This window comes from Cynocephalus volans, chromosome 3, assembly GCF_027409185.1.
Source record: "Cynocephalus volans isolate mCynVol1 chromosome 3, mCynVol1.pri, whole genome shotgun sequence".
Classification (NCBI taxonomy): domain Eukaryota; kingdom Metazoa; phylum Chordata; class Mammalia; order Dermoptera; family Cynocephalidae; genus Cynocephalus; species Cynocephalus volans.
The window spans coordinates 14,532,740-14,602,776 of record NC_084462.1 but is presented as its reverse complement, the minus strand read 5'-3'; the positions used below and the strand labels follow the sequence as shown (position 1 = coordinate 14,602,776).

At 50.7% G+C, this 70,037-nt stretch overlaps 4 protein-coding genes across 5 annotated transcripts; 2 read left to right on the top strand and 2 right to left on the bottom strand.

Moving 5' to 3' along the window:
• Window positions 1-20,513: 20,513 nt before the first annotated feature.
• Window positions 20,514-21,512, bottom strand: RNF225 (ring finger protein 225). The gene has a single exon (XM_063092055.1). It carries the CDS (start codon window positions 21,510-21,512, stop codon window positions 20,514-20,516), a length of 999 nt encoding a protein of 332 aa, XP_062948125.1.
• Window positions 21,513-23,057: 1,545 nt separating this feature from the next.
• Window positions 23,058-28,174, bottom strand: RPS5 (ribosomal protein S5). Its single transcript, XM_063092064.1, has 6 exons — window positions 28,069-28,174; window positions 27,170-27,278; window positions 24,445-24,654; window positions 24,165-24,293; window positions 23,267-23,365; window positions 23,058-23,174 (listed from the first exon to the last, which is right to left on the bottom strand). The coding sequence occupies exons 2-6, from the start codon at window positions 27,275-27,277 to the stop codon at window positions 23,106-23,108; spliced, it is 615 nt and encodes a 204-aa protein (XP_062948134.1). The 5' UTR covers window position 27,278; window positions 28,069-28,174; the 3' UTR covers window positions 23,058-23,105.
• A 6,976-nt stretch (window positions 28,175-35,150) lies between these two features.
• Window positions 35,151-52,333, top strand: ZNF837 (zinc finger protein 837). The gene is given in 8 exon segments (XM_063092045.1): window positions 35,151-35,444; window positions 40,616-41,658; window positions 50,577-50,715; window positions 50,717-50,881; window positions 50,883-51,246; window positions 51,249-51,729; window positions 51,731-51,835; window positions 51,837-52,333. Coding segments are annotated over 6 exon segments (1,575 nt in total). The 5' UTR covers window positions 35,151-35,444; window positions 40,616-41,658; window positions 50,577-50,613; the 3' UTR covers window positions 52,195-52,333.
• A 6,166-nt stretch (window positions 52,334-58,499) lies between these two features.
• Window positions 58,500-64,928, top strand: LOC134373944 (zinc finger protein 497-like). Of its 2 annotated transcripts, none has more exons than XM_063092033.1 (6): window positions 58,500-58,555; window positions 58,913-59,038; window positions 60,893-61,286; window positions 61,530-61,680; window positions 62,243-62,323; window positions 62,728-64,928. In XM_063092033.1, the coding sequence occupies exons 3-6, from the start codon at window positions 60,948-60,950 to the stop codon at window positions 64,143-64,145; spliced, it is 1,989 nt and encodes a 662-aa protein (XP_062948103.1). In that variant the 5' UTR covers window positions 58,500-58,555; window positions 58,913-59,038; window positions 60,893-60,947; the 3' UTR covers window positions 64,146-64,928. The 2 variants fall into 2 exon arrangements, with proteins under 2 accessions (XP_062948103.1, XP_062948104.1); XM_063092034.1 differs by having other exon boundaries at window positions 58,503-58,529.
• The last annotated feature ends 5,109 nt before the right edge of the window (window positions 64,929-70,037 follow it).

Here is a 70,037-nt window from a genome sequence, read left to right as displayed (position 1 = left end):
GCTGCAACCCGGCTCCATCCCAAGTCCAGCCCAGTGCGCACGGAGCGGGGAGACATCCAGCAGGGGAAGGGGAAGCTCCACAGAGACCACACGCTCTGTGATGCCTCCGCGCATCCCAGCAGCCCGGCACAGTGCACGCAGAACAGGGAGACGTCCAGCACGGGATGTGGAAGCTCAGCAGAGACCACACACCCTGCAGTACTGCCCCGTAACCCAGCAGCCCAGCCGAGTCCAAGCCGACCAGAGAGGTGGCTCCCTGGAGAGGCCCAAGACCCGATGCAAACACACACACAAGGCACTAGTGGCCAACTGAGCAGTCACGGAGGTAGCCATACCAAATTGGAAACCACAGCAACATCTTAGACAATAGCGTCAAACCTGTGGACTGTGAAACCCCTGGCCACAATGAATAAACATCAAAGAAAAGATACCAGAAATACAGAAAATCAAGAAAGTTCACCACCAAAGGGTAATAACTCTCAAGCTCTAGATCCTATAGAACAAGAAGCCCTTGAAATGACTGACAAGGAATTTCGAGTGATAATTCTAAGGAAACTGAACGAGATACAAGAAAACTCAGCTAGACATCAGGATGAAAGGAGGAAAAGTATACAGGGCCTGAAAGAAGAAATGTACAAGGAAATCAATGCCCTGAAAAAAAATGTAGCAGAACTTGCTGAACTGAAGAGGTTATTCAGTGAGATAAAAAACACAACGGAGAGTTTAACCAGCAGGCTTGTGGAAGCTGAAGAGAGAACCTCTAAACTTGAAGATGGGCTGTTTGAAATAACACAGGCAGACAGAAAAAAAGAAAAAAGAATCAAAGGCATTGAAGAAAATCTGAGAGAGATATCAGACAACCTTAAGTGCTCAAATATCTGAGCCAGGGTATTCCAGAAGGGGAGGAAAAAGGAGATTGCATTGAAAACGTATTCAACAAAATAGTGGTAGAAAACTTCCCAAGTATAGGAAAAATCACAGATCTTCAGATCCAGGAAGCTCAAAGATCTCCAAACGTATTCAACCCAAAAAGGTCTTCTCCGATACATGTTATAGTCAAATTGGCAAGACTCAAAGACAAAGCGAGAATCTTAAAAGCTGCAAGAGAGAACCGTCAAATTACCTATAAGGGAGCCCCAATGAGACTAACATCAGACTTTTCATCACACACCCTAAAAGCCAGAAAGGAATGGGATGATATATTCAAAATACTAAAAGACAGAGATTGCCAGCCAAGAATACTCTACCCTGCAAGTCTATCCTTCCAAAATGAAGGGCAAATAGTATATTTCTGGGACGGCCCGTGGCTCACTCGGTAGAGTGCGGTGCTGATAACACCAAGGCGCCGGGTTCGGATCCCATATACGGATGGCCGGTTCGCTCACTGGCTGAGTGTGGTGCTGACAACACCAAGTCAAGGGTTAAGATCCCCTTACCGGTCATCTTTAAAAAAAAAAAAAAAAAAAATAGTATATTTCTCAGACAAACAAAACCTGCAGGAGTTCACCACCACACGATGACCCTAACAAGAAATTCTCAAGGGAGTACTGGGTTTGGTTCCTGAAAAATAACTACCACTGCCATAAAAACCCAAGAAAAATCAAAACCCACTAGTATAATAAAAATGGCATTCATGAAGAGAAAAGAAACGAACAAAAGACTGTCTACAACCTAAGGAACCAATAAATACAGAAACCAAACAGTAAATCAGAAAGCAAGGAACAAAAGACACCTAAGACAACCAAACAATAATCAGTAAAATGCTAGGAATAAATCAACACTTTTCAATAACAACTCTTAATGTAAAAGCCTTAAATTCCCCAGTCAAAACAGACAGACTGGGCCGACCCCGTGGCTCACTTGGGAGAGTGTGGCCATGGGAGCACAGTGACACTGGGAGCGCTGAGTCCGCAGGTTCAGATCCTATATAGAGATGGCCGGTGCACTCACTGGCTGAGCGCGGTGTGGGTGATGCCAAGCCAACGGTTATGATCCCCTTACCAGTCACAAAAAAAAAAAAAAAAAAAGACACAGACTGGCTGACTAAATTAAAAAGGAGGACCCAACTATATGCTGCCTTCAAGAGACCCACCTCACGAATAAAGACTCACATAGACTAAGAGTGAAAGGATGGAAAAAGATTTACCATGCAAACAGAAAAGAAAAAGGAGCTGGAGTGGCTATTCTTATATCTGACAAAATAGACTTTAAACTAAAAACCATAAAAAGAGACAATGAGGGACACTACATAATGATAAAAGGACTGATCCATCAAGAAGACGTAACAATCATAAATATATATGTACCCAATGTTGGAGCAGCCAGATTTACAAAGCAAACACTATTAAATCTAAAGAAAGAGATAGACACTAACATGATAATAGTGGGGGAACTGAACACCCCAATCTCATCATTGGACAGATCATCTAGGCAAAAAATCCATAGAGAAACACAAGATCTAAACAATACTCTAGAAGAATGGGACTTGGCAGATATCTACAGAACATTCCATCCAACAACCTCAGAATATTCATTGTTCTCATCAGCACATGGATCATTCTCCAGGATAGATCACATATTAGGTCACAAATCAAGTCTCAATAAATTCAAAAAAATTGGAATTATCCCATGGATTTTCTCAGACCACAATGGATTAAAATTAGAAATCAATAACAAACGAAATTCTCAAAACTATACAAACACTTGGAAATTAAACAGCATTCTACTTAATGACATATGGGTCCAAGAAGAAATCAAGCAGGAAATCAAAAAATTTATTGAAACTAATGAAAACAATGATACATCATACCAAAACCTGTGGGATACTGCAAAAGCAGTATTAAGGGGAAAATTTATGGCATCAAATGCTCACCTCAGAAGAATAGAAAGATGGCAAGTGAACAACATAACACTTCACCTTAAAGAACTAGAAAAACAAGAACAATCCATACCTAAAGTTAGCAGATGGAAAGAAATCATTAAGATCAGAGCAGAACTTAATGAAATTGAAACCCAGAAAACAATACAAAAGATCAATGAATGAAGAAGTTGGTTTTTTGAAAAGATAAATAAAATTGACAAACCATTAGCATGGCTAAGAAAAAAAAAAGAAGAAAGAAGATTCAAATAACGAAAAATAGAAATGAAAAAGTTGATATTACAACTGATTCATCTGAAATACAAGGAATCATTCAAGACTATTATAAACAACTATATGCCAAGAAATTTGAAACTCTGGAGGAAATGGATAAATTTCTGGACACACACAAGCTCCCAAAACTGAGCCATGAAGACGTAGAAAATCTGAACAGACAAATAACAATAAAGGAGATCGAAGTGGTTATCAGAAGGCTCCCAACAAAGAAAAGCCCAGGACCAGATGGATTCAGAGCAGAATTTTACCAAACATTCAAAGAGGAATTGACACCAATTCTCTACAAGCTATTCCAAAAGATTGAAACAGACGCAAATCTCCCAAACTCATTCTATGAAGCAAACATCATCCTGATACCAAAACCAGGTAAAGATATAACCAAAAAAGAAAACTACAGGCTGATATCCTTGATGAATATAGATGCAAAAATCCTCACTAAAATACTAGCAAACAGAATACAGCAACACATATGTAAAATTATTCACCACGATCAAGTGGGATTCATCCCAGTGATGCAAGGTTGGTTCAACATATGCAAATCAATAAATCAAACACAAGGACCATATGATCATCTCTATAGATGCTGAAAAAGCATTTGATAAAATTCAACATTCATTCATGACAAAGACCCTCTATAAGTTAGGTATAGATGGAAAGTATCTCAACATAATTAAAGCCATATATGATAAACCCACTGCCAATATCATCTTGAATGGGGAAAAGCTGAAAGCTTTTCCTTTAAGAACAGGAACTAGACAAGGATGCCCACTCTCACCACTCCTAGTCAACATAGTGTTGGAAGTACTAGCCAGAGCAATCAGAGAAGAGAAGAAAATAAAGGGCATCCAGACTGGAAAAGATGAAGTCAAACAGTCCCTGTTTGCAGATGACATGATCCTATATATCGAACAGCCTAAAGACTCTACAAAAAACTCTTGGAGTTGATAAATGATTTCAGCAAAGTAGCAGGATACAAAATCAACACACAAAAATCAGTAGCATTTCTATTCTCCAATAGTGAACACGCAGAAAGGGAAATCAAGAAAGCTTGCCCATTTACAATAGCCACCAAAAAATAAATAAAATACTTAGGAATTGAGTTAACCAAGGATGTGAAAAATCTCTATAACGAGAACTACAAACCACTGCTCAGAGAAATTAGAGAGGATACAAGAAGATGGAAAGATATCCCATGCTCTTGGATTGGAAGAATCAACATAGAGAAAATGTCCATACTACCCAAAGTGATATACAAATTCAATGCAACCCCATCCAAATTCCAATGACATTTTTCTCAGAAATGGAAAGAACTATCCAGACATTTATATGGAATAACAAAAGACCACGCAGAGCCAAAGCAACGCTGAGCAGAATAAATAAAGCTGGAGGCATAACAGTACCTGACTTTAAACTATACTACAAAGCTATAATAACCCAAACAGTATGGTACTGGCATAAAAACAGACACACTGATCAATGGAATTGAATAGAGAATCCAGAAATCAACCCACACACCTACAGCCATCTGATCTTTGACAAAGGCACCAAGCCTATACACTGGGGAAGAGACTGCCTCTTTAGCAAATGGTGCTGGGAGAACTGGATATCAATATGCAGGAGAATGAAACTAGACCCATACCTTTCACCATACACTAAACTCAACTCAAAATGGATTAAAGAATTAAATATACACCCTGAAACATTAAAACTTCTTAAAGAAAACATAGGAGAGACACTTCAGGAAATAGGACTGGACACAGACTTCATGAATATGACCCCAAAAGCACGGGCAACCAAAGGACAAATAAACAAATGGGATTATATCAAACTAAAGAGCTTTTGCACAGCAAAAGAAACAGTTAACAAAGTTAAAAGACAACCAACAGAGTGGGAGAAAATATTTGCGAAATATGCATCTGACAAAGGATTAATATCCAGAATATATAAGGAACTCAAACAATTTTACAAGAAAAAACAAGCAACCCAATTAAAAAATGGGCAAAAGAGCTAAGTAGGCATTTCTCTAAGGAAGATATACAAATGGCCAACACACATATGAAAAAATTCTCAACATCACTCAGCATTCGGGAAATGCAAATCAAAACTACACTGAGATATCATCTCACCCCAGTTAGGATGGCTAAAATCCAAAAGACTCTGAACGATAAATGCTGGCGAGGTTGCGGAGAAAAAGGAACTCTCATACATTGTTGGTGGGACTGCAAAATGGTGCAGCCTCTATGGAAAATTGTATGGAGGTTCCTCAAATAATTGCAGATAGATCTACCATATGACCCAGCTATCCCACTGCTGGGGATATACCCAGAGGAATGGAAATCATCAAGTCGAAGGTATACCTGTTCCCCAATGTTCATCGCAGCACTCTTTACAATAGCCAAGAGTTGGAACCAGCCCAAATGTCCATCATCGGATGAGTGGATAGGGAAAATGTGGTATATCTACACAATGGAATACTACTCAGCTATAAAAACGAATGAAATACTGCCATTTGCAACAACATGGATGGACCTTGAGAGAATTATGTTAAGTGAAACAAGTCAGGCACAGAAAGAGAAATACCACATGTTCTCACTTATTGGTTTTAGCTATAAATAAATAAATAAATTCATACAGACAAAAAAAAAAAAAACGGCGGGGGGGGGGTGGTGGTGGAAGAAGACATAACAATTACAATTCCTTGAAGTTGAAATGACAAGTGAACAGAAAGGACATTGTTGGGTGGGAGGGGGGCGAGGGAGGAGGGAGGGAGGTTTCGGTGATGGGCCACAATATTCAACCACGTATATCGACAAAATAAAATTTAAAAAAATAAAAATCAAGGCATCAGCAAAGCCATACTCCCTCTGGGGTCTGTAGGGAGACTCTGTTCCTTGCTTCTTCTACCTTCTGGTGGCTGCCAACATTCCTTGGATTGTGGCTGCATCACTGCAATCTCTGCCTTCATTGTCACATGTCTTTCTCTGACTCTTCTGCCTCTTTCTTAAAAGGTACTGTGATTGCTTTTAGAATCCTGGACAGTCCAAAATCATCTTCCCATTTTCAGACCCTTGACTTAATCACATCTGCCAAGTTTATTTTGCCATATAAGGTAACATTCACAGGTTCTAGGAATGAGGACATGGATATCTTTGGGAGCCATTATTCTGCCTCCCACATTATTCTGCCTTTCTTGGGAAGGAGTCCAGAACTGGTGGGAGCATCAAGTTTTGTGCTGGCCTCTTGATAGGGGAGGGGCTACCCTGATGATGAGCCAAGTCAGCACCCCAGGGGGAGGGACCACCCAGAGCCAGCGGGGTCAGAAGAGCCATAGAATGCTTCTCAGACCACATACACACAACCACTCAGGGACAGGTCATCCGTGGAAATCAAGTCAAGAGTCATGAGTAATTTAAGACAGAAGTCCCAAACTACAGCCTGTGGGCCAAAGCAGCCTGCTCCCTATTTTTGTATCACTCCTGAGCAGAGAATGGTTTTCACATTTTTCTAGTGTTTGAAAAAAATCAAAAGAGGAATACTATTTTGCGATAGAAAATTACATGAACTTCAAATTTTAGTTTCCATAAAAAAAGTTTTATTGGAACATGGCCACACCCATGCATTTATTTATTGTCTATGGCTGTTTTACATTCTAGTGTGCTTTCACTGTGGACAGTGCACAGCCTGAAAAGGTGAAGATATTCACTATGTGGCCCTTTACAGAAAAAATTTGCTGATTCCTAATTAAGAAGCTACAAAGCTGAGGCTAGCCAGTTAGCTCAGTTGGTTAGAACATGGTGTCCTAACAACAAGGTCAAGGGTTCATAGCCCTGCACTGGCCATCCACACAAAAAAAGTTACAGAGTTACAGCTAGATAGGAGGAATAAGACCTGGTGTTCTGTAGTACTATAGGGTGACCATAATTAAGAACAATTTATTGTATACTTTCAATTAGCTAAAAGAGAAGTTATTGAAAGTTCCCAACACAAGGAGATGATAAATGTTTGAGATGATGGATGTCAATTGACCTGATTTAATTCTTCCACATTGTATACAGGCATAGAAATATCACACAGCATCCCATAAATATGTACAATTATTATGTGTCAATTGAAATAAAAAAAATGAAATAAAATAATCTGAGGTGATATACATAAATGTGTAATTCATGTATACACAACGGAAAGAATCAGAAATGAATCACAAACAATTCTCAATTCAATATTTACTGGAATATTTTCATTTTTATTTATTCATTTTATGTTTTGGCAGCTGGCCAGTTCAGGGATCCAAACCCTTGACCTTGGTGTTACCAACACCACACTCTAACCAAGTGAGCTAACCATCCAGCCACTACTGGAATATTTTTATTTATTATTATTTTTTTTTAAAGATGACCTGTAAGGCCGGCCCGTGGCTCACTCGGTAGAGTGCGGTGCTGATAACACCAAGGCCACGGGTTCGGATCCTATATAGGGATGGCCGGTTTGCTCACTGGCTGAGCGTGGTGCTGACAACACCAAGCCAAGGGTTGAGATCCCCTTACTGGTCATCTTTTAAAAAAAAAAAAAAAAAAAAAGATTCCTGTGGGCTGGCCCGACTGGAATATTTTTAAATAAAGGTTTTTTTACAAAAATATTTTAAGGAAAGCTCAAATTCATTTAAATGGATAATGGATAATCATGGATTTTGGTAACAAGATATCAAATTTCCAACATTCACCTCATGGCAACAGACTGCTGGAGTGAGTAGGACTGAAACTATGTTGGGATTTAAAATCACATGGGCTCTAAAAGATTTTAAATGGACAGATATAGCGCTACGGCTGTTGTCGCTCTTGTACTTGCCGGTAAACATGCCAACTACCCCAAATGTGGAGCCACGGCTAATGTCTGGAATCCTGTCAGCATCACCAATCGTAGCGCTCTTAATCCTGTTCGTGATGCCAATTGTAAAGCTACTCGATCACGCTAGTTGTCAGGCTCTTTTAAACCAGTCCGTAATCCTGCACTGACTGGGCGAATTGTCAAGCTAGGTCTGGGTCTGGAGCTCACAGACCCCTCAAGCCCATTCACAGACTGGGTCACAACCCTTCACATGCCAGCCTGGGTCACCAGACCCCTTCAAGCAGGTCTGTGAGCTAGGTAACCAGCCAAAAGGTCCTTGGAGCCATAGGTTGGAAAGCATGGCTGTGCAGGGCGGATGCCCAAGGCAGACGCCCACCCACCTGCTTCACTAAAACTCCTCTCTCTCTCTCCCTCTCTCTCTCTCTGAAGAACACAAGAATAGTAACAAAACTAAAAAGATACATTGGTGCACGTTCTCACTAACTCCACACACACACACAATTTGCTTACAAAGGATGGGCTAAAACCACACCCAACCAGACTGAGGTGACGGCCCTGACCAAACTTTTATTTTCCAAACAACAGAGTTTTTCTCTTGGCATGAATTTCTCTGAGTTCCCTCTTTTCCCATGGTTATTTGATATTTTGAACCTTGGTTATGGGCAAGATGGCATTCTTTACATAAATGAAAAGTTGTTTTCCAGCCAGCCTGAAGCTGCAAATCTACAGACTTTCACATACTATCCGGACCCTGGGAAACCAAGGAAGACATTAGTAAAGCTGTGCAGATTCCATCTCTCCAGCAGGACCTAAGATAACAGCAAAGATGGGAACAGAAACCAGACGGAGTCTTGGCAAGACCTTGCGCCCAGCTTCTTGAACAGAGTCTCTCAGACCCCTCTCCCTCTTGCATTTCATTTCCTATGTTCCATTCCCTTAATCCCCTCTAATCTGAGTCTTGGAGATGGCTTTAGTCTGGCCATTCTCCTTCAGGATTACTGGAGAGGTGGGTTAGCTCAACATCTCTCCTCAGGTCACCAGCATTCCTGAGTAAAAGCTGACTTCCATTTTCACTAACATTTGACTTTTGAAAGGGGGCAGGCAACCAGACCTGTGCCCAGTAACCCCAACATGTAAACTCAAAAGGGAAATATCCAGATGTGGGTATATTATATGAATATAATTTAGGAGTTTGCGACAGTTCAAAGAGGAAGGTACATTGACTCTCATCTGTCTGATAATTTGTACCTCCAAATTTATTTCTATAAGGAGAATAAAGTCTTGATGGCTCAGAGGAATCAAAGCAACTCTTGATTCTGAAGAGATGACAGGCACCGTTCACCGTTTTTAAAAATGTCTTAAAAGAGGGAATTGGGGGCCGGCCCGTGGCTCACTCGGGAGAGTGCGGTGCTGATAACACCAAGGCCCCGGGTTCAGATCCCATATATGGATGGCCGGTTCGCTCACTGGCTGAGTGTGGTGCTGACAACACCAAGTCAAGGGTTAAGATCCCCTTACCGGTCATCTTTAAAAAAAAAAAAAAAAAGAGGGAATTGGCATTCAGATCCCATGGGTGCTGAGGGAGCCTTCTGTCCATGGTGAGTAAGATCAGCACAATGGAAGACCATCCTGCTGTTTTGCTCTAGTTCACTTTGTCTCAAACATAGACCCAACAAGAATTCACTTGCTTTTATCCCTTTGCAGTATTGCTGGGATTCTTTGTGTTTGTCAATGATGCTGAAGTTGATGGATGCTTCCAGCACAGGGGTGCCTGGCTTTGGGCTAAATGCTGTCAGGACACGCAGAGGCTTGTTTTGAAAAGTGCCACTCAAGTGTAGGGTTGGCTTTCTGTTAGGGGAAACTCATGCAAAAGGCAGATTACTTTATTCTGTGCTCCTTGTGCCCCTTACTCATGTTCCATATGAAAATATGCATTGCTTGTGAATGGGGGAAAAAGTTACAGAGCTGAAGAATTTATTTTATTTATTCTTATTTTTTATTTTTGGTGGCTGGCCAGTAAAGAGCTGAAGAATTTAATCAGAGCTCAGCAAATACTGAATGCAAAACAAAGGTGGACGGAAAGAATTTGCTGGAGGGAGAGAGAGTGGGGGCAGCCATACACAGGAGCTGCTGTGGCACCAGTTCTGCCTGCAAGTGAATATGGCCAGTGTGCCCTCCCTGCCATGGGTCAGCAGCTAGCAGGACGCGGCCATGCAGAGCCCTGGAGGGCAGCCAGAAGCAGCTTTAGCCTATTGGGGATCCCCAAGACCACCCTCAGGTTCAATGATTGACTAGAAGTGTTGCTTTGCTTCCCACGGATTTGTCACCCCTTTCCCCCTGGGTGACGGAGCCAGCAAAGATTACTCAAAGCCCGTCTCTTTTGAGCAGTGAGAAGCCCTGTTAAGGGACGCCCCCAACCCCTACTAACCTTAACATATGCATTCTGCTTCTGTACAAATCGCTTGCTAAAATAAATAGAGGAATAAACAGAGTAGCGTGGCCAACGCCATTTTGGGCGGCTCTGCCATTTTAGCCTGAAAAGTCCCTATGGGGAATCCAGGGTGGGGAGGGGCTACAGGGCTACCCACAAAATTAGCTTATGTACCGCTGGCTTGCTTGCATTGGCTAGATTGTGTCAGGTGCGAAAAATTCCCGCCTAGCTAAAAATAAAAGCTGCGAGAGGTTTCAACTCCAGTCTGCGCTCCTTAATTGGCCTGCGTAGCCCTGGCTGCCAGAAATAAAGTCTTTTCCTTTTCCTATTACCCGGTTCTCGTGGGCAAATTTCTTTTACCCGTCGGACGCTGGCCTTAACAGCCCCAGAAAGGGGTTAATCTCCCAGAACCCTCAAGATAGAGGCATTCCTTCCATTTGGGAAATTAACCACGAATTGGGGTTCTCTTCCTGCATTTATTTTCTAGATCAAGAAGTTACAGGAAGAGACAAAGGTGGGGTTTTGCTAAGTACAGTTTAACAAGTTTTACAATAGAAGCTGGGAACATTCAGTAAAAACAAGTCAGATGACATTCTGTTAGGCAATTAAATGATCCACTAACAAAGGCTTGATTTAGCCGATATTCCTTTTCCCTCTAGCAGCTTTTTAGTAACTTTACATATCAATTAGTAACTTGTCTGTCTTAGAATCAGCAGCCTTGCTGTGTTATGATTCTTATCTTGCAACAGAGACTCAATGCCCTGGGGGAAATTTCCTGTCCCTTGCAAGGTCAATATTTGAAACTGCAAGGCTTTGGAAAACCAGGCCCTGTGAGGTACATTCGCTTTATGAATCCTCTACATAGAAGGACTCAAAGAACTCGGAAAGCCTATTATACTCATAGCTACAGTTTATTATTGTCTTAGTCCATTCTGGCTGCTATAACGAAATACCATCGTCTGGGTGGCTTATAAACAATAAACACTTATTTCTCACTGTTCTGGGGGCTGGAAAGTCCAAGATCAAGGTGCCAGCAAATTTGGGGTCTGGTGAGGGCCCACTTCCTGTTCATAGATGGCACCTTGTAGTTGTGTCCTCACATGGTGGAAGGGTCAAGGCAGCTCTCTTGTAAGAGCACTAATTCCGATCATGAGGGCTCCATCTTTATGATTTAATCACCTTACAGAGGACCCACCTCCTAATACCAGCACCTTAAGTGTTAGGATTTCTACCTACAAATTTTGGGGGATCACAAACATTCAGACTGTAGCCATTTCAGTGAAATATTACAGATTAAAATCAGCAAAAGGAAGAGGCACAGAGGGCAGTGTCCAGGAGAGACCAGGCTCAAGTTACCAGGTGTCCTCTCCTGGTGGAGTCACGTGGACAGCACTTAATTCTCTCAGTAATGATGTGTGACAACATGTATGGAGTGTTACCAACTAGGGAAGCTCACCAGGCCTGCATGTCTAGGTTTTTTATTGGAAGATAGTAACAAAGGCACACACCAGCCACGTGACTGAATTTAGTCACTCAGTCTCTAGTTTCCTGAGAGATCAAACTGATGGTCTAACATCCCCACCATAAATCACATTGTTGGCATAAGCTACCCAGTGTGAATCAAGGCTCCAGGTACACAAGGACATTCTCATCAGGTAAGATATTCTGAGGGCTTAGAGATTATGTCCCAGGAACAGGTCAAGGGCCAAATCTTTCTTTGGAATGTGCAGGGTTTGGACAACCCTGGCCTGCTGGGTCAACCCTTTACTGCACACTGGCACACTGGATGTGGCTAGGTGCAGTAGCCAGGGGGACCAGCTGCATAGATGGTAACTTGGACTGGCTCACCAAGGCTGCAGTACAAGACAGATCCTGGCACGAGTCTCACTCCTGCTATGGAAACAGATAAGCTGCCATGGCACCAGGCAGCATGGAGTAAGGGCCCTGCTGGGTCTTCTACTGCAGAGCCAGGTGCCTGCACAGATCCCTGATCTCTGACACATTCAGCAGTCCCTGGCACCTGTGCCACCTGCTGGCACCCTGACTGCACCCTCCCAGTGGTGATCTGGCAACATCACAGATGGTTGCAGTGAAGGTTCTCAATCCAGTTCTCAACCACCACAACACTTCACAGGGGCAAGGAGGCTGGGAAAGAGTCAACTGTTCTAATGCCACCACACTCAACTGCCAACCAAAAACCACATCTCCATTTCTCTTTCCCCCCCTTAACATCTGGGAGCCTGGAGATGGACAAGGATGAAGCCACAGTCATTCGTCTCCCCTTTCTCTTCCTTGCACTCACAGAAATGTTGACCATGTTGCCTCTACCAGGGATTCAGCCTGAATGGGACCCGTTCATGAGAAAGCAAGCCCAAGGGAGCTGCTCGGCTAAAGAAAACAGAGAACCTTGCTGGTGACTACACATTAAATGGCTCCCAATGAGTCTTGCTTCCTGGTATTCATACTCTCACATGGTCCCCACTAGCATATTGGGAAGATGACAGAGTGTGACTTTTGAGACTAGATCATAAAAGGCCTTGTAGCTTCTGCCTTTTTCTCTGTTGGCTCACTTGCTCTGAGGGAAGCCACATTGTGAAGATGCTTAAGCAGCCCTGTGGAGAGGTCCACATGGTGAGGAACTGAGGCCTCCTGCCCACAACCGTGTGAATGAGCCATCTTGGACACGGATCCTCCAGCTCCAGGCAAGGCTTCAGATGACTGCTGTCCTGGCTGACAGTTTGATGGCAACCTCATGAGACACCCAAGCCAGAACCGCCCAGCTCAGCTGACCCTGAATTCCTGCCGATATAGACTGAGATAATAAAATTTATTGTGTTAAGCCACCAAGTGTGGGGGGTAATTTATTAGGCAGCACTACACAATTAATACAGGCAAAAAGAAAGAGCAATGTCTTATGTCTTCCATGTCTTCCTCAAGTATTTTACTTCCTCTTTTTGGGGAGGCGGGGGGCGAGCATCAGGCTGGTGCTAAGATCAAGTATTTAACCTCTATTAAAAAACACGATGAGGGCCGAGCCAGTGGCGCACTCGGGAGAGTGCGGTGCTGGGAGTGCGGCGACGCTCCCGCCCCGGGTTCGGATCCTATATAGGAATGGCCGGTACACTCACTGGCTGAGTGCTGGTCACGAAAAAGACAAAAAAAAAAAAAAAAAAAAACCCGATGAGAGGGCCGGCCCATGGCTCACTCGGGAGAGTGTGGTGCTGATAACACCAAGGCCACGGGTTCGGATCCCATATAGGGATGGCCGGTTAGCTCACTGGGTGAGTGTGGTGCTGACAACACCAAGTCAAGGGTTAAGATCTCCTTACCTGTCATCTTTAAAAACAAACAAACAAACAAACAAACAAAAACCACTTGGGAAAAAACACAATGAGGACACAAACTCCAGGAAAACAGGCAGCATCTGTCAGGAATAAGGTGCCTCCTCACAGGGCCGGCCCGTGGCTCACTGGGTGAGCATGGTGCTGACAACACCAAGTCAAGGGTTAAGATCCCCTTACCGGTCATCTTTTAAAAAAAGAAAAAAAGATGCCTCCTCACGGTGGGGATGCCTCATGTATCAGAACATAAAGTTCAGAAAGTGCTTAGTCTGGCTTCCTACTTAATACCTTAAAAAAGAAAGAGAAACCAAAGGACCCACATGTCACTAAGTGAAAAGATCTAGAACATCTGTTCTTCATCAGCAGACCCTCCTGCACACCTGTCCATCTTGACCACCTCTTTTCCAACCACACTCTGCCCTTCACTGTGGCCCTCACAGGACAAGCCTGTCCCTGCCTCAGGTAGGACCTTTTTTTTTTTTTTTTTTTTCATAAAAAAGATGACCAGTAAAGGGCTCTCAACCCTTGGCTTGGTGTTGTCAGCACCACGCTCAGCCAGTGAGCCAACTGGCCATCCCTATATAGGATCTGAACCTGTGGCCTTGGCATTATCAGCACCGCACTCTCCCGAGTGGGCCACAGGCTGGCCCAGGCAGGGCCTTGGCATCTGACATTTCTTCAGCCTGGTGGGCTCTTTCCTGACCCCTGCTTGCCTCACCATTACTATCTCTTGGGCATCCTACTCCCTGACCCCACCATCTAAGTTGGACCCCCATCAGTCTCTGTCACATCATCTTGCTTCATCTTCTGCAGAGAACTTAGCCCTGACCTAAAGAATCCTATCAATGCCCTTTTGGCTGTTTACTGTCTGTCTCTGCCCTACAACAGAAGCTCCAAGGGAGAGATGGGAGCAGGGATATATTAGCCTGTTTTCTGTTGCTTATAACAGAATACCTGAAACTGGATAATTTATAAAGAAAGAAAATTTATTTCTTACAGTTTTGGAGGCTAAGTCCATGCTCCAGGGAGGTGCACGTGGTGAGGGCCTTCTCAGTGGGAACTCTCTACAGAGTCCAGAGGTGACCAGAGTATCACATGGCAAGAATGGCATGAGCAATATAATTAACATGCTCACTTGCTCTCCTTATAAAGCCATCAGAACCACTTGCTGATAACCCATTAAACCATTAACCCATTACTTCATGAATGGATAAATCCATTCACAAGAACATAGTCCTCATGATCCAATCACCTCTTAAAGACCCCACCTTTCAAATACCGTAATTGGATTTCCCACTCTCTTAACATTGTTACAATGGGGGTCAAATTTCAATGAATTTTGGGGGGACATTCAACCAACAGCAAGGGATATATGTGACCTTCTGATCACTGCTACAACCTCAGCATCCAGCCGAGAGCCTGGCATATGCCACAGGTGCCCACTGAGATAAGTACTGGGCTGTGCAATGAAATGTCAGCATGTGACAGAGACCGAGTAGGCCCTCAGGACACCTGAATGGATGCTGGGTTCCTAAGGAGGCTGGCCAGAGGACAAGCCCTGGGGCCCATCTGCTCCTCCCATGTCTTGCCTCCCAGTGATTCCTCAAAATTCAGCAGAACCTCCATCTCTACTATGGCCCATCAGTACCCAAGAGCAAGGAGCACAGCCGAAGCCCAACAAGCCAAGGCCAAGAGTATCCTCCTCTACTTCTGAGTGGATGCTGAGTTTCCAAGGGACTAAGAAAGGCCCACCACAATCTCACAGTCAAAACAGGATTCACAGTGACATCTCTCTGGCTCGAGTCCACACTTGTGGCTGAATTGACACCACCAGCCAGGAAGAAAAATCCATACACTGCTTACTCTTTAAATATGGATGTCTGCATACTGTGTGATAATATTGATCATTGAAATGTCCAGAATAGGCAAATTCATAGAGACAGAAAATAAATTCATGATTGGGGGGATGGGATACGACTGCTAATGAGTAATAAAGTTTCTTTTGGAAATGTTCTAAAGTTAGATAGTGGTGATGGGTACACTACTGTGTGAATATACTAATGAATCGTACAGTCTAACAGGCGAATTGTATGGTATGTGAATTATATTTCAATAAAGCTGATTTTTTTTTTTTTTAATAGCGACTGGCCAGTACAGGGATCCTGGACCTTGGTGTTATCTGCAGCCGCTCTAACCAACTGAGCTAACCGGCCAGCCTTAATAAAGCTGTTATTTATCTTTTTTTTTTTTTTTTTTTTTAAAGGTAGATTTCAGAGAGATTCTTCGGAAAAGTCCAATACTCAATGTGGAATTTTCCACAACCTTTAAAGTGAAATCATCCATCCCCCGGGGAGAAGGACGCACGTCGCAGGTGGCTCTTGGACCCTCTAAAGGTCCTGGGCTTCTGTAGAGACAGCTAGAGCAGAGGAAACCCCAACTTGGGCCCCTGTCCGAGCCTCAGTCTCCCTCCTGGAATGGGAGGACGCCAACCCTTGCCAGGTCTGTAGGTGGGTTTAGAGCTAGGGAGAGAGCATCATAAGGTGCCTACGAGACCCTGCGAAGGGGGGATGAGTCTGTCTAGTGCACGGAGCTGGCGCACAGAGAAGCGGTGCTGTGATGTGATGACAAAACGCTCCCCTATTCTCACGTTAGGACTTTGAGCGCCCGGATCTTTTGTTCGGTGTTCACTTCTCTCCCCTCTCCCCTGTCCCCGCAGCCTCAGATCTCTGTAGCTTTCATTCTCCGCGTCTCCCTTTTTCCTGCCCCTCACACCTGTAGCCTCTTTTCTCTCTCCAGTTTCACTGCAGCTGGAGTTGCCAGACACTTGCCAGGCGCGGTGGGGTCGCCATAGCAACGCCTGCCTCAAGCTTCAGATTGGCCCGCAGTTCTGGCGCGCCTTCCCAGCTCCTCCCACCAGGCCGGCGAAACGGATACAGTGCGCGCGCAGCAAAGGCGGGGCAAGTTGCTATAGCAACGAGGGATCCGCCTCCCCACCCTGAAATACGGCCTCCGATTGGCCTGCGTTTTCTAAAGGCCTCTCCGCGTTCCGGATCTGTCCCGCCGCGGTTGTGAGGGACGAGGGAAGACAGTGACTCCGAGGACGGAGGAGAGAACTAAAGCGTTGGGGAGAACTGCGGCTGCGGGGCCGGGAAAGGAGGGAAAACCGAGGCTGCCAGGCCCTGTAGTTGAAGTGAGGAGAGATTTTGTAGATAGTTTCCTGGAACCGGGTTCGAGTCCACGCCCTACCCGGCTGGTCAGCCTCAGTTTCCCCATCTGTCAGTCTGGACAGTCTGCCTCTCTGATCCTCGTTGAGAAAAGGCTGGCGGGATGCCGGTAGAATAGAGTCCCTGGCGTCCTTCCTGGAGTAGGGGGAGGAGAGCTTGGAAAGTTTGGGGAGTTGGGGGCCCCATGAGCTTAGCGGAGGAGGCAGTGCGGCCAGAATGAGGGCTTCGTCTACTCTCATCTGCTATGTGAGGTCAGTCCTTGTTTCTGAAGTGTCCTGGTGTGCCCCCGGTACACAAAAGGTGCTCAATTACTTGTGGATAAATGAATTCCCTGCAAGTAGTGTTTATTGTCACCCATTTTACAGAAAAGGAAACCAAGGTCTGTGTTGTACAGGCGCCTCTGGCACCGTGCCAGACACAGTGTGTCCTCCCATCCCATCCCTAGCAGTTCACGTACACCGAGGTCTGGGGCCGAAGTGCCAAGGCCGACGTACCAGTGGTGGTAGTGTGTCCAGCGGTTATACGGAGGGGCAGAGGCCTATGGGCAAGGGTGGGGAGGAGTCTCCTATGATACTGGCCTGGGGTGGTTTTGGGAAGCCCCTTTGTTTGAGGGCAGTGGGCAGGCAGGCACTGTGGTACTAATTGGCAGACAAGGAGGCTCAGTTATCCTGGGCTATCATCAACCTCTTTTTTATGAGGAGCCCCAGGTTCCCAGCTGGGAGAGTGGTCCCTAGGAGGAAGATGGTTAGGATAGTGAGGGAGGGGCCAGCCCCACCCACCACCCTTGGCCACCACCTGGTCCTCCTGCCTTTGTGCAGGCTATGCCATCTGCCTCAATGCCAGCTCCTGAGCATCCTTGAGGATACAGCTCTGAGATCCCCTCCTCCAGGCAGCCTTTCTGAACAATCCTCTGGCAGAGAGCATCCTCTTTCTCTCCTCTGTGCACCGCCAGCCAAGGGCCCCCCCTTTTTTAAAAAAAAAAAAGAAGACTTGGTAAGGGGATCTTAACCCTTGGCTTCCTGTTGTCAGCACCACGCTCAGCCAGTGAGCAAAACGGCCATCCCTATATAGGATCCGAACCCATGGCCTTGGTGTTATCAGCACCACACTCTCCCAAGTGAGCCATGGGCAGGCCCTCAAGGGTCCCTTTCTGACTCCCCTGACTGGGCCCATCCCCACTCCCCCCATTTGGGATGGAGGAGGGAAAGGATAAGGAGAGGGATTTCTGAGACCCTATGGTAGGCTGAATAATGGCCCCCCATAATATCTGGGTCCTAATTCCTGGAACCTGTGAATCTGTTGCCTTACATGGCAAAATGGATTTTGCAGATGAGATTAAGTATCTTGAGATGGGGAGATTATCTTGGATTATCTGGGTGGGCACAATGTACTCATCTTGTCTTTATTTATGAAAGAGGGAGGCAGGAAGGTCAGAGAGAGATTCGAAGATGCTATGCTGCTGGCTTTGAAGGAGCCATGAGTCAAGCTGGAAAAAGCTAAAGAAATGCCTTCTCTCTTAAAGCTTCCAGAAGGAACTAGCCCTGTGGACATCTTGTTTTTAGCCTGGTGAAACTGATCTTGGACTTCTGGACTGCAGAACTGTAAGATAATAAATAGGTGTTGTTCTAAGGAATTGAATCGGGGTAATTTGTTACAGCAGCCAGAGAAACTAATACAGACCACCAACCCTGCTGCTGCCTAACCAGGTTCCCTCCCCATGAGTCTGAGCTGGAGCTGCCCAGTGACCCAGTGTACCGGTCCCAGCCCCAGTGGGTGATGTTGGCACACGGAGGTGAGCCAAGAACTGGTCTGGGGAGACACGCCCTTGGACTCCGTGATGTTCCTCCTCCGGCTTCCCGCTTGGAAGCAGAAGCTCACACCAGAACTAACTACACAGACATACCTGGGCCCAGGGTGGCTGGGAGCCAGGGAACACTTGGGTGCCCGGGAAGACTTGGGTGTGCGCAGGCATTCCCAGGCTCCCTCTTGGTCACCTGCAATGCCATCACTCCCCAGTAACTATTCAGCACCCACTGTATGCCAGGTGCTGAAGACACACGTGTAAACAAATTCAACAGGAGCCTCCAGCCACATAGAAGTCACATTTTTCTCCGGAAAATGCTGGGTGCCCACCCTCAACACATAGCACCCCATTCCTGGGCAAGGGGAGTCAGGTTGGGCTTCCAGGCCTGGGAGGAGACAGAAGGCTCATGTTCAATCTGCCATCTACCCCTCTGCGACTAACTCAGGAAGCCTTTTTGGGAGAAGGACAAGAGCCCACAAGCCACCTTCCCTGGAGGCTGCTGTCCACCTGGAAGGCTCACACTTCAGCTGGAAGCACAGAGGGGAGGCTGGGCAGGGCTGATGGAGCCCTGGAGGAGGAAGTGCAGTAACTGGGCCCAAGAAATTAACTGGTGGTGATGGAGGCTCTTGCAGGCAGGAAGAGGGGCCAGGATCCCTTAGGCTAAGCCAGGGGGGTCCAATACTCCCCCCTAACCCCCATTGTGTGCCTCTGTCTAATCCAGGGGTTGACCTTGGCTTCTCTAAGCCATGAGGACCACAGCTGCCCCACTGCATATCAGGAGGATCCCAGAAGCCATGACTTAGAGGGGAAATTGAAGTTCCCAGAGCAGTCTGAGACTTAGGTTCGGGGTGGGAGCCAGTCTTTGAGACACAGGATCCTCCCTGGTCCCGTCCAGGCTACACCTTCCCCAATCCCCAGGCAGGTGTGCCAGGTGATGACTGTATACCCAGGACCTGTATGTAGACAGCTGGATCCTACCCAGGACCAGCCCACGGGAAGCAGAGTAAAACAAAGTTCACAGACTGATTGGGAGGGTGTGGAGGTATCCCCTGCCATAGACCAGTGGAAGGGGGTTGTGACCAGGGAATAATAGCAGCAGCAGCTTTGCTCTCCAAAGATGGAGGGCACCCAGCCACCTACAAAGAACCCAATGGATGAGCAGATCAGAACCTGCAGCCCCTGGTGCTGGCCCAGGATGCTCCCCCAGTGTTCTATGGTGAGGATGACTGGGGGTACTCCCAGCAGTACCCTTTCAAGAATCAGGGCTGGGGGTTCCCCTGGCAGGGCCTCTGCATGGATGTTGGTGGGGGAAGGGAGGTGGTGGCAGGGCCCCCCCAGCTCGACTCCCAGAAGAGAGGAGGATTAGAGATGCTCCAAACTGGATCCCCATGGGGATTGGGTTCAGGAGCACAGAACCCTTACAAAGATCATGGTCAGGGAACCCTTAGCTGGATGGCCACTGGAATTAGGGTCAGAGATGACCTCCAGTTGGACTCTCATGGGAATTGGGGGTGTTACCAGAGGATCCCTGTGGGATGGCTGCGGTGTTTGCTCCTTGATATGGTCCCTGCCCCATGGTGACAATGCCATGTATGCTCCCACCAGGCCCCAATATGAAGAAATGGGTGTTTACCGTACATACACCCTGCTAAGGTTCCCCAGAATGACACCGAGGTCCCCAGGCATGTGGACAGGGCCTGTAGCACAGATGCATTTACTGTGGCCCCCACACCCTCCTCCTGCTCCGTGCCCGCGGGGCCCAGCCTGGGCGAGCCTCTGCCCCCCACATTTGGTCCGATGGCTCGTCCAGCATCCCCTCAGCCTCCCTTGGGTCCTCAGGCCCCACCTCGGGCTCCAGTGCGTCCTCTGCATCCCCTGGTGATGTGGTGTCCAGGTCAGGGATCGTGGGGTGTTGCGTCCAGGCGGGAGTCCAGGGCGCCCCCGGCGTGGGCCGCGGTGGAAACCAAGAGAAGCCGGGCGCTGGGGCGAGTGCCACGAGCTGGGGCCGCGCGGGGCCGGAGGAGGTGGCGTGCGGGATGAGGAAAAAGATATAGATGCCTGAGACCACCAGGCCCGCAGCCACTAGCACGGCCAGCGCCACGGCCGCGTTGAAGGCCCAGGCCGGGCTGGTCAGCGACAAGCGGCGCGACAGCGGGCGGCCGAGGCGCAGCGGCGGCGGGGGCGACGGGGGTCGCGCGGCGCGGGCTTTGCGCGGCCCGGGCGGGGGCGGCGGCGGCCGCAGGTAGAGCAAGCCGCGGCGGCGGTCGAAGCGCACGGAGCCCTGGCGCGGCAGCGGCGCGCGCGCGTCCCGGGGTAGCAAGCCGGGCTGCGTGGGCAGCGCGGGCAGCCCGCGGCGCGGGGCCAGGCGCGTGGGCGCGCGACACACCGGGCAGGCCACCGCATCGCCGCCGCCCGCCGTGGCCAGCGACAGGCGTGCAAGGCACTCGAGGCAGAAGACGTGGCCGCAGTCCAGGCGCTTGGGCAGCTTGAACACGCCGTCGAAGGGCGACACGCAGATGAGGCATTCCACCGGGGAGGCGGGGGGCAGGATGGGGCCCGAGCCCGGGCTGCCATCTCCCTCCTCTTCCTCGTCGTCGTCGTCGTCCTCCCCTCTGCTAGGGGAGCGGGGCGCAGAGAGCGAGCCTGGGGAGCTGGGGCCTGATCCCTGAGGGGTCCTGGGGCGGCGGAGCCAGGGCGGCCTAGGGCAGGGCATCCGGATCCGACCTGCGGGGAGAGGCTGTCAGGCAGGAAAGGAGGCGGCGGCGGAAGCTGGAGCAGTCTGGGGAGATCAGCAAGGACTCCAGAGAGTAGCAGAGCTAGACTCTGGAGGATGACTCAGAACAGAGCAGGGTCGTCAAGAGAAGAGGGTAGCTAGAGCCAGGAAGCAAAGATGAGATGGAAAGCACAAAGGCAGGGACTGGGGACAGGGATGCACCCTGGTGTGGAAAAAGGGGGAACTACAGATCCTGAACTAGAGACTTGGGGGAGAGAATGGAGCTCAATACAGACGGGGAGGACCTCAGAGACTTCAGGAAGGATCCCAGACGAGCATGGGGGATCCAGCATGGAGGGGGATAGACAGGGACCCCTGAAAGAGCTGGGCAGAGACAGATCCTAGAGGGACCACAGGAGACTCCAGAGAGAGTAGTCAGATATGGGAAGACACCTGAGCCAGTGTAAAGGAACCCAGCAGCAGAGAGCAAGGCTAGAAGCCCAGGACAGGAGCCAGGAGCTCCCCAGAGTAGTGAGCCCCTAGCTGGCTTGCAGGATTCTTCCTAGCTGTTGACACCTCCTCCCTCTGGCCAGGGGCACGTCCCCGCCCGTCCTGTCTCTGGCCTACCTGTGGCTGGGTATGTACATGCCCCTCCCCAGGGGAGGGTTCCTATCCTGGGGCCGCCCCTCCAGGTCCAGGTTCCCAGGTACCCGCTGGACCTGTCTGACTGCCTGCCCCGCCCAGTGGGTTGGTCCTAGCCTGGAAGGTCAATACCAAGCCCTACCTTGGCCGGATGTCGGGGGCGGTAGGAAGGTGATGGCACAAGGTGGGCGGACATGGGCCCACCACACCCCCCACCCACCCTTCTAAACCTGATGACTCCTTCAGCACGGAGCCACCGGTTTATGGCCCCTGGTTGGGCCCCAACCTGTCTCCCCAGCAGCCTGGTGACAACATGCATGGGCCACTAAATGGAGAACCTGAAATGTCTGGGGTGGCAGTGGGCCTGCCTTGTAAGGTATAGAGCTGAGCTGCAGCCACCACCATGCAATGTGGCCTTGGAAGCAACCTGGCTAGTGAAGCCAGTCCACAAATCAAGAGGGTAGGACTTCCACGCCCAAGGAGTGCACAGCTGAGCTGGACAGTAACAGCCCTGCTAGTGGGCAAGGGGCTGGGAGTAGTTGTGGCCCACAGAGATACCAGGCTTTCGCTTCCTCTCACTGGGGCTGATTCCAGGTAACAGGCCTCTCAAGGCAGTCTGCTGCCACCTAGACCTTGTGAGCACTTAAGACCCTAGACTAGTGACATCTGATGTGCAAGGCCCTCAGAAGTTATGGACAACCCTGTCCCTCTCATTTCTAAGACATGCTGAAACACTCCAGTTGGCCTGGCCTGCTGTGATTCTGAGTCAGTGATGCTTCCTGAGTGAATTCTGGTCTCCGCAGGCCAACAGATGTGCCAGGAACATGACCAGCCCCAAAAACCACCAGGGCCATCCTGCCCCTTCCCAAGGCCCCTCCAAGAACAGACAGCGTCACAAGTGGGTGGGGCCATCCCAAAAGGTAGACAGGTTTATTGGGCAGCAGCTGGGAATCAGCGGTTGGACTTGGCCACACGCTCCAGCTCATCCTTCTTCTTGATGGCATAGGAGTTGGAGGAGCCCTGCAAGGAGGCAGATAGTCAGCTCTGAGTGTTTGAAGGAAACTCCCCACAACTGCCCAACTTGAGCCCCCACCCCCAGTGTCTCTATCCACCTTGGCAGCGTTGATGAGCTCATCTGCGAGGCATTCAGCAATGGTCTTGATGTTCCGGAAGGCAGCCTCACGGGCACCTGTGCACAACAGCCAGATGGCCTAGGGAACACAGGGGTCAAGCTAAGCTGACAGTACTCCAGTACCCTGGCCCACCCCCAACAGATGCTGGCTACCAGGCCATCACTCACAGGTCCACTGAAACAAGATATAGGGGGAGGTTGCAGCTGCCAGACCTTGGATCAGATAGAGGGCCCCATAAACAAGTGTCCAGTGTCACACACATGGGCTGAAGTTGAGTCCCCAATGACAGGTAAACTAAGACCTGCCATGACTGCAAAATGAAATGTATGCTCTTGACATGGACCGTTGATTGACAATGGACAGCTATAAAGACATGCTGGGGACAGTTACATTAATGGAACGGTGACCAATTTGATATTCTGTTGCTGTAAAATTCCTTGAGGATATTGAAAAGCAGGATAGCTCATCCTTGTTCTTAAAACAACCTCTGAGCTGGAGTGTTTAGAGGAAAAATGTCAGAATACTTGTAACTGATTCTCAAATAATCAAAGAACCCCATCCCCGCCGTGTGTAAAAATGCGAGGGTACTTCAAAAAGTTCATAAAAAGATTCAGTGTCTCTTAATTCTATTTTTCCAGGAACTTTCTGAAGTACCCTTGTATATACCTAAAATGAAACTAGACCTCAGCCAAATGTGGCCCGGGAGAGGACTCAGAGCCTGGATCTGCCCCACATGGGGTGGGAATCCAGGATTCCCAGAGGAAGTGATGCTCCAGGTAAAACTCGCAGACAGGGACAAGCCTTCCTACCCTAGGCAGGACTCCACCCACCCTTGGTGGCTGCTCCTCCCTGAGATGTGCCAAAGTTCTGGGCTCACCTGATTTACACGGCGCAGGGGGGACACATCTACAGCCTGCCGTCTCACTGTCCCAGCTCGCCCAATGCGTGTCGAGTCCTCCCTGGGGCCACTGTTGATGATGGCGTTCACCAGTACCTGCAGAGGGTTCTGAAGGGAAGGGGGCAGTGAGCCTGACATCCTGCCCTATGCATCCCTCTCCCATTCACCTCCGCCCTAGAATGGGGGAGACCACACCATACCGTGGGGCTCTGGGGTGTATTAAGGACAAAGCCTGACTCGCCTGGCCGCAGTGCCCTACCTCACCAGTGAGCAGGTGGATGATCTCGAAGGCATGCTTGACAATGCGCACAGTCATGAGCTTCTTGCCATTGTTGCGACCATGCATCATCATGGAGTTAGTGAGGCGCTCCACAATGGGGCACTGTGCTTTGCGAAAGCGCTTGGCGGCATACCGCCCTGCACTGTGGGGCAGGTACTTGGCATACTTCTCCTTCACTGCGATGTAATCCTGGGGCAGCAGGGAGGGGGAATGAAGGGACAATGGTCAGCAGCAGGATGGCCCTCAGCCAGGGACCAGGGAGGGACTGAGCATCCACTCAGGGTAGTCCCCTGGCTGCCTGTGATCCTGGTCTGCCACCCCAGGGGACTGGGATATGAGCCCTGCCTGCCACGAGAAAATAAAACGTAAAGAAGTAACTTTAGGGCCGGCTCGTGGCTCACTTAGGAGAGTGTGGTGCTGACAACACCAAGTTAAGATCCCCTTACTGATCATCTTTTATTTAAAAAAAAAAAAAAAAAGAAAAAAAAGAAGTAACTTTACCAAAGCACCAAAAAACCCTCTCTCTTTACGATGGGAAAACATGGATGGAAAACTAAGGAGATTAGAGTCCATAATTCCAGTTTTTATTTTTATTATTTTATTTTTAAAGGATGACCAGTAAGGGGATCTTAACCCTTGACTTGGTGTTGTCAGCACCACACTCACCCAATGAGCTAATTGGCCATCCCTATATGGGATCCAAACCCATGGCGTTGGTGTTATCAGCACTGCACTCTCCCGAGTGAGCCACGGGCCAGCCCCATAATTCCAGTTTTTAAAAAGTGTTCCTCAAACTCTGCACTATGGACATTTTGGACCATATAATTCTTTGTTGTGGGGGACTGTCCTATGCACTCTTGGACGTTTAGCAGCATCCAGTATGCACCTCCCTCAGTTTTGACATCTTGAAATGTATCCAGACATTGCAGTGTCCCCTAAGGGGGGAAACCACTCCTGAAAGAGAGTAAGAGTTTAACAAACCCTATACATACATAAACAAATGCACGTACACATACATATCCATAAGAAAATGTGTAGAAAAATGCCAAAACGTTAGCCTTGCATATGTAAGGGGAGATGGAATCAGAGGAGCCAGGTGAAGAGGACCAATGTCAACAGTTACTACAAAACGTACTAAGGTTATTCTAACACTTGCATATGAGAACGTACGCAAAAATGTGTTTCTACAAACACAAGAAATGATGGGAAAAGAAAACAGGAGATACTCAAGTGAAGCATCTGCACAAACATGCAGGTAGAAGGGTGTTCACTGTGCAGCAAAAAAATTGCAAATACCAAATGTCCCAGCAATGGTGTGGCCTCAGAGAGGAGCCCTGCACAGCTGCTCAAAACAGAGAAACCTGATGCCACAGTGACTTTTACTTCCCCAGCCCCTAACAAGCAGGCACTCAAAGAACGTTTGTTTGACAGACCAAGGGATAGTGATAAAAAATCTTTATAATCTAATGGTTTACACAAAAGCAAAAAAAAGAAAACACATAAGTAATAAAGACCCAATGTGACCTGCAAAGCCTAAAACGTGTACTGAGCCCTTTAATAAAAAGTTTGCAGACCTCCCCGAACAAACCGAAGAAGGAAAAGCAAACATTCAGAGTGAAAAACAGGGCTGAATTATCCATTAGGCATAGTGCCTAGGTCCCGTGATATCTTCAGAGGCAAGAAAAATGTTTTAATTCCTTTTAAAACAAAAAGGGAAAAAGTGAACCTGGATTATATTCACCTTTTCACCAATGCAGTCACAAAATACAGTTTTTAATTTTTTTTTTCACTTTGGAGGAAGGGTTCACAAAAGCAAAAGTTCTTAAGGCCCACCAAATTCATAATGAAGCCCCAGTGAAATTCATAATAAGGGAGGTTTAAATAAAAAAGGCTACATATAAAACAGTACAGGGGTAAGAACAAAGTAAGAACTCACACTTCCCAATTTCAAAACTTAATACAGGGATGGCCAATTAGCTCAGGTGGTTAGAGCGCAGTGTTATAACACCAAGGTCAAGGGTTCAGAACCCCACACTGGCTAGACACAAAACCAAAACCAAAACTTAATACTAAGCTATAGTAATCAAGACAGTGTGGTACTGCCATAAAGATAAACAGACCAAGGGAATTATAATTGAGAGTCCAGAAACAAATCCATACAGCTAAGGCCATTAGTTTTTGACAAGGGTGCCAAGATCATTTAATTGGGAAAAGAATAGACTCAACAGATAGTGCTAGATAAGTGGATATTCACATGCCAAAGAACAAGGTTGGACTTTTACACTTTAAAATGGTGAATTTTACTACTTCTTGGGGGTCTAATAGCTAGGATTCAGTGCTTTCACCGTTGCAGCCTGGGTTTGATTCCCACTCAGGAAACTCATGCCTTGAAGAGGTAAATTCCTTTAAAATGCTGAATTTCATGTTTTATGTTATGTGTTATTTTACTATCCCTCCCCCTAAATCAGTATGTGGGATGTGATGCTCCTTCGGGGAGGAAACCACCTCATGACAAACGTTGGAGCAAATTTTGGGCAGGACATGAGAAAGAATGGATGTGATGGTCCAGGGATCCCTCCTTTACCGGTCATTATTTCAACCACTAACTCAGCGGGTCTGGTACAAATTTCAAATGCTCCCTCCTGGAAGAAGCTATCTGTTCCCAACCCCCAGCTGGGAAGATCAACCACTACATCCCTCTCACCTGTAGAGAAATGTCATTGATCTGCACATCATCAGTGCTCCACTTCCCAAAGAGCTTGATGTCGGGGGTTTCCGCCACCGCCGGTGCAGCTGTCTCCCACTCGGTCATCCTGGAGGCAGACAGAAACTGTCAGAGCCCAGCCAGCCTCGAGCAAAAACACAACCACCCCCAACTCTCTGAGACTGCGATACCCCCGCCCCTCCTGTGGTGAACTGAGGAGTTCCAGGGAGCCAAGAAATGCTGTGAACATCTTTTTGAGCCCTAGAAAAACCACTCAGCTGTCAGCAGGGCCCCTGGGCCTACTACTTGGCAGTCAAACGGTCAACAGCTGCTGCATGGATCAAGGCACGATGGCTCCGCAGATAATACCAAATGCCCTGACACCGCACCTGCTGGGATTCAAATCCCAGCCATGCCATTTACATGCTCTTCGACCCTGGGAGAATCAACAAATCGCTTTGGACTCAGCTTCCTTATCTGTAGAATGAAACGTTATCTGGCACCAAGAACCACCGTAAGAATTCTGCGGCATAATCAACGCAAAGACTTGGATCCTCGTCCAACAGTAAGGTGGCGCAAAGAGCTGCTATTGAGAAAACGTGTACAGAGCAAAAAGTGCATCACGTAGCCAAGTAAGCGGAAGCTTCTTATCTCAGTGTACAATTTCAGAGTCCAAACCAACATCTCCGAGGCCCGGCGAGCGGCAGAGCTACGCAGGCGACGGAGCACTAGCAAGAAACCAAGAGTAACTACACCCGCGCCGTTTCCTCCACACCGTTTTCGCGGAGGCAGAGGGGAGGACCAACGAAGGGAGGCCCGGGCCTCGGGACTCGCCGAAGGCTCCCAAGAAGACCCTGAGCCGGCCGTCCCTCGGACCCCAGACCCCGCAGCGGTCTCACCTGAGGACGCAGTCGGGGAGTCTCTGTCGTTCGGCGCAGACCACGCGCCGCTCTGGCACAGACAGGAAGAGGCCGCACGTCGCGGGCCAATGCTTTTAACTGGGGCGAAAACTTCCGGGTCAGCGGAGGCGACGAATGCGTAAAAAGACATCGTGAGAGCACGGACCAATCCAGAGTAAGTATGTAAAGGCATCCTTTAGACCAGAGGTAATGCGTAAATCCCCTGCGCATGCGCACTTTCAGAAGCCGGGCCACAGCGTGCCTGGCGGATGTCCTATATCCAGTATTTGCCCGTTTATTGTGAGCCCCTGCACAAGCGCAAAGATCGCCGTGAGGGCAATGCCGCCATGTCTATTAAGGGCACAAGTCTGGTCCGTGCTCTTCCTTGTTTGGCCACTAACCTCATGCCCAAACCGCCGTGGGTTTCTAGCGGGGATAGCCAGTGGGCATCTTCTAGTTCCTCTCTGCGGTCATGGCCGCCTTACAGGCACGCACACGCTGCGGTCCCGTTTTGGCGGAGTGGAGCCCGCGGGTGTCAGGTCGCTGGGTGCATGCGCGGATCCACGCGCAAGCCCCCTCCCGCATTTCCGGTCAAGTACCTCCAGGCTCGCAAGCTCAGCTCGAGGTGTTGCGAGTAAGAGCCTCAGGGAGCGGCAAACTTCCGGCTTGGCTCCTCTCGTCAACCCACGCGCGGCCCTCCACCATCTCTCCGCGACCCCCACCTCTGGTGCCCAGTTATTGCTTTCGGCCTCGGGGAAGGGAGGACGCCCGGACGAGTGACTTGGGGTTGCGGCGCTGGGAGTCAGACCCCAACCAGGAGCGATGTTAAGGCCATCTCCGGGTAGGGGGCCCAGAGCGGAGGGAGCTAGAAGCTGCGGGTGGGATCCTGGAGGAGGTCGGGGCCTGTAGGTTGAGGATCCCTCAGAGGGCGCCCCTTATCTGTGTCACTCACAGGTGGGGAGCCCCCGCGAGGGGCTTGCAGTTCCCTGACCGCGGCGCTCAGCAGGAGGACCTTCTTAACTGCAGACCCAGCTCCCAGGGATGCCCTTTTGAAGCGGGTTAGGGTTGGAAACGAACATTTGAGGCCAAACGTTGAAAGGAGGAGGAACTGTAGATAAAGCCTCCCAAGACCCTGTCTCTGGGGAGCTCTATCCCCTCCTCCAGCTGCTCCAAGAAGTCTCTGAACAGGTCAGCCCCGGCTAGGGGCCGACCCGAAAGCCCTCTCTGAGGTTCTGGGGTGGTGTAAGGCTTCCTTCTTTGGGCCTCAGTTTACTCCCTGAGCGGGAGGAGGGACAGGAAGCCCACCCAGTCAGCTTCTCCCAGGGCCGCAAACCACGGGACTGTGCCCAGTAGGTGGCTTGGAGGACGGGTCCCACTCTGACCCATCTGGGGCCTGTGGTGATACAGTTACTGGGCTGATGCAGGGGCTTGGCATGGTGGTGGGTACCCTTGTCCACTGTACAGCCTCACCCGATGACCCCAGTGGCCATTGTGGAGAATGTGTGCCACCCTATGACCTGTTCACACCCCCTTGGCGTGTCCGGCGCCTTCTAGACCTAGGACCGTGAGCTGAGCTGAGATGTGGAATCAGCCTTGGTCGGCTTCCCAGAGGCAGCCACCACTGTGCCCTCACACCCATGCTAGCCTAGCATCATGCATAGGGGTGATGTCTGGCAGAACTAGACTCCAGGGCCGTATGGGGCTGTGAGGCCCCTGTTGCCCATCTTCACCTCAGGATTCAAGGAGGTCCAGCCACTTGATCCAGTCAGTCCTTCTCACAGCCTGGGCCTGTCCCCCACTCCCACTCCCAGGCATGCACATAGCAGGTGCCCAGCAGTTGTTTCTTCACTGGTTGTCTGTAAAGGCTCCCCCTGGCCCAATTCCAGGGGTGGTTCAATCTGGAGACTGCGGAGGGCTCCCTATTGTGGGCTCCCTTGGATTGTAGTCAGGCACAGCTCATGAAAGGACACAGGCCCTAAAGATGACCTGGGCAGGGGGTCAGGCTCCAATGGGGGTGACAGCCAACCTGTTGCCCATGGTCATTACCTCTGCTGTCTACCCTTGGTAGAACAGTGGCCTTGGGGCTCCCACTGTGTCCTGTGGGGCTGGAGAAGGGGTTAGGTGCTGGGCAGAGGATGGTAGCTGGAGGGAAGCAGGAAGGCTGGGAGCAGGCAGAGGCACCACTCACCAGGGGGGCTGCCCTGGCACTCAGCCAGGATCCAGAGTGGGATTCCCCAGCCCTGCTTTTTTCTCAAAAGCTGGCAGGGACCCACTCTTCTGAACCTGTTTTCTCTTTCAGTGTGGTAATGAGAATGAAATCAAGCAAGGCCAGTTTAGAGCTGGTGGCCTGGCCCCTATAGTTATTTGATAATGAACATCTTTATAGACCTCTCGAGAATGAGCTGTCATGCTGTGGAAGGCAAGCGGGAGGTCCTGGGCACTGTCCCATCAGTTGGGGATTGGGGAATATTGTAGACGTGGTCCTGCACAGCCAAGATTCACAGGCCCCTGCCAGGCCCAGGATGTCCTCCCCAGGTCTTCAGGATGCTGGGACAAGATCCAGAGTCTGAATCCATAGGTCTAGGGCTGCAGGCACTATGTTCTTCAGACTCAGTGGGAACCCCAGAGACTCTGCAGAGGACTTCCTCACTTCCTGGTGCATCATGTCCATTCTGGGCTGACCAGCCCCAACCCAGGCTTCCCACCTCCTGGAAGGCATCCTCCAGGCCCTGTTGGGATACCTCCCTACTGTCCAGGCAGCCACTTCACCTGTCCACCCTTCTGCCACAGTCCTGCTGTCAGCTGGCCTCATATCCTTCTCATGGTGACTGCTCGCTGCCCTTGCTGGCACCTTGGATATCTGCTGAAATTGCCAACCTGATTTTCAACCAGTTTGGAATGTGCCAGGTTTGGCTACGCCCAGCTGCCTGGTAGAGCCAAGCCCAGCCCTGCCCAGTCCAAAATCCAGTTTTATACCCATGGCCAGTCCATCATGGTCCACCCTGGTGCAGCCACCATGTACTCCCGGGGGATGCCCGCTTGTAGTGGGTTGAATGGTGGCATCCAAAAAGATGTCCATGTCTTGATACCCAGACCCTGTGAATGTGACTTTATTTGGAAAAAGAGTCTTTGCCAATATAATTTATTGTTTTTTTGTTTGTTTTGGTGGCTGGCTGGTGTGAGGATCTGAACCCTTATGACCTTGGTGTTCTTTTTTTTTTTTTTTTTTTTTTAATTTTTTTTTTTAAAGATGACCGGTAAGGGGATCTTAACCCTTGACTTGGTGTTGTGAGCACCACGCTCAGCCAGTGAGCGAACCGGCCATCCGTATATGGGATCCGAACCCGGGGCCTTGGTGTTCTCAGCACCGCACTCTCCCGAGTGAGCCACGGGCCGGCCCCGACCTTGGTGTTCTAACACCATGTTCTAACCAACTGAGCCAACCGGCCAGCCTTGCCAATGTAATTTCGTTGAAGTTCCCAAGATGAGATCATCCTTGATTACTGGGGTGGGCCCTAAATCCAATGACAAGTGTCCTTTTTTTTCTTTTTTTTTTTTTTGGCAGCTAGCTGGTATGGGGATCTGAACCCTTGACACTGGTGTTATAACACCACGCTCTATCCAAATGAGCTAACTGGCCAGCCCCTGACAGGTGTCCTTTTAAGAGACAAGATGGGCTTGCTGGTTATCTCGGTTAGACTGCAGTGTTATAATACAAAGGTCAAGGGTTCAGATCCCCATACTGACCAGCCACCCCCTGAAAAAAAAAACCCCAAAAACCAAAAGCACAGGAGAGATGGCCATGTGACCACAGAGGCAGAGATTGGAGTGTTGCAGCCACAAGCCAAGGAATGTCTGGAGCCACCAGAAACTGAAAGAAGCAAGGAAGGGTCCTTTCCTAGATTGTCCAGAGGGAGCGTTGCCCTGTGACACCTTGATTTTGAACTTCTGACCTTCAGAACTATAAGAAAATAGATTTTTTTTTTTTTAAAGATGACCGGTAAGGGGATCTTAACCCTTGACTTGGTGTTGTCAGCACCACGCTCACCCAGTGAGCAACCGGCCATCCCTATATGGGATCCGAACCCGTGGCCTTGGTGTTATCAGCACCACACTCTCCCGAGTGAGCCACGGGCCGGCCCCTAGATTGTTGTTTTAAGCTACCAAGTTTGTGGTAATTTGTTGCAGCAGCTACAGGAAACTAATATACACCAGATATCCTAAAGGCTCCCTTTGCCATCTGTGACCTTTGCCTTCATGTCTTCTTGGTGAGGCTCTCCCTGACTACCTCATGGTGACAGTTTATGATACCATCCCTTCCACCTTGTTCTCGGCCACCTCCTAGTTGGAGTCGATCTTATGAGGTGGACATCCCCACTTTACAGATAGTCATGGAGGCCCATAGAGGTGGAATAACTTGCCCAGAATCACACAGCAAGAGGGTGGGCAGGGAATCTATGGTGGCTGGTCCCAAAGTCTGACCTTCCCTGCCTCAGCTGGCCTCTCCTCCCTCTCTGCATCATGACTGGGGGTCCCTGCACATACAAGCTGTCCAAGAAATATTTGCTCAATGAACAAATGCGTTCAGTCCTTTCCCCTGGATCTGGCATAATCTGGAGAGGGACTCTCTCTGCCTCTCAGCCCTCTCTCTCTTCAAAGAAAATGCTGCTTATCCAGTAACCATGTTATTATGGATTAAGTTGTGTCCCCCAAAAGTTTAATGTGTCAGAGGCTTGGTTAAGCCTCCGACAGTGTTAAGAGGGTGGGAAGTCCTATTATGGTAATTGAAAGGGGGGGCCTTGAAGAGGTGATTGGATTGTAGGACCATGCTTAGTGAATGGATTAATAATGGTGGTCAGGGGTGTGGTTCGGGGGGCTTTAAAAGGAGAGTACATGAAGAATCTCTTTCTGCTGTGCCATTTTCTGCCATGTGAGACCCCTGCATTGTTGTAAAGCCACCAGAGAAGACCCTCACCTGATGTGTTTCCTGCCTGGACTTTGGACTTCCCAGCCTCTGAAACTGTAAGCAATAAATTTTGTTTTCTTAAGTTCCAGGTATGGTGTTATAAGCAACAGAAACAGACTAATACACATGTAATTATCAAGAAGGGCTGGTCTTGACTCCAGGCCTGCTCAAATAAAGGAATGAATGAACATCAGTGTTACTGAAACCCCAAAGGTCTGTTTGCTCACCGCTCAATAGCTAATAATTGAGAGACGAGTGTAGATGTAAGGAAAGGTAGCCTTAATCAGGAAACTGGCAGCCTGGGGAAATGGTGGACTTATGTCTCAAAGACCATCTCTGCCTTTCCCAGGTTTGTCAAAGGGTTTTATAGGGGTTGGGGTGGAAAGTTGATTCATGGTGAGCAAGTGGGGACGTGCAGACATGCTTCAGTGTTTCAGATAATGGTCAAGGAACTTCCCAGTGGGAGTTGACCAGCGTTATATTTCATTCTCATAAGATCAGGTTAGTAAACTAGTAAAGAATGGCCATCTGAGTTAATAATTTTCCCTCTAATTATTTGTATACAATGTGAGAGCAAGAGTCATTGTGTTTTGGCAATTAGCCGCAGACTATTTGGTTGAGTTACAGGAAAGAATAAGTTTTTTAATTCAAAGGCTTAGCAAAATGGAGTCACTTCTGTTCAGGCTATTACAACAGCACATTTATTGCTCCTCCAACTCCTGCAGACTATCCAACTATCTCCTCTCCCATGGCTCCATGGCAGACAAGCTGAGCCTTGCCCACTGCCCTGGGCTTCCTGCTGTCCCTGGCACTGACCAGCGTGTCTAAGGCTGGGTTCCCAGGGGGTGGGTGGTCTGGCCTAGGAGGGGGAATTCTGGACCTCTAGGCAGGGGCGGGTGTCTGGGCCAGTTTATCTGCTGGGTTGGACTGGCTTAAGCTCCTTCCAAGTTCTCAACTTGCTCAGCTGTAAATTGGGACCATGTTAGGGTGGCTCTGTGGAACTAGGGGATGATGGGGCAGAATGTGCATAGCTGGGGTGGCAATGCTGGATAAGGTCCAGTCCCATACCCTTACTTGGGGCACCTGGGATAGGGGAGATGAGGAACTGGGCTGGATTTGGGGAACTTGGAACATGGTCTTAATGGGGGGGTCTCAGGGGCCTGGATTTAGGATAAACCCAGAAACATTTTAGAGACCCATATATCCTGACTTAGGTGCAGGGTCTCAGATTTGGGGGACCAGATATATGTATTCTGAACAATCACAAACACAGATTCGTGTTGGCTGAGATTTGGGGGTGCAGGGCACAAACTAGGAATAAACAGGTAACCTAGACTTGGCGGAACCAAGAGTTAGCAATTGGAGAATGACTAGAGGCGAATATTGGGGGAACTCGGAGGAATGAATTAGGGGAGACTCAGGCAACTGGACTTGTGGGAACTCGAAATGGGAATTTAGGAAATTATTGGTCACAGAGCCGGGAGAACTCGGACACAGGCATTTTGGGGGGGGGTCTAAAGACACGGCTCAAACATTTTGGGGGAGCCTTGGCATTGCCCCATTCTGCACTAGAGTCCCCACGCGCCTGCGGACAGCGGACCCCGGGTCGGAGGTCCCGCCCTCCTCCTGGGAGCTATCAATCACCAGCATCCAGGTAATTGGAGGGCGGGATGATGTGAGGCGTCTCCAAGGCAATGGCGAATTGCAGCAAGGTTTCAGCCTTACGCGGAAGGCGAAGTCCCTACCGCCTCGTTAGGTCTGGGGGGCGGTCGCCAAGGCAACCATAATTAGCAGTCCTGCGTGACAACACCAGTTCTCTCTGGTCCTATGCGCTGTCGTAGAGCGACCCGTCAGAGTCCGGATCGTAGTCGGGGCGTAACTACGTTTCCTTCAGGTCTCCGCTCTGGTTCCCACGGGCCTTTACGACCAGTTCCTTCAAGCCCGAAAGAAGACGCGGAGAAGGCCCTGCGTCTGGGCCTCCTCTGGAGGTCACTTAGCGGGGAAAGGGACCCTGGATGCGGCGCTGGCGTGGAGAACCACCGAGACGGCAGTCCTCCGGGCGCCCAGAGCAACCCAATCGGGGTCGCTGAGGGGCAAGCGGCTGGACTCCCTGCCCTTCAGGTCCGGGCGAGGCTGTGGCGGGGTCGCGCTGTTGGTTCCGGGGCGGAGGGGCCGTGAGGTCTGGCTCAGGCTGGGCCCGAAGTGGAGCGTGGCTAGAGGGGGCGACCGGCCTGGGCCACCTGCCGCGTCAGAGCCTCGGGTCCGAGGCCACCCAGAGGGCTGGCGAGAGCTCCCGAGGAGCCACCCATTTCTTCGGCGGTGACCGGCTCCTGGGACTGGCGCGGGAGGCTCCCTTTTGCCCGTCCGTGATGGGCGAGTGGGGCACGATGTTCCCGCGCTCTCAGGGCAGGTGAGTGGTTCGGCGACGTGGAGCACGTGACCGAGGCGTGGTTAGTGGGTCCGAGTCCAGCTGCATGGGCTCAGCCCGGTATGCGTGGTTTTCCTGCCTGGGCCTCAGCGTCCTCGTCTGTAAAATAAAGAAAACACGGAACGCCTCCCTCGCCCCGCCCTGCATGGGGAGTTAATGAGCTCCAGTCTCTCCCAGGGTCTGCATTTAAAGCCCTGCAGGGACTCTGGGCGTTAAAGTTTGCAGATTCCTGGAGAGGTTTAAGAATTGGGGCTGGCTCATCTATTACTGAGTAGCGAGCCATCGCAACACCATTTTATTATGCTCACGAATATGTGTGTGTGTGTGTGTATAGATCAGCTCTGTACTTACTAGGGGGCTAGGAATTTTGCCCTGGCCAGGCTTCCTCTTTCTTTCTTCTTTTTTTTTTTTTCTTTTTTGGCGGGATCTGAAACCGTGACCTTAGTGTTTTAAGGCTGCGCTCTAACCAACCGAGCTAACTGGCCAGCCCCTGAGGCTTCCTCTTTCTGAGCCCGCGTTTCCCCGTCTGTAAAATGGATAGAATGCCGCCCGCTTTTAAAATTTGGCGTGAGAACTAAATGAATCAATCCGTGTGACACTCAGCTGCACAGGGCCGGATGGTGCCTAGCTGCTTTTATAGGATTTGTAAAGTTCGGGCTCAGCCTCTCCCCCTTGGAAGCTCACATGATTTTCTCATTATATTGAGTGATCATTTGACTGGTATCAGACTCTCTCGCTGGACCAAGGGACACAGGGCTCCTGCCGCTACGATGGCACCTGTATACTGTAGGTCCAGCTTCCTAAATGTGGTCTTGCCAAGGTAGGTGTCCCACAGGCTGAAGGTTGACAGATGGGGTCCAAAGGAGGGGCCCGCCAGGGACTGCACAGCCTGTGGCCACACAACAGACTTTGGAACTTGCGGACACACAACAGAGCTTGTGGACCTGAGTGTCCGTACCTGCCCCTTACTGGCTGCTGCCGCCACTGTTAAGTCACCCAACCTCTTGTAGCCTTAGTCAGTTTTCTATAAAATGGGTTGTCCATTCAACAGACATTTATGGAGCTCTGCTGTATGCCAGGCTCCCGACATAACACCCCAGTCATCTCCTGCTGTTGGAGCCACTCCAGTGGAGGCTCTAGTTAGTATAGAGCTGGTCTACATGCACACAGAGTCATGACCATAATGAAATGCTGTTGTGGTAGTTTGCTACACAGTAACAGATAACCCAGATCAACTGTTAGGACAAGGGGTCACTGAAGTGTTGTGACTGCAAAAATGTGATGCCTTTCAATTTTATATCTTTTTCCAAAAGTAATATCTGCTTATTGGGGAAAATGCAGGAGAGGTACATAGGATCAGAAAGGTATAAAGACAGATGGCCCATAGCCCACAGATTCCCCCAGAGGATGCCACATTGAGTTGAATGGTAGAAATACTTCCCCTGTGGGCTCTTTTGCATCCTGTGTTGCTACTTGGCAACATCAGTGTGGAGTATTAGATCCCTCAGAGGTTTTCATGGAGGCTGAATGTGGAGGGAGAGGCAGGAGGCCGCTCCACTAGGGTCATGGGGTGAGGAGGAGGGGCAGACAGACAGCAGGCTTTGCTAAGTGACTGGACCCCTACCCAGGCTGGCAAGTCCACCTCCTGGGTTTCTGGCTGGAAGTCAGGCTTTGGAGGCCGGGAAGGGGTTGTGGGGGTGCGGTGAGGGGCTCTGACTTGGGTTGGCACATGTGAGGCCCCTTGTGTCTGGGAGTCAGGCCCAGCTGTGGAGCTTCAGACACCTCTCAACCCTGTAGAAGTTCAGAGATTAAGGCCAGGCCCCAAAGAGGAAAATTTCCATTCTCCCCATGACTGCCAGGGGGAGCCTGTGAAAATCTTAAGTCAGATTTTGTCCCTCCCCTACTCAGAACTTTCTTTGGCTCCCTGTGTCACTCACAGGAAAAGACAAAATCTGCACCATGACCTGCTAGGCCCACAAGTTATGACCCTTGTCTCCCTCCACCTTAGTCTTGTGTGTGGAGCCACAAGGACCTCCCCAGGACCTTTCCTTACCTGACTTGCTCTTCCCCAGAGAGCCTTGTGGCTCACTCCCTTCCTTCCTCAGATCTTACCTTGAATTCCACCTTCTCCACAAGGCCTTTACTAACAGCTTTATTTATTTATTTATATATAAAAGAATGAATAATTTTATTTAGAAACTAATTAAATTTTATATTGCTTTATTGAATTATTTTGGCATCTGGCCAGTACAGAGATCAAACAGGAATTACATTTTAAGTCAGTGTATTTAAGTCAGTGTATTGCCACATAAATTATCTCAACATCTGGCAGCTTAAAACAACAAACAGCATATTGTCTCATCTAGTTTCTGAGGGTCAGGAATCAGAGAGTTGCTTAGCTGGCTGGTTTTGTCTCAGGGCCTCTCATGAGATTACAAACTGTCAGCCACAAAAAAAAAAAAACAACAATGGGCCGGCCCGTGGCTCACTCGGTAGAGTGCGGTGCTGATAACACCAAGGCCCTGGGTTCGGATCCCATATATGGATGGCCGGTTCGCTCACTGGCTGAGTGTGGTGCTGACAACACCAAGTCAAGGGTTAAGATCCCCTTACCGGTCATCTTTTTTAAAAAAAAAAAAAACAAGAAATAAAAAACTTAAAAACCTCCCTATACCGGCCAGCTGCCAAAAACAAACAAACAAAAAAACCCTCAAACTGTCAGCCAGGCTGCAGTCATCTGAAAGCTTGTCTGGGGCTGGAGGACCTGCTCCCTCACACTGCTGTTAGCAGGAGGCCTTAGTTTCTTACCACATGGGCCTTTCCATAGGGCTGCTCCCACTGTGGTATCTGGCTACCGCTGAAGAGTGTTGGAAGCTGGGAAGTTCAAGCTCCAGGGGGCACATCTGGTGAGGTGAGGGCCTTCTTGGTGGAGACTTTGGGAAGAGTCCTGTGACGATGCAGAGTATCACATGTCAAGAGTGCTTCTCTATTTATTTAAACTTTTTAATTAGGATATTAGTCACATACCACAAGATTTTTTTTTTTTTTGGTAGCTGGCCAGTGTGGGGATCTGAACCTTTGACATTGATTGGTGTTACCAACTCCACACCCTAACCCACCGAGCTAACTGGCCAGCTCTCACAAGATTATTGTAAAGTGTGCAATTCAGTATTTTTTAGTATATTCATAAAGTCATGCAACCATCATCACTGTCTAGGTCCAGAACATTTTCATCACCCCAGAAAGAAACTCTACCTGTTAACCGCATTCCCTCTTACCCCCTCCCTCCAGCCTCTGGCAACTGAGTCTGCTTTCCTTATGGTTCTGCCTGTTCTGGACATTTCACAGGAATGGAACCATAGAGTATATGGCCTTTTGTGTCTGGCCTTTTTTACTTAGATCCGAGCCCAGTTCCACCTTGCACAAACTCAGTCCTTCCCAGACAATCCTCGCCCCTTGCGTGTTCTACCTGTACTTCGTGGTTTTCTTTCACTAGGGTTCTCCACCTCGGCATTAGTGCCATTTTGTTGGAGGTGGGGGGCGGCTGTCCTGTGCATCTTAGAATGTTTACTAGCATCCCTGGCCTCTACCCATGGATGCCAGTAGCACTCCCCACCTCCCACCCCTGGCCAGTTGTAATAGTCCAAAATGTCTGTAGGCATCGCCAGTGTCCCTGGAGGACAAAACTGTCCCCAGATTGGTAGCCACTGGTATATATCAATTCACTTGTTTTTACTTGGATTCATTTATTGATAAGGAAATTTAACACCACCATCCAAAATGTAAAACCAGCACTATGTGACAGAGGAAGGGAACCACAGGCAGAAATACCAGGAGGGATTACTGTGGTTAAATTGTGCTTGATGATGTTGAAGACAGAGGCTCTGGGCCTGAGGCCTGCACTTGCTCTGTTCAAAAGGGAGATGGGAGGCTAGCCAGTTAGCTCAGTTGGCTAGAGCAGGCTGTTACAATATCAAGGTCAAAGGTTTGGATCCCTGTACTAGCCAAAAAAATTTGTGTTATTTTTTAATTCTATTTTTTCAGAAGGCTTTTATTTTTTATTATTATTTTTTAAAGATGACCGGTAAGGGGATCTTAACCCTTGACTTGGTGTTGTCAGCACCATGCTGAGCTAACTGGCTATCCCTATATAGGGATCCGAACCGTGGCCTTGGTGTTATCAGCACCACACTCTCCCAAGTGAGCCACGCGCCAGCCCCAGGCCTATTTATTTATTTATTTATTTATTTATTTATTTATTTATTTATTTATTTTTGGAGGGCAGCTGGCCAGCAAGTGGAACCAAACCTTTGACCTTGATGTTACAAGGCTGCTCTCTAACCAACTGAGCTCATGACCAACCCTTCATGAACTTTTTGAAGTACCCTCATATCAGTTTCCTATTTGCTGCTATAACAAATTACCACAAACTTAGTGGCATAAAACAACACACATTTATAATCTTGCAACTTAGAGGTCAGAATTCCAAAATGAGTGTTAGGGGCTAAAATCAAGGTGACAGCAGGGCTGTGTTCCTTCTGAATGCTCCAGGGGAAAATGTGTTTCTTGCTGGGAAATGAGTATCTAGAGGCCGCCCACCTGTATTCCTTGTCTTGCGGTCACATCACTTGGACCTCTGCTTCTGTTCTCATACTTTCTCCTCTGACTCTGGCCCTCCTGCCTTCCTCTTCAGGACCATTATGATTATACCTAGGGCCCATAGGTATAATATAAAGGTGGATAATCAGGATAATCTTTAATCATATTGGCAGAGTCTCTTGCCATATGAGGTAACATGCACAGGTTCTGGGGGTCCATTATTCTGCATACCACACACATACATTGAATTCTAAGCCCCAGTCTGCAGTAGTTCCCATCATGAGGCCAGCACAGCCACCAAAGGGCTAGTGTTAGGCGTGACTTGTCATTTGGACAGCCTGGAAGTATGTCCAGGGCAGCTGATGAGGAGGACATGTCAGAGGTCAGCATAGGCCTGCAGTCAGTGGGTGAGAAGACAGGTTCTATGCCATGATTAAGACAGTGGAGGGGAGAGGCAAGGAGGTGACCTCTGGCCACCTCACCCATTGTGCTGGCTGCCTGCAGCTTCTGCTGAAATTTCATGCTTTCTCTCTCTCTCTCTCCTCTTTTTACAGCTTTCAAGACTTTTGAGGAAATTTAGCCCAGCCATCCAGGATGCCTCAGGCATTGGGGTCTGCCTTTATGAATCCTAGCACCTTCTCTCCAGGAACTGCCAACCTCCATTTCACCGATGTTCTTCCAGACCCTTCAACCAGGATTCATGTTGGGGGCCAGCCACAGGATGGAGGCTAATTCTCAGTTGCTTCCCTGGGCCCTCAGGAGAGGCTGCAATGGAGCTGAGCCCCCTTGTAGAGGACAGAGCTGGGAGACACCTCCTCTTAGGAGGGAGACCTGTGTGGAGAGGTGGCAGGCAGCAGGACAGCTCCCCAGGGCACAGAGTCCTAGGGCTGTGCCCTTGGCATGAGCCCCAGCTCAGGAACTTTTCAGATCAAAGGAGCTGGGCCCCTTGTGTGGGAGCCCTACTTTCTCTCCAGTGTCCTGTATGACCCAGGAACTCACTCCTGAAGCCACATGTATGTGACCAGTACGGCAAGGTGTTTTCTCTGTTTCTAGCCCCAGCATTAACCCTTCAGGGTCCACTTAGGCAACAGCCTTGTGTAAAAGTTGGGAAGGCAGGCAGACCTTCCACAGATCCTGCAGCTGGCCCGCCTCGACAAACCCTCCACACCTATGCCTCCTGGGTAGCAAGGCCTTTTATTGGCACTTCAACCTCCATGAGTGCCAGCAGCTCCATTCCTGCCCTGACAGCAATGAGGCTTTTATTTGGTGGGCGAGCCTGTGGCACCACCAGATGACTCACTCCAGAGTCATCTGTGCACCAAGAATGGGAAGGCTTTCTGCAAGAGCTCGAAGTTCCTTCAGCAGCAGTGCACCCACAGGCACAAGAAGTCCTATGTGTATCCTTATTGAGGCAAGTGGGGCCTTCAGCCAGTGGCAAAACCTGCACGCCCACACGGAGCCAGCGGCTGCACTCCTTTCTCTGCAGCAACTGAGGGAAGGCCTTGTGTGCAACTCGCTCTTGAGCCACCAGGGGACGCACACGGGCAAGCAGCCTTCCAAGTGCCCTTCAGCCACCTCCCTAACCTCCATGAGCATGGTAAGTCCTGGTGTTGTCCCTGGACAGGGAGACAGACCCCTTGGCAGGGCGCTTGATGTCCAGATATTCACAGGATTGAGAAAGGGAATGGAACAGTCCCAGCGCCCCTGAGAGATGCAGTGGAAGCAGACAGGGGCTTTCTGGGTCAATACATATACTGAACCGGCTAACAAAATTAGGTGTCCCTATGGAGGGCAGGAGCCACGGAATAGATGGGGACAAGATGAGGGCGACATAAATGAGTAGGAAGCCTGACCAGCTCATCCTACCAAAGAGAGCTAGTAGGGTTAGAACCACCTTTGGGGTTGGGGAGGCCGTGGTTCTCCAACGGGGCTGCACAGATTAGAATCAGCTCGGCAGATTGTTTGTTTTTTTTTTTTTTTTTTTTTTTTTTAGAAAAGGCTTTATGGCAAGGAGACAAGAGGGAAGGCTCAAATTTGTCTCCCCAGCTGGGTAGTTTTGACACCCAGATGCTCGTGACCCATTCCCACTGACTGATTTCATCCGTCTGACGAGTAGCCCTCTCACCGGGACATTTCAGAGTTCCCCAGTTGTTTCCCATTCCCAGTTCTCCCACTCGACTGATGCTGGGAATGGCAGGCTGTTTCCGAGTCGGGACCTACTAGAAATCTGACTGGAAGCGAGGGCAATCACTCATCATCGTGGTCAATCACCCGCTTTTTGGGGGGGGGGGGGGGCCGGACTTTACTCCGGTCGGAGGCTCCGTTTCCTGGGCGACGACGCAGGTCTGCGCCTGCCTATTAAATATAGCCTGCTTCCGTTGCTGTGACAACCGGGAGTCCGGGTCTCCGCCATCTTTCCAGTCAGCTGGACTACGTTTCCCAGCAGCTGCCGTGCGGGCGCCCGCCCACCCTTGCAGCGGCTGCGACCCTTCAGTGCCATGTCGGGCGGAGGAGGCGGGAGGAAGGCTCCGCGCTGTGTGGGGGGCGGGGACCAGGGGATCTGTACGGGTCATCCCCAGTGAGTAAGTGGCATTTTGCGCGGACGCGCGATCCTACTGCGAAGTGAGGACCTCCAGGTCTTTGGCATGGCCGCCGTCCCCGTCCGTCCGCAACCCCGCGCGCGGGGCCTGCCGCGAAGGCGTAATGCCACGCCCTTCCGGTCCTTTTCCTTTGGGTCCGGGCGGGCCTCCGCACATGGGGCCTTCAGTTCCGGGCGGGCCCGTCTGCTGTTCTGGCTCCTGAGTTTCCCCATCCTGGGTGTGGAGATTGAGGCCGGGAGGGGAGACCTAAAGGTCTCAGAATGAAGCCCACATCCTCGCCGTGGCCGACATCCGCCTACCTACTGCCTCTGGTCCCTTCTCCTGGGCTTTGTATTTGCAGTTCCCTTTCTCTGTCGCCACACCCAGCGGTTCCTTTTCTTTCTTCAGCCTCAGCTCCAGTGTCCCCTCCTCAGAGAGGCCCGAAAAAACCGCTGCCTCCCTCCACAATGCTCTCGCGTTGCTCCTTGTTTGATGTTAACGTCTTTTTCTTTCTCTGTTAAATTGTCTCCTTTTTCGTTTCTTTAATTCTTGTTTATTCTCCCCTTATTCACTCACTGTAAGAGTAGAGTCCCCAGACCCTGACATAGTAGATGTCCTGCGAATATCGAAGCTTGCTGATCCTTGAGGATGGAGGCACAGTGGGGAGCACAGGCACAGAAGGGAGTTGTGGACATTCCTTCTGCCCTACTGTGTGCAATGGACTGTTCTCTCCACTGCATGTACAGTGTAGTATAGAACATATGGGCTGGGACGGTCAGTGGGGATGAGGTTGGTCTGCCCCAGAGAGATACAGTGGCTCTGGGCTGGGCACTGAGCCTTTGTCTCCACACCTCAAAGCCACCTATGTTGACTTCCCCACATACCTTCTTGGGCTGATAAGGTGGCACTAGGCCATGTCCAGACTCAGTGAGGACGCTGAACCTCACTAACCTTCCCAAGTATGCTGTTGCCCATTGGTCCTGCAGGGCTCAGCCTTGGACATGTTAACTTCTCAGTCCCCTTGCCCCATAAAGTGGCTGCTGTTCAGCCTGTACCCCAACACCAGCAGCCCTGAGGACAATTAGAAAGGCTGGGTGAGCACCCAGGGTGGGGCACATGCTCACCTGCGGCAGACGAGATCACTGTTACAACATCTTGGAGAGCTGTAATGCAGGGTTGAGAACCGACTCCCAGAGCCTCAGGACCCAGAGCCTGGATTCTCCTAGCTGTGTTCAGCCTCAGATCCTGGGTCCCTGGTTGGAAAGTTGTCCAAATACAGGTGAGACAGTTGGACAGTGCAGGCTAGGAGCAGGGCAGGGGGGCCAGGAGACTCAGCCACGGTCTACAGCTTCCACCTGCTGTGTCTGCTGCTAGGAGGCAGAGTCTCCTTGCAGCTGTTTGGCAGAGGAGCCACCGGGCATCCGTGGACCATTCTCCTGAAAATGCTCTGTGCACATGGCTAACAGGTGGTCCTTGGCCCCCACCTCACATTCATTCAGGGCACCTTCCTGCCACGTTGGGGCTGCTGCTTCTTCCCAGGACCACCTGGCTTCGCCCGACCCTCTGTTCAGACACTAAGCAGCCATCTGACTCCCCATCATCAGGAGTCAGGAGAGCCACATGCAACCGAGAGTGCTGGATCAGTCTCTGCATTAGTTTCCTGTGGCTGCTAGAACACATTACTACAAACTGGGTAGCTTAGAGCCACAGATTTTTATTCTCACAGTTCGGAGGTCAGAAATCTGAAATCAGGGTGCCTGGGTGAGGATCTTTCCTTTACTCTTCCAGCTTCTGGTGGCTCCAGGTTTTCCTTGGAGTGCAGCTGCATCACTCCAGTCTTAGCCTTCGTCCTCCCATGGCCTCCTATTCTTTTTGTTGAAATTTCCTCTGCCTTCCTCTTATAAGAATACTTGTCGTTAGATTTAGGGCCCGTCCAGGTTATTCAGGGTGATCTCAAAATCCTTAATCATATCTGCAAAGACTTTTTTTCCAAATAAGGTCAGTTCAGAGGTTCCAGGGATCAGGGTGTGGACATACCTTCTTTGGGGGGACCTCATTCAACCCATTATAGCCTCCATCAGTGGAACCTGCCCAGTTCTGGGCAACCTCATGCCCCTGTTCATCCTTGGGCCTCTCCACTGATTCCATGTTGATTAGCTGTCCTGGTATGGCCAGGCTGCCCCAGGTGTCTTCTTCCATCCTGGGGAGTCCTCAGCTCCCAGGTCCCTAGAGATCTAGGAAGCCATGTTGAGTGCTGGCCCCAGGCCCTGCTTAGGCCACCAGCTGTTGTTGCAGCTTGCGACACGAGGCCAGCAGCTGTGACCCCTCAGGGGCAGCATTCACTGGAAGCCTGGAGTAGGAGCATAACAGATGCCCAGGTCCTGCACACCTGGAGCACTGTGACCTCATGTGTCAGAGAGATTGGAATCCTGCCTGTGGGGCTTCCGGGATACCAGATTGTGGAAGTCTGGCCCCTCCCCAGGGGTCTGAGCTGGAACATAATTGCAATGGGACAGAATCCTGGGCATCTGACCTCCCGCTACTCAGCCCTCATGGTGAGGTGCTCCCTCTTCTGTGTGAGGGGCTGGAATCTACCTTGGGGTTACAGAGCACCCCAGCAGTGTTCATGGCTGGGGAGTCACCTCTTTTGTGTGGGGACCTGGGATCCCAGCCTGGCAGTGACCCTGGACCGATCCCCTTACCAGAGGGTCTTGGCAGCTTCCCTAAGTTCTCTGCAGTTGGCTCCCTGCAGAGTCAGCCTGGCCTCTCAAAGGCAGACCGAGTAACTGTACAAAATGAGGCAGACACTTGGGGGGTGCAGGGGAGGTAGGCAGGGTGGGCCTGCCCTGCACAGCTCTCCATGGCCAGCAGATACTCTTCAGAGGAAGAAGCCCATGCCTGTGAGAGGCAGAAGCTGAACTCAGCGGATGGTGGTGGGAGCCAATGGGCAGCCTGGGTGTGGACAGAGCATGATGGTCAGACAAACCAGGACATGAGTCCCCGTGCCCTGTGTCCTGCCTGATTCTCATCCTTCCCAAGTCACAGTTTCCCATCTGTAAATCATAGGACAGCAGTCCCCTCGGGCTTGTGCCACCATAAGGAATCACCCTGCGCCCTGAGCATGCTGCCCATTATTCCCAGTGGGCATGTTCAACTTCCTATGAAGAATTTTCTTTTTTATGTGAATGGATTAAGAGACACCTTATTGAAGAAAGTGCTGTCACCCTGGAGCTTGTGCCTCTGATGTGAAAACTGTGCTTGGTGCTCTGGTGCACAATCAACTTGGCCATGTGCAAGAATTTAATGTTTTGTTTACCTAGCAATTTTTTTTTTCTTTAAAAGATGACAGATAAGGGGATCTTAACCCAAGTGAGCTAACTGGCCATCCCTATATAGGGATCTGAACCCGTGGCCTTGGTGTTATCAGCACCACACTCTCCCAAGTGAGCCACGGGCTTGGCCTACCTAGCAATTTTGAAGACTTATTTTTCTCATTAAAAAGTATTGTTTAAAAACCCACACACCTCTGTCCTGTGCAATGCTCTTCCTGTGGCTGGAGCTCAGATGACGTCCTGGATGTTGTAGTGTGGGCAGACACCCACCATGCTGCAGCAGGAACACTTTATGCCATAGTTGCATTCTGCTTTTTTTTTTTTTTTAAGATATAATTCCCATAGCATAAATCAGCCACTTTAAATTAAACAATTCAGGTTGGGTTTTAGTATATTTTTTAGTTTTTAATTATTCATTATGTTGTGCTACCATCATCACTGTAATTTAGAACATGTTCATTACCCCACAATGAAATGCCATACCCATTAAGCAGTTACTCTCCATTCTTCCTCCCCTCAATCCGTGGCAACCACTAATCTACTTTCTTTCTCTGTGGATGTGCCTATTCTGGATATTTTTCATAAATGGAATTATACAATATGTGGTCTTTGCTGGCTGGCTTCTTTCATGTAACATAACATGAGGTCCATCCATGCTGTAGGATATTTCAGTACTTCATTCCTTATAATAGCTGAGTAATATTCCATTCTGTGGATATGCCACATTTTTGTAGGCCATTTGGTAGACATTTGGCTGTTTCCACCATTTAGCTATTGTGAATAACACTTTGAACATTCTTGTACAGGTTTTCACTTGAACGCCTGTTTTCATTTCTCTGAGGTACTGAGGAGTAGATACTGAGGAGTGGAATTGCTGTGTGGTGACTCCATGGTTAAAACACCAGACTTCTATAGCAGCTGCACTGTTTTACACTCCCCCCAGCCCTGTGGCTTGCCTTTTTCTGAACTTGCCTGCCTTTTTTCTGTCAGGACTTCTTGGCCATCTGTCCTCATCAGGGCAAACACTGAGGCAGGGCTTACTGCCAACTTCCCAGGGGGTACAAGTGGTGCTTTTTGAAACCTGGAGCCCCAGCTCACGTACTCTATTATTCACACAACGAGTCCATGCTCCACATTGGGGGCCTGTGAGAACCCCCTGAAGAGTTCATGAGGCCGTCTCCTTCCAGCTGTGGGCCTGGTATCTGTTGTGAGTTAGATGCATGTCCTCTTCTTTTGGGACAGTCCGCGCTGGTGAGCAGGTGGGGCCCACGGCTGCCTGCTCCCCTGTATGCCCGTGTTCCTCAGTCCTGTTCTTGGGAAGTTGCAGTCAATACTTTGGGGCAGAATGAGCAGAAAGAGAATAACAAGCTACAGTAGCAGCCAGCTGACCCCTCATCTGAAAGGAATATCCTCAGACTCAAATCCACAGTATTTGGAAAGGAGATGCATTTAACTAAATGCCCCCTTCTCTTACACCCTTCCATCGATCGGATGGTGATGGGTCACCCTAAGGGCCTTGTGGACAATCCGGCCCTGGAGCAAAAAACTGCCAGGATTCAGTGTCAGCCAGACGTCCTTATGCTCAGAGAAGTTCCTCACTTCTGAGCATGGCCACTTGAGTCTTGAGCTCTGGCTGGCTAATTTGTTAGGTGAAGAAACTAAGGCACAAAGTGGCAGTCTCCACAGTGGGGAGGATGATGTTGGACTTACTTGAGATTAGCCCTGATCAGTGCCACCCTGGGGGAGAGAGAGCCAGCAAGGATTGGCACCCTCATGGGCCTGGATGGGGCTCCATGAAGTCTTAGTAAACCCAGACCCTATGTGGCTTTGAGGTGCAGATGGGGAGGGGTGGTCTCATCTAGCCTGTGTCGAAGGCCAGTCTCAGATCCAGAGGGGACAAGAGGGTTGTGCAGTTACCACATGTGTGACTGGAATGAGGCTGTTTGAGAAAACTCAGGTCATACTGGAGTCCTGTCCTTATTGTCACCTTTGTTTCTTAATGAATGTCCAGGACCTGTTATTTGCCAAACGCATGAGGCCACCTTAACGTAAGGCCTTCAGCTTCCCAAGCTCAGGCGAGCAGCCTCCTGTAGAGCAGAACAGTAATGGGGCCAATTTGCCTCTGTGGCCCTTCATGACCTGTAGGACTTGTCCAGCTCTCCTTATTTTTGTGCGTAACTAGTTCAATGTGTGTAATTCCTGCTCGAACACATTTGCCCTCAGAGTGCTGACCATCAAAGCATTTCGGCCATTGTTACAATGTCCAAGGATGAAATAATCTACCAGAGACTGTTGGCAGCAGCATCCTGGAATGAAATGCATCCAGTCACTCTGAAGTGTTCTTGGCTGAAAGGTCAATGTGTGCTTCCTGATTCCTTTTAGTACCTGGTCAAGTTATTTCAGGCCATGAGGTGGCCCAGAGCAACTATTTGTTAGAAATTTGCAAAACTGACAAAAAAAAAAAAGTGACAGTGGGTCAAGGGAGAAGTGGAGCAAGCAGTCTCACTAAATAACCTTAGATTTCCAGACGTTTGATAAAGGGATACCTGCCTTCCACAGGAAAAGGACACAGAGCTAAAGAAGAACCTGAGCCCTTGAGCTCAGCGGAGTGGTGATTTACAGTGGTGCTGTGAGCGTGTCCTCCATCTCATGTTCTACATGTGATGTTAGCCATCACTGATTCGTATCCCAAAGGCTGTGCTGGACAGATCCATCTTTGTTCTGAAAGCAGTAAGAACCTAGAGAAAAGTCTCATTCTTACCCAGGGTCTCTTTTACAGGTCAATTCTCAGGTTCTCGGTGAGTCATTGAGTTAAGAGCAAGTCCTCCTCCTCCCCTTCCTCCTGTTTTTATTGGCTGTGAGCTTGCTCAGGAGATGTGTATTTATATGCATGTGTGTTTCTACTTCCATCAATGTATATTAAAAATCATGAACTCACATTGTGACTCCAGTGTGGTGCCACAGGGTTTGCTTCTAGCCCATCCCTTTCTTTATTTGTGACTTCTTTCTCCAACAGTGAGAAACCTGGCTTTTATAAGCTTCTGTCTTCTCACCTCTTGTTCAGTTGCCCCATAAGTATCCAGTCTGCCCACCAGGTGGGCCTTCTCCTCTGCCCAATCCCTTCATGCATGTTGTCTGCACATTGGAGCCCCCTCCCCACTCTGCACATCACAGCTGTGCCTGGCCAAGTGAGTCCCTCTCCAGATGGGACTGGTCTGAGCTGAAAGTATATCCTTCAAGATTCCAGGCTAACCATTTGTTTCACCTAAATGACATTTTGATGCATATACTGTGTTTTCCCAGTAAACAGTGTGAAGAGCTCAGAAAAGTCCACCTTTGTTGTAAGCAGAATAATGCCCCCCCCTCCAAAAAAAGATGTGCATATCCTAGTCCCTCTAACCTGTGAATATGTTTGCTTTCATACAGCAAAGGGATTATGAGGTGTGATTAAGTTATGGACCCTGAGATGGGGAGATTACCCTGGATTATTTGTGCTGGGCCCAGTGTGAGCACAAGCATCCTTATATAAGAAGAGGTAGGAGGGTCAGAGTCCTATAAGGAGATGTGACAGTAGAATGAGTGTGAGAGATTTGAAGATGTTTCACTGCTGACTTTGAAGGTGGAAGGAAGAAAGGGCTATGAGACGAGGAAAGCAGGTGGCTTCTAGAAGCTGGAAAAGGCAAGCAGATTCTCCCCTAGAGCCTCCAGAAGATACTGATGCCACCAAAACTTTGATTTAGGACTTTTGACCTCCACAACTGTGAAGTGATGAATTTGCATTGCTTTAAGCCACTGAGTTTGTGGCAATTTGTTACAGCAACGATAGGAAACTGATATAGCCACAATAGAATTTGAGAATTGTAGTAGCAGGCACCAGGTCTCCCTGGTGTCCACACTTGCCAGGACGATGAGGGTGGTCAGCTCCCATGCTCAGCTGTTCACGTTTACAGTTATACTCATTTTGAGGATGAGACCACTAGGCCAGGGAAAGCCAAACTTACCTGGTTGAAGTGGGAAGGGGCAGGCCCAGTGTTGGCCACTGGCCACTGTAGCATAGACCTCCTAGCTGAGCTTCCCCCTGCCAGGTGAGTCCCACCTCACACCTCCCAGAAGAGCTGGGTGATGGCAGGACAATGGGAACAGGCCTGGCCAAGGCAGGGAGCCAGGGGGATCTAGAGCGCTAGGCTCCCCCCTGGGCAGCTGGTGGTCACGTGTAGAGGTGGGATTCTGGGGAGCATGCAGCTGAGCAATAGGTGAGTCTCTGTTGCTTTGGGGAGGAGGACCTCTGAAGTTCCATGCCAGGGGTGAGGATGTTTTAGCAGCTGGTGTGGAGGAGGAGAGGAGATACTGGGGAGAAGAGAGAGCCAGGGAAGCTGTTCTGTGCAGTCTGGGTGGTGGCCTGGAGCATGGCAAAGAGGGACAGGAGGCAATGGCTCCCGGGTTATCATGGCCAGCGTCACTCCGTTTCCCCTTTGTCTGGCTGGGGAAAGCTGGGGACGCCCCTGTAGACCTCTGCTTGGGGTCGTCATTCTTTGGCCCAGTTCTCCACTTCTCCCCTCCTGGGAACTGCCACTTCCACCTCCATTTCTCCTCTGCATTTCCAGATCCTACAACAAGGACTCCGTGTTGGGGGCCAGCCCCATGATGGAGGCTCCAGCCCAGAGCACTGGGCAGTGAGGAATCCCCAAAGCTGATCTCCAGGCAGCCTCCCTGGGCCGGGAGAAGCTCCAGAAGGAGCCGAGGCCCCCTCGCAGAGAACCGAGCTGGAAGGCACCCCACTCAGGAGGGGGGCCTTTGTGGAGCAGCAGCAGGCGGCAGGACGACTCCCCCAGGCAGGGGCTCCCGTGGCTACAGCCTCTGTGTGAATCCCGGCCTGGGCACCCATCACAGCACGGGAGCCGGACCCCTTTGTCCAGGAGCCCTTTGGCCCTACCTCCTCCCAGGACCCAGACCTGGCCATCCCCGAGGGGCCACATGCTGGGGAGGGCCCATGTCCGAGTCCAGCAGGTGCCAGGGCCTCCAGCCAGAACTGCCTGGCGTGGCATCACAGAGCACCCCCTAGGGAGAAGCCCCCTGTGTGTGACCACTGCAGTAGACAGTTGTTGCACCGTACCTGCCCCTGGGCTCAGCTGCAGGAGGTCCGCAAAGACTGGCACCCATACGAACAGGGGGAGGATGGCCAAACCTGCCCGAGGACCCTGCAACCTCTCTCCCTCAAACGAAGCCCCTCCGTGGAGTGGCCCCGGGCCTGCGCGTGCAGTGAGGCCTTTGTCTGGCCCCACAGGAGCGGATGCAGGTGGCAAAGGAGGCCCATCAGTATGTCCACTGCGGGCAGTGCTTCTGCCCCGACCAGTGGCAGCAAACGGGCCTAGGCCTCTCAATGTGTCCTGAGTGCGGCCACGCCTCGGGCCCTAGCCCTGGTGCCACTGGCCGCCCAGCGCAGCGGCTATACACGTGTGATGAATGCGGCAAGGCCTTCACGCGCACCTTGAGCCTGCTGCAGCACGAGCGCATCCACACGGGCGAGCGGCCCTACGAGTGTGCCGAGTGTGGCAAGGCCTTTGTGCCCTGCTCGAGCCTCTACCACCACCAGAAGACACACTCGGTCGAGCGCCACCGCCACGGCCCAGCCCTAGCCCTGGCACGGCGCTCCTTTCCGCTAGGGTGCCCGCCCTGTGATGACTGCGTTCAGGAGGGTCCGAGACCGGTGCTTGTCACCGGGGAGAAGCCATATGAGTGCGCCGTGTGCGCCAAGGCCTCTGCTCTCGCAGCTCGTGGAGCACCGGCGCGTGCACACGGGTGAGAAGCCCTACGAGTGCCCGGAGTGCGGCAAGGCCTTCAACCAGCGCTCGAACTTGAGCCGACAGCAGCGCCAAGCCCTACGCTTGCCCGCTGTGCGAGAAGGTCTTCAAGGGCCGCTCGGGCCTGGTGCAGCACCAGCGCGCGCACACTGGCGAGCGGCCCTACAGCTGCTCCGAGTGTGGCAAGACCTTACGCGGCTGCTCCGAGCTGCGCCAGCACGAGCGCCTGCCCTCGGGCGAGAAGCCCTACATCTGCCGCCACTGCAGCAAGGCCTTCGTGCACAACTGCAGCCTCGTGCGCCACCTGCGCACGCACACCGACGAGCGGCCCTACACCTGCGACGAGTACGGCCGCGCCGTCAGCCAGCGCTCCAACCTCAGCGAGCACCAGAAGCGCCACGCTGGCCGCGCAGTGCTCTGACCGCCGCCAGCAACCGGTGCGCGCGCCCCAGGAGGCTGAAAAGCCGCGGCGTCTGCAGAGCATGCTGTTCCCGGTGGGTGGGGGCCGTTGTCCCAGAAACCTCACAAACGTTTGTAACCCTTATTAAACCTCACTTTGTACATACGGCATCCACAGGTTTCCTTTACTGTGGAGTTTTATTTGGCCTTTTCCAGCTAGGTGCATAGCATCCAGTTGCAGGCGAAAGCAGTCATATTCAAGGTGGGCACTGATGTGGCGCAGGTGCTGTGTTCGCTATATCAGGTGTCTTCCTCTGCTGACCCCAGGAGGGAATTACTGCTCCCTCTGTGAGAAAAACAGTAAAGTGACTCCCCAGGGGCACGGCCAGAAAGTGGTGGAGGCAGGGTTTGAACCCAGGGCCTCTCACTGCCTTTTCCTAGGTGGCCTTGGTGAGCTGGGGATGTTGCACGCCCTCTAGTTAGCTGGCCTTTGCCTCCTCTTTTGGGTCTTCCAGAGGCCTCTGCTGTTCTCCCTGGGCCTGGAAGTCAGGACCCTGCATACCTCGTGACTGTTCCAGAGACCGATGGCCTTGAGCTTTGTCGACCTCCAGGGACGGAGCTTCTGCCTTTCCTGCTCGCGAGACAGCTCCGTAGTCACCACAGAGAGGGCTCCTGTTGGAGTGGGGGTGGGATTCCCTAGCAACCTTGGGCAGGTATGTGATTGACAATCAGGGTGTCATCGTATTAAGTCATGGCGCGACTGTTCGCCATAGCTCGTCTTCTCCAGGCGAAACTCCAGGCTGGACCACATCTTCTGGAAGCCTCCGTGACTAGGAGGAAGCAAGCAGGGGGACCCAGAGGTGTGGCCGCAACTCCCAGGGATCACCACCAAAGTGGGAGTTCCCCAGAGGCCTAGAGGAGCGTGCCTCATTCCCAGTATACATGGCTTAGATGTCTATGACTCCAATTTCATCCCCGCTGCCATTCTCCACTCGTTCCTGAGTGACGCACCCACGGCTCCCTACTCCAAAAGCCAGCGTTTGTGCTCACTTACTATGGGCCAGGGCCAGGCACTGAGCATTCTGCCCTTAGTCTCCCCTTTTGATTCTCCTTCACTGGGAGGGCTGGGAGGAGTCCCTCTGCATATCACATGGTGCAGTCAGGGCCACTGGAGGGAGAAAGGGCAGAGCTGGATCCTTAGGGCCTGGGCCTAGCTGCCTCCAATGGCACACTGTTCCCCAAGTGTGGCCTCAGACCAAAGCAAAGTTCCCGAGAAGCACCCTTTGCTTTGTGCCTCCCATTTCTGTACCCTGAGGTCGTGAAGACTCACAGGCCCCTTTCGGTAATGAAGTGGTTGGCTCCCTGTTCGCCTGCATGGCTTACAAGAAACCACTGAAGCCCTTTATTACATACCCAGCCAAGGGCTGGTCACTTTACATCTACCATGTGACCCTCACGTTACTGTGGAGATGGGTGCCAACCCACGTCCCAGATGCTGAAGACCATTCATGGAGTGAGCACTGTAACCCCTTCATCTGCCCTTGCCAGTGACACACCAGAGAGTCCCTTTCTGAGGAGTCGGGGGAAGGGGCTGCTCAGGGCTCCCAGCTTGGGCAGCCAAAGGGAAGGGTGAGAAACCAGCCTTAGAGGCCCCCATGGATTCCACTCAACTCATAGTGTCCTCCACTCTCAACAGCCCCAGAAAGGTCCAAGTCTTGGTTAATCCAGGATTCACTTACCAAGGACTTAAATCCCCCTACTTTGGGGACAAACATCCTGCAGGAGGCAGGCCCAGCCTGCTGTGTCCTCCCACTCAGTGGTCTCCTTGCAGCCCTCCATGGCCTTGAGGTGAAGGAGAGCAGTTCCTGCCATGCCCCTAAGGTCATATACTGGGCATTCACCCAATACTCTTTCCACAGAAATGCCCCAAGTTGCAGTCTCTGGTGTTCCGTACTTTTATGTGATGGTCAGCTGGGTGCAGCACAAGAGAAAACACAGGAGAGGCTCAGGAAAACAAAGTTTACTATGTTCATAGATCCTAGAAGCAGGCATAGCACATGATAGAAGAGCCACGTGGAAAAGCACCAGCGCCTGTCAGGAGGTAGAAGGGGCAGGAGCAAGCAGAAAGTCTAAGCCTTTATTGGGGTTTCCGAGGGAAAGACAGGCAGGGCAGAGTAAACAGTGTTAAAGATTGGCCAGCTGGAATAATTCCAGCAGGCTTTAAACTATTGGGTGTTCCCTAGTTGCTAGGCACCTGGCCCTGGGATGATTAAAGCACAGGGATACTGTCTCCTAGGATGTATGGGCCAGATAGAGGAGTGGGGGCTCTGGATTGGATAGTTTGCATATCAAAGCCATGCTCTCAGCTGAGCCCTTTGCTATATCTGAGATAGCTTTCCCCAGCCAGAAAGGTTTTTAAGATGTCAAAACATCATAATGTACAGAAAATAAAAATATAAGTAATACACCAGGGCACTTCACCTCCATCCTGAGAGTGGGGCTTAAAGTTGTAAAGCCCTCTCTGGAAGTCCTCCAGAAATGGGAACACATGACCCTGTAATTCTATTCTCAGAAGTTCGGAGTCCCATCTTAAGTATCTTGCACACTCGTAAACGTCAGCAAAGTCATGCTGGACAGACAACCTTCCTGGAGATTGGCTCTATAATTGTGGCGATTGCCATCAGGCCTGCAGGGAGAGCAGGACTCTCTTTCAGCACTCCTGGTCTGTACCAGGGTATTAATTGTCCATGACTACTTATAAATTTCCCCAAAATATATTGTCTTGCACGTTTTCTGTGGATGAGGAATTCATTAGCAGCTTGGCTGGGTGGTTCTGCTGTGGGGTCTCTTGTGAGGTTGAAGTCAACATGTTAGCTGAGGCTGCAGTCATCTAAAGTCGCTATAGAGTTGGAGGATCCACTTCCAAGATGGCTCATTCATATGGCGTGTAGAGCTAGGGCTAAGGTCTGGAGCTCACAGACCCCTCAAGCCCATTCACAAGCCCTTCACATGCAGGTCTATGAGCTAGGTAACAAGAAAAGGTCCTTGGAGCCTTGGTTGAAGTAATAATAGGCTTTATTCAGCACACACACATCTTAAGACTTAGGCAGTCCACAGAGAAGCTTAGAAACTCAACTGCTACCAGCAAAGCCCAAAGAAAAACTGAGCAGCTGCCAGCAAAGTAAACATGTTCTATTTTTAGATGCAAGTTCTCTGCCAACCAGCAGTTCATGCCTCTGCTCCACAAACTCTGAAGAACACCCAATAGCAACAAACAAAAGGGTAGAGAGGTGCGCATGTGCACTAACTCCACCCCATACAACTTGTTTACAAAGAATGTGCTGCACCACCCTCAACCAGACCTGAGGCGAGGGGGCCTGACTAAACTACTCTATTTTCCTCACATGATGAAAGTTGGTTTGTCGCTACATGAGTGTAGAGCTAGGGCTAGGGCCTGGTGCTCACAGACCCCTTGAGCCCATTCACAAACCCTTCACATACAGGACTATGAGCTAGGTAACCGGCAAAAAGTTCCTTGGAGCCTTGGTTGAAGAAGGAATAATCTTTATTCAGCACACACAACACTATGAGCTAAGCAGTCCACAGAGAAACTCAGAAACTCAACTGCTACCAGCAAGGTCCAAAGGAAAACTGAAAAACTGAGCAGCTGCCAGCAGAGTAAACATCTTTCTCATCTTGGAGGCTGGTTACCACACCATCTGAGTGAGAGGAATGTGGGAAAGCCTCTGCTCATGGTCCAACCTCATCAAGCACCAAAGAGTCCATGTGGGCATGGAGTTAAGTGGCTGCTGGGAAATCTGGCCGTATGGGAGCCTTCGAATCCAGTGAAAACAAGGGAGTTCCTGCTGAGGAGGGCCCCTGTAGAGCTAGGGCTAGGGCTCACAGACCCCTGGAGCCTGTTGTCCAGACTGGGTCACAAAACCCTCCACATGTAGGTCTACGAGCTAGGTAATAGGAAAAAGTCCGGGAGCCGTGGGTGAAAAAATGATAGGCTTTATTCAGAGATAGGAGCAGCCACCCAAAATAGCTTCCCGGAGTGTCTTCCAAAGCTTTGCGTATCAGAGCTGTTAATCCTTTTTACCTAAGTCCACAACCCGAAACCCCTAGGATGTCAGGAACAGCATCGGAATCGCCCCACTCCAATTTCCATACAGAAGATGGAGGAGTGGGCGGGACTGCACATGCGCAATCGCATTAGACAATAACAAGGAACACCTGTGCGCACGTGCGTATTTACATCAGCTGCTCGGCAAGATTCTGAACCTCTGAGGGGCCCTGACCATTTTTTCTATATTTTCCCAACAACCCCTGTGAGTGTAGGGGGCATGAGGAAACCTTTAGGGGAGCTCAGACACTAGAGAGCACAAGGGAAAGCCTGGTGATGGTGATGGATTATGCTTGACTCTGAGCACCTTCATGGTGAATTTCAGTGTGAAAGGGGCAGGTGTGTGTCTTTATTGAAGAGATGGACTAAAATGCCCCATAATTCCCTTTTATCATCCTGCACACACAAGCCTACATTTTCCAGCCTCCCTTTCAGTTACATTGGGCCTTGTAGTTAATGGAGTGTGGACAGAAGTGAGGGACACCATAAAATGTCCCACACTATCTTTTTCACTTGTTTCACTTATCAGCCAGGAGAGAATTCAGCAGAACATTCCAGGAGGCCATAAAGGATGGCACAGACGCAAGATTGAAAGAACCTGGGTCCCTGAGTTATTACTTGGGGGGACAGCCTTCAGGTAGGGCCACTTGACCCACTTCAGAATGTGATGAGCAAAAAATAAACCTTTGTTGTGCTGACCACTGAGATCCTGGGATTGTTTGTTAGCAATGGCTAGCTAGTGTTACCTGCTATTAAAGAATAAAAACTTTTTAAAGCTAAAATCATGACTCTCATGCAAATGAGATAAAATGAACACTTGTTAAAAATTTTAACTTAATAAGGAGAGAAAAAGTAAGATGTTACCAGTTCTTTGAAAATGCAGGAAAGGACCATATGCCAAAGAACGCTAGGAATGCAGCTCCAGTTGCTGGAAAGGCAAGGAAATAGATCCTCCCCTAGGGCCTCCAGAGGCCCTGCAAACATCTTGATTTCAGCTCAATGATATTGATGTCAGACTTCAGGGTCTCAGAATTGAGAGAATAAATCTCTGTTGTTTTAAGCCACCAAGTTTGTGGTTATTTGCTACACAGCCACAGAATACTAAGAAACCATCCCTCAGTTCTGCTTCTCTGGGTGGACTATTCTCTAATAGTTTCTTCCCTCATGAGGACAAGAAGACTGCAGGTGTCCCAGCTGACAGGTGTTCATAGCTTCCAGTTCCAAAGGAAATAAAGACCCTAACAATTCAGATAATTCCGAGTCCTAGGATGCTCACAAGTCCACGTTGGTCACAGTCTACCCTGGATCAATCATGAGGGCCAGGAGGATGGACTGCCCACGTGCCCACGCCTGCCCAAACCACCTGGACTGGGAATGGGTGCTCTCCAGGGATAATCGAGAACATTTTATACAGAAAACTACATGGATTCCAAGTTGGACGCATTGTTCCGTACGGTGGGGTGGCTGGGCTGAGCATTGATATGTAAGATGCGGCCCCGCGGCGCCTATGGACGAGATCCTTGGAGTTGTAAAAACGTACTGGTGGCCGGAGGAGAATGGACACAGGGAAGAAGTGTGCATCCTCTGGCTGGAGAACAGCTTTTCCTCCATATTCCACTTCCTGCGTCCGAGATCCTGGAGACTGTCCGTCTGTGTGTGTCCTTCTCCAGGTGCCTAAAGGAAAAACGGGGGCAAGGCTGAAGAAGCGGCGGAGCGTATCCACGGCAACGAAGAACGCCAGAGCGCAGCAGGACCGCTGGGCCGTCCCCATGGGAACCGGAAGACGCGCGCCCGCGGCAGAGCTGCAGCTGCGCAGGCGCAGTGGGAGAACCGCCGGAGGCAACCGCACCTCTCAGGAGGCCTAATGCCCACCCGCTCGCTCCACAGTTCCCCAGTGCTCGAGCTCTGGTGGCGGCATCGCTGGAACCGTGCTGGGGGGACGCCGGGGCAGACAAAGGACGGTGAGTGAGGCGGATGGCCACCGTCCGACCAGACTCGGACCCGCGCTCGCTGCTTCGGCCATCCCCGCCCGCAGGGCAGGGCGGGGCCCAGGACGGGACCCTGGGACCACCGAGAGCGAGGCCTCCGCGACGCACGGAGCGGCCCGGAAGTGGCTTGGCGTGGGCCAGAGGTGACTGGGTCGGGGCGGAAGTGCAGTAGCGCTCGCTTCCGCGGCCTATCGCAGTGTTTTCCAGCCGGCTGCGCCTTGTCCCTCCGTTCGCTTTCTTCCGGTACTTGCTGCTTCCTGAGCCTACTAGTAATTCACTTTTTGTAGCGTCCCTTCCTCATTTATTCATTCGCTCATTCATTCATCACCCTTCCGGCTTTCTGGTTCCGCTCTTCGTGCCCTAGGCCACGCCAGCATTTCTTCCCTCATTCATTCATCTGCCTCCGCGCGCGCTGCTCCTGAGCTTACCAAGCTGTGTCGTGTCCCGCCTCCGAACTTTGCATGGTCCTCCCCCTCCTCCCAGAGCATCTAACCCCCACCCTCGCCTGAATGCTGCGCACAAACCCAACGCCCAGCAGTGGCTTCGCGCTGACCGCCCACATCCCCCGTCGGGCACCCCCTGCACACTGTCCTTCTCCTTTATACACTCCGTATTTGTTCGTCCAGCCTGGGGTTGAGGGGAGATACAAATAGTCACCGGTGACCCGTCAGATGAGTGCCTGTTGCTGGGGGCGTGGACGATGGTTCCTGACGGGGGAGGTGGTTTCTGACCTGTGACCTGACCATCACGTGGTGAGTAGGCGGCTAGGCACAGAAAGGACACTCAGAGTGGGTGTGAGGACGGTGGGGAGACTGGAGCAGTGAGGACAGACAGGAGAGACCTTCAGGGGTTCGGATGCTGTCCTACAACAGCTGGCCACGAGGCACTGTTAGATCTGGCAGGGGGTGTGTGGTTCCGCAGCACAGGCCCTGCCTGGAGGGGCAACCCTGCCCACCTCCTTAGAAACATGAGCCTCCGGAGGCCAGTGCGGATTTTTCTTGAAATATGACTTTTTTTTAAAAAAGGTAAACGTTTTATTTTGAGATGTTTATAAATTCACATGCAGTAAGAAATAATGAACCTATGTGCCTTTTACTCAGGCAAAGGCACATAGGTTCATTATCTTCCCCAAAGGCAGCATTTTGAGAAACTAGAGTACAATATCACAATCAAGAGATTCACGCTGAAACAATCAAGATACAGAAGAACATCTCCATCTCCACAAATATTCCTCATGTTGCCCTTTTATAGCTGCACACACTTCCCTCCTGCCTCCAGCCCCTCCCTTAGCCTCTGTCAACTAGTAATCTGTTCTCCATTCTACAATTTTGTCATTTCAAGAATGTTGCATAAATGGTATCATACAGTGTGTAACCTTTTGAGACTGGCTGATTACTTTTTTAAAAACATAATTTATATACCATAAAATTCACTTTTTTTTTTTTTTTTTTTTTAAATAAAATATGACCGGTAAGGGGATCTTAACCCTTGACTTGGTGTTGTCAGCACCATGCTCTCCCAAGTGAGCTAACCAGCCATCCCTATATAGGATCCAAACCCATGGCCTTGGTGTTATCAGCACCACACTCTCCCGAGTGAGCCACGGGCCGGCCCCATAAAATTCACCCTTTTAAAGTGTATAATCCAGTGGTTTTTACAGAGTTGTGCAGTCATCACCATTAATTCCAGAATATTTTTATCACCCCCCAGGGAAACTGTACCTATTGGCAGCACTCCCCTTGCTCTCTTCTGTGCAGCTCCTGGCATCCACTAATCTACTTTCTGTCTCTTACAGATAGGCCTATTCTGGACATTTCATATAAATGGGATCATATATAATATGAGGTCTTTTGTGTCTGGATTTTGTCACTTAGCATAATATTTTTAAGGTTCATCTACCTTGTAGCCTGTACCAGTACTTTATTCCTTTTTATGGCTGTATAATATTCCACTGTCAGGATACACCACATTTTATTTATCTGTTCATCAGTTGATAGACATTGGCTTGTTTCCACTTTTTGGCTATTATAAATAATGTTGCTATGATATTTACATATAAGATTTTGTGTGAACAAGTTTTTCATTTCTCTTGGGTTGATATGTGGGAGTGGAATTGCTGAGTAATATGATAATTCTATTTAACTTTGAGGAACTGCCAGAGTGTCTTCCACATAGGTGGTACCATTTTACATTCCCACCAGCATCTGATTACTTTTTAACACTGGCAACTAATTTAAATATTTAAAATATTTGGGAGCTATCAAACAAGATTCATTTGCCGCTCAAATCAGACCCTGGCTGTCCAGTTTGCAACTTCTGCCTTAGGCGTTTTGTGCACGGGATGAAGAAGCCAGGGCAGAGGCCCTTGAGAAAAGCAGGGAGAGGCGAGGGGACAATACAGGAGGCCACAGCACTTCAGTGTGTCCCTCAGACACATGGACACACAGGTGGGCAGAGACACCAACACTTGAGGCCAGAAGTGCACACACCCCCCATCCTGACAGACAATAGGACATGGACGTGCAGACCCCACTTTCTCTCAGATGGTCCCTGGGAGGGGACCTTCATGGCCTCTTGTGCTCACAGGCTCATCTTTGTGTTTCCAGCTCTAGAACAAGTGCCCTGGGCCATGCAGCCACCTTGCCTTCCCTGGGAAGGGACATGATGGCTTCCCAGATGAACAAGGCATTGGCCCAGGCCCCCCAGGTCCTTCTGAGTCCACTGGAGCCAATGGTGGGTGAGCCTGGCCCTGAAACCCCTGCCCAGCGCTTCCGGGGGTTCCGCTACGAGGAGGCAGCAGGGCCTCGAGAGGCCCTGGCCCGGCTCCGAGAGCTGTGTCACCAGTGGCTGCGGCCAGAGGTGCTCTCCAAGGAGCAGATGCTGGAGCTGTTAGTGCTGGAGCAGTTCCTGGCTGCACTGCCTCCCAAGATCCAGGCCCATGTGCGGGGACAACAGCCAGGCAGCCCTGAGGAGGCCGCCGCCCTGGTTGAGGGTTTGCAGGTGAGCTGGGGGTGGGTGTGCTTTCTCCCAGCCCTGGCTTACAACCCCCAGCTGAGCCAGCAGAGGCCGGTGGGGGTGGGGAGGTTGTGGGACAATGACAGTGAGGAAATGGGAGTTTGGTGGTCACAGCTCACAGATCTCCTCGAGTCCACACCTGTGTTTGTACTCAACACCATGTCCTGAAAACTGAGGGGCACTGAGAAAGGTGGATCACACCACCACATGCCCCTTGTTTCTCCCCAGATCTGCAGGACCGAACATTCCTTCACCCTGCTGGGCCTGCCTTCCTGTCCCCATGCCCCAGCCTCCAGACCCCTCAAGGAGCTAGTCCCCAAGACGGAGGAGGGAGAGGAGCAGGAGGCTCCCCTAGGCTCCTTCCAGTCCTTCCTTCCAGGTATGGCACCCATCCTGTCCTGGCAGCTGACCCTGGGGCCACCCTGCTCAGGCCTGGGCATGATGGGTGTCCCTGGAGACTTTGTTCTCCATGTGAGTCAGCCTCACTTTCTAGTGAGTGGGTGGGAGCCCGGGGATCACATGCAGTGTGAGAGCTCTAGCTGGGCGGGGGGCTACCCATAGGATGATGCGGGGGACAGGCTTTGCTTCTGTGGGGACGTCATTGGGGGAAGGAGCCGCTGGAGATGCAAGTGTGGCCTTGGGCTTCTCCCCCTCAGGGATCTGGCTTATACAGCTGCCCTGCAGCCTGGACCTGCTTGGACCGACCCAGGCAGAGGCCTGGTGTGGCCACTGCCTAAGAGCCACTAATTTTCCTTCATTCCCAGCCAGGCTGCCCCTGTCACGTGGAGGGGACGACCAAGGAGTTGGAGCAGGAGTGGGGTGGGTGAGGAAGATACAGCTCGGGTTTGGGTGAGGTGGGCACCTCCAGCCTCCTGCAGTGAAGGTAGGTCACATCTCATGTTTCCACAAGTGGACAGGCCCATCCTCTTCCTCACAAACAGGAGTCCCCATCTTTCCAGCACTCGGCGGCCCCAAAGTCAAGCAAGAAGATGACGGTGAGGCCCCAAGGCCGGCTGCTGCAGGTGAGGCTGGCGGTTTTTGAGTCTTTCCACAATCCTGACACCCCCACTTCCCGGTACCCTCCTGCTGGGTCAGGCATAGAGACGTGTGAGTGGCAGCATCCCTGAGTCACAGGCGGGGGCACTGATGCCCAGCAGCTCCTTTGTGCTGCTCAGAGTCCAGCCTTGGAGGCTGCCTACCTGGGGAAATCGGAGCATCTGTAGCCTCCACCTGCCCGGCTTCCCTGCTGCAGGCTAAAGAGGGCACAGGGATACCCATGACCATTGAAAAGAAGAGTGGGGTGATGGCTGCTCATGTCAGTGTCCAATGGGCCCCTCCTCAGCTGTTCTCAGTACTCTCCCCGCTATCACTCCTGAGACCTCCATGTCTTCTTTGTGTCATTTGCCTTCTTTCTTTCCTGTTCAAGGTCACAGAGGTGAGGTGGAGTCCCTAGGACAGTGGGCTCTGCAGGTGGCTACAGAGGAAAGCCAGGGCCCCTGGGGTGTGCTGAAGACAGACGTGAGGGGCCCCTCTGAGAGGGCTGTGTCTGGAGGCCAGGGAGCCTGGGAAGACCCTGCAGAGGCCCCGATGGAGGCAGGGGACAGTCGGGAGCAGCATGCTACACTGGGAGCCCCCGGAGGGAAGCTGGAGCCTGCAGACTGTGGGAGGGATGGGGCTGGGCTCAGGAGCGACCCTGAAGACATGGCGCTGCCGAGCCCCTCTCCTCTCCCGGGGGAGCCGGGCTGCCGGTGCAGGGAGTGCGGCAAGGAGTTCAGCCAGAGCTCCTATCTGCTGCAGCACCGGCGCGTGCACACGGGTGAGAAGCCCTACACGTGCGCCGAGTGCGGCAAGGCCTTCGCCTGGAGCTCCAACCTCAGCCAGCACCAGCGCATTCACACGGGTGAGAAGCCGCATGCGTGTCCGCAGTGCGGCAAGGCCTTCCGTGCGCACTCGCAGCTCATCCACCACCAGAAGACGCACAGCGGCACGAAGCCCTTCTGCTGCCCGGACTGTGGCAAGGCCTTCGGCCGCAGCACCACGCTGGTGCAGCACCGGCGCACGCACACAGGTGAGAAGCCCTACGAGTGCCCAGAGTGTGGCAAGGCCTTCAGCTGGAACTCCAACTTCTTGGAGCACCAGCGGGTGCATACGGGCGCACGGCCCCACACCTGCCCAGACTGCGGCAAGGCCTTTAGCCAGAGCTCCAACCTGGCCGAGCACCTGAAGATTCACGCGGGCGCACGGCCACACGCCTGCCCCGACTGTGGCAAGACCTTCCTGCGCATGGCGGGCCTGCGGCAGCACCAGCGCACACACAGTGAGGAGAGACCCTTTGCCTGCACCGAGTGCGGTAAGCGCTTCCGGGAGAGCTCGCAGCTCCTGCAGCACCAGCGCACGCACACGGGAGAGCGGCCCTTCGAGTGCGCTGAGTGCGGACAGGCCTTCATCATGGGCTCCAACCTGGCTGAGCACCGGCTCGTGCACACGGGAGAGAAGCCCCACGCGTGCGCCCAGTGCGGCAAGGCTTTCAGCCAGCGCTCCAACCTGCTTAGCCATCAGCGCGTCCACTCGGGCGCCAAGCCCTTTGCCTGCGCCGACTGTGGCAAGGCCTACAAGAGCAGCTCGGGCCTGGCACACCACCAGCGCACGCACACAGGCGAGCGGCCCTTCACCTGCGCTGACTGCGGCAAGGCCTTCAAGAGCAGCTCAAGCCTGGCCCACCACCGGCGCACGCACAGCGAGGAACGGCCCTTCACCTGCTCTGACTGTGGCAAGGCCTTTAAGAGCAGCCCTGAGCTGCGCCAGCACCAGCGCCTGCACTCCGGGGAGAAGCCCTTGGGCTAGGCCAACTGGAGCAAGTCCTTCAAGAGCAGCTTGGGTCGGGCACACTGCTGGCTCGCACACTGGCGAGCAGCCCTATGCCTGTGGCTTGGGCAAGAAGCCTTTCAGCCACCACTCCAACCTCAATGGACACCAGAAGTGGCACTGCATCCTGACCCTGGACGTCCATGAGCAGGAGGGTTAGTTCAGCGACCCACTGGGCGTAGTAGGGCTCAGGGTCCAGAAACACGGAACAGCAGAGACCTGGGAGTGTAAATTCATAGTCTGCTGACCCTGGGAATGCAGGAGAAGCAATGATGGGTGCAGAGTATCATGGCTGGAGAGACAGTCTCTGTGACGGCAGCCCCATTGGTCCCCCCAAACCCATAACCCCTTACCCCCATACGCATAGTGGGCTCATGACCCGAGGGAGTGGTTCCCAGAGTGGAAGAAGCAAATTTAGGTCCTGGGAGGGGTGCATCCATGCAGAGATGGGCAAGAATTGGGGGCTCCAGCAGATGTGGTGGTCTCCTTTCAGAACCATGTGAAATTGAGATCTGGGGCTCAGGTGGGCTCCCTGGGAATAAGGGCTGCCTTCCCTCCACCACAGCTGGAACCGAGATTACACAAGTACTTGTCTCCAGCCAAGGGCTGAGAGTTCAGACAGAGGTCTTGCTCTGGGGACCCTGGTGGGTGGCAGGAGGCCTCGGGCAAGGGGGAGGTGAGGTGGCATTTGCCATCCTTAGCTGCTCCCCACCCACCCCATCCTGCCTCCCCTCTCCTCCATAGTTGTGGCCAGCATCTGTTTTAAAGGATAAATCTGTCCAGCTTGAAATGCTTCTGTCTCCTGCACCCAACATCATGTCCACACACCTCAGGTTGGCACAGTCCTGCTCTTGCTTAGCAAGCAGCTCTCAGATCCATATCCTGACACCACCCCTACTTTCGTCTGCTGGGAGGCAGGAAAGACCATCTACACATAGACCTGCAGGGGGATTCCAGACAGTGATGCTGGGGGTAGGGAAGTGCAGCTGGGTGAGGGGCAGAACCATGGGGAGCAGAGAGAGCAGGTGACGGCCAGTGGGTAGCAAAGGCCTTTCTGGGCAGGGGAGAGGGTCTGGGCTCAATGGGAGACTGCTGAGGTGGGGGTGTGGAGAGGTGGGTGGACCAGACCCCTAAGGGCATTTGGGTGTTTCTTATTTTCCAGCCACGCCCACTAGCTCCCAGCTTCTGCACTTAGATTCAAGGCATGATTTCCACCTGTGTGGTACAGGCCTCCTGTTCACTCCCAGGCCAATTCAGAGGCCTTGTCCCTGCCCCAACCTGTGCAGCCAGTCCCCTCCCGTGGTCTTGATGAGTTTCTCTGTGTCCACTCCTCCTCCAGCCTGCTGTGACAACACTTTTCTCTGAGGGGTGGGCACCTGCTTTTTCAGCACTCTGTACAGACCCTATGTGGAAGGTGGTGGGTTTGTGTCTTCTGGGGGACTGCCCTTAGCACGATCACGCGATGCAAAGGTCATCTCTCTGGCCTGACCTCCGCCACCACTTCTCAGTCACCATGCCAGAATTGCTCAGGCCTGCCCTGCTGTGTGCTCTGGGCTCCCTGTGTGCTCTGGGCTCCCTTCGGCAGTTTGTATGTTTCCCAGCCTCGCTTCCTCCCTTCCCCAGATAAGGAATCTTTTTTTCTCCCCCTGACCCTTTCCCATGCAGCAGGCTGGGCTGTGCCTCTTCCTTCAGCTCCTGGGTCTCCTTGGCTGTGATCAGCAGCCTCCCTTGTGACAGGAGAGGAAAGGGGCATGTACTTCTGAGACAGCTCCCTTCTGCCCCACATATCACTCACCCATCACATCAGATTGGTTGATGTGTGTGTGTGTGTGGGGGGGGTTATAACCCTGACTCTGAGGACCTTCCCCTGAGGGGAGCCCCAGGGAGGACCGGAAGGAATCTTAGGGCTCCGCAGTTGGCTGCCTGGCAGTAGTGATGCCTAATCACAAGGGTTATTGAGCCTCACTGCGAGGTGCAGTATTGGGTACTGTGCACAGACTCCTTCACCTTCGCCCTGGCTGCTGAGGTGGGAAACCCTCAGCCGGCCCCAGGCAATGGGAGAGGAGGCTGGCACAGAGCGCAAGTGGCATGCCCACTGGTACCTTACCGGGATGGGGTAGGATGGAGTCAATCTGATGTGATGGGTGATGTTATCTGTGGGGCAGAAGGGATCTGTCTCAAGCAGAAATCTGGCAGGAAATGATCATCACTAGGTACTTTGAGGGAGGGAATCGACTACTTAGTTTTGTAAGGCTGAAAGAACAGAAGGGAATATTGAGATAGCCCGGAAGTGAATAACTGTAGAGCAGATACAATCTCTAGAGCTGGGGGCTCAAAAGAGAAGAAATAGCCTTACCAGAGCCTAGGAGCTGGGAAGAGGGGCTTGGGCCTCTAAAAGGCTGCACCTGGGCTGTTGCTGGGACTTTGAGGGGGTGCAGGAGAGAACAGTTTTGCTTGGAAACCCTAGGGGTCTGCATTATATTCTCTTTGGGCTTGCCAGAGGCTTGGTACAGCATTCTTATTTGCCACAGGCTGTTGAAGTTGCCCCAGGTCCAATGACACAATTGGATCTTCTGGGTAATAGGGCCCAAGTGACAGTTTGCTCTGTATGCAGGATCTGCTACACAGGTCCTGAGTCATGCACAAAACACACAAAACTGCAGATGGTAAATACATTGGAGCAGCAAACCCGTGTGTATACGTTGTGTCCAAAATCCAGAGGCCCACCAAGCATTGTCTCTTTCTTAGTGGTAGACAGTGCATGTCTCAGCAAATGGCCATTCTTCTTAGGAAGGGCTAATAGGCTCCAGACCAGGAGGAACTTCACAGAGGAAGTGGGGCCCTGGCATGCATTTACTTAGTCATCTAACCTACTTCCTACTTAGCACTCACTAGATCCCATCAGCTAATGCCATCCCTGTCGTGGATGGGCGTGATATTCTATGGGGAATCAGGATGATCAAGATCTCTGCAGAGATTATAACAATAAGAAAGTTGAGTTGACATAGCCCTAAGGCAAGCTGTGCAGTGTTCTCCCTGCCAAGCAAAAAGAAGGTGGTTCTTTTACAGCTGTAGAGAATAAGGATTTGCCGTGATACTGAGAATCTTAACCGCTTCAACTTGTCCTGAGCCTCTCTCCCTAGCAGAAACACCCCTTCCTTCCCTGAGGGTTAAGTCATCCTGATTACCTCCTTCCCACCACTCATAACAGGAAACGTGCACATCTCACCTTGGCAGTTAGGCCATCACTTGAACTCTGTCACACTGGTCTTTCATTTTCACTGAAAGCAGGGAAGCCATTTCGAAGGGAGTATCTCCTAGGGCCATCCCTGCCTGCAGAGAACAGCCACTATGGCAATTTCCAGGGGTGCAGGTGCCCTGCTGACGACTATATTTCCCAGTGCCTTTATAACAAGAACATCCTCCTCGATACTGTGTGTGTGTGTGATACTGCCAGTGATGAACCCACTTCAGTACTGCCTGTATCCCTAAGCCTTTGGATTCCCTTCTCCGAATTATTATTATTATTATTTATTTATTTATTTATTTATTTTTGTCTTTTTCATGACCGGCTGCACTGCGCTCAGCCAGTGAGCGCACCAGCCATCCTTATATAGGATCCGAACCCGCGGCGGGAGCACTGCTGCGCTCCCAGCGCCGCACTCTCCCGAGTGCGCCACGGGGTCAGCCCTTCTCCGAATTATGATAGAGGAATTCTAGCAATTCAACCTCACTGAATTTAGGCCACCACTGAGTCCAGGTCTCAGTCAACCTACCAAACAAACTTAACCTCTTTCAAGCTGCTCAAGCTAACATGTTAAACCAAATCTTTGTAAGTTTTCCCATATAAATTTGATCCAGTCCAATGTTGTATCCCAGCCCCCTGGGTCACATACCCTCAGATGCTGTCCCCACATTTGCTCCACAGGTTTATGCCAATTAAATGAACAAAGCCTTGGAATTCTTTGGGAGTACAATAATACCCCTCAGGGTCAGATTTTACACCTGCCGCTCTAGAGCATGCCAGACTCGTTAGAGGTCTGGGGCACAGAGGATGGTTGGAGAGAATGGGGGCCCCCTTGCAAGGCGACTGCCTCAGGGGAGGTTATTATAGGTCTTCAAGTGGTGGCTGATTGATCAGGGTGGCCCTAGGAATGATGTGCAATCTACCAAAAAGTGATTTGACTTAGGAGGCAAGAAATACTCTATATCTGGTGTTCAGATGCCCAACTTTACTTGTCACAATAAAAATTCAGTCTGTCACCCAGTTTCCAGACCTAGGTCAGTTCCCAGACAGTGGCCTTAACTGAAGGGAGACCAATCCCTCTTAAGGAAGGACCAGTCCTGCCACAAGAATAGACACTAGATCTTCCTCAAAGGGTCTGCCGCTGTTTCCCCATGGGGTGGGGGTGGGGAGAGGGAGAAGGAAATACCCAGATCTTTCAGGACTGAGACTGACTCTGAGTTGAGGCTAATCTCCAAACACTCTGTGGTCCTCTGGACAAAGTGGGGTTTTATGGTCCAAGTTTTTCTCCTCGTGGGCTTGTGTGTGTACACCCACACTGGTTATTTCCCCCAGTGTGTGGATGGATTATTGGAAGGGACATACTCAGCAAATGGCAGAGTCACCACATTCGCTCTTTGACCCATGAGGTGAGGGTTCTTAAGGTAGCAAGGTGGAAACAGAAGCCCCTGGAACATCCTTTCTCTGCCAGGATGACAAGAAGCAGGACCACATTCCTGAGGGAACTGCAAAGATGAGTGCCACCATCAAGGACTTGAAAGATGCAGGGGTGGCCATTTCCATGCTATCCCCAATCTACTCTAGTGTCTGGTCTGTGCAGAAGGCAGATGGCTCCTGGAGAATGATGATGGATAATCAGGCCATGACTCCAATTGCGGTTAGTAACACAGATGTGTTATCTTAACTGGAGCAACTTAACTCTGCTCCTGGTACAAGCATGACAAGATTCTAAGATTCATCTGAAACCACACAAACAACCCCATTCCAAACCTCAGTGTCCCCATCTTTGCCCCAATTCTCATAGATGACACTTAATGGATCTGTGAATTCCGTGTACATTGTAATTCTGCAATACACACAATTAAATTTTGTGTCTTAAGTTTCAACTATGTTTGTCCTTTGGCTACAAGAAGTCAGAAATTCTTTTAGGCCAGCCTACAAGCTCTCTGGTTCTCTGTCTTGAGCTAAGGATTTAAAGACCCAAGTTTGTCATTTTCTTTCTATAAGCTCTCCAACCTGGTCATAAACAGCCAACACATCTACAGTCCATATGGTCACCATTGCTGCCATCAGCTGCTCAGTGCAGAGGCCACTTGGTATCATAAGGCACTGGCTTCAGTCAACACTTCACCTCAAGAACCACAGGTGATAGTTTAAACGTGACACCACCGCATACTATGGGTTTTTAGTGTCCAGTATTCTATTGGCAAGGAGCTCAGCTCTGTGTTCCAGACCAAAGACAGAACCAAATCCAGGGCCGAGCCCGTGGCGCACTTGGGAGAGTGTGGTGCTGGGAGTGCGGCGACGCTCCCCCTGCGGGTTCGGATCCTATATAGGAATGGCCGGTGCACTCACTGGCTGAGTGCCAGTCATGAAAAAGACAAAAAAAAAAAAAAAAAAAGAACCAAATCCAACCCAAAATCCCATCTTTGTGGGTCTATTTCTTGAGACTCTTCTTGATACCAAGTACCACGTCAGTCAGGAAGTCAAAACCAAGCAGAGAAACACAAGATCTAAACAATACTCTAGACCAATTGGACTTGGCAGATATCTACAGAACATTTCATCCAACAACCTCAGAAAATTCATTCTTCTCATCAGCACATGGATCATTCTCCAGGACAGAT

Coding starts and splice junctions, on each gene's coding strand:
- LOC134373944 (XM_063092033.1), top strand. CDS start 60,948: ATGATGGCTTCCCAGATGAACAAGGCATTGGCCCAGGCCCCCCAGGTC. Junction 61,681..62,242: donor CTTCCAGTCCTTCCTTCCAG/GTATGGCACCCA, acceptor CCTCACAAACAG/GAGTCCCCATCTTTCCAGCA. Junction 62,324..62,727: donor CCCAAGGCCGGCTGCTGCAG/GTGAGGCTGGCG, acceptor TTCCTGTTCAAG/GTCACAGAGGTGAGGTGGAG.
- RPS5 (XM_063092064.1), bottom strand. CDS start 27,277: ATGACCGAGTGGGAGACAGCTGCACCGGCGGTGGCGGAAACCCCCGAC. Junction 24,294..24,444: donor TCCACCTGCTCACTGGTGAG/GTAGGGCACTGC, acceptor CCTTCCCTTCAG/AACCCTCTGCAGGTACTGGT. Junction 23,175..23,266: donor AGCTCATCAACGCTGCCAAG/GTGGATAGAGAC, acceptor GCCTCCTTGCAG/GGCTCCTCCAACTCCTATGC.
- RNF225 (XM_063092055.1), bottom strand. CDS start 21,512: ATGCCCTGCCCTAGGCCGCCCTGGCTCCGCCGCCCCAGGACCCCTCAG.